This window comes from Schistocerca nitens, chromosome 2 (genome assembly GCF_023898315.1).
Source record: "Schistocerca nitens isolate TAMUIC-IGC-003100 chromosome 2, iqSchNite1.1, whole genome shotgun sequence".
NCBI lineage: Eukaryota > Metazoa > Arthropoda > Insecta > Orthoptera > Acrididae > Schistocerca > Schistocerca nitens.
Genome location: NC_064615.1, coordinates 561,577,633 through 561,649,721, shown reverse-complemented (window position 1 = coordinate 561,649,721; position 72,089 = coordinate 561,577,633). Strand labels below are relative to the sequence as shown.

At 42.7% G+C, this 72,089-nt stretch overlaps 1 long non-coding RNA gene across 2 annotated transcripts; it reads right to left on the bottom strand.

Moving 5' to 3' along the window:
• Window positions 1-36,539: 36,539 nt before the first annotated feature.
• LOC126234491 (uncharacterized) lies at window positions 36,540-69,055 on the bottom strand. 2 transcript variants are annotated; one of them, XR_007544737.1, is made up of 4 exons: window positions 68,666-69,055; window positions 38,763-38,994; window positions 36,960-37,190; window positions 36,540-36,768 (listed from the first exon to the last, which is right to left on the bottom strand). It is a non-coding gene; the product is annotated as an uncharacterized LOC126234491 (long non-coding RNA). The 2 variants fall into 2 exon arrangements; XR_007544735.1 differs by having other exon boundaries at window positions 36,540-37,190.
• Window positions 69,056-72,089: the final 3,034 nt, after the last annotated feature.

Here is a 72,089-nt window from a genome sequence, read left to right as displayed (position 1 = left end):
AGTACGACGCAAAGAATGGAAAGCGTTGAAGAACGAGTTGCGGATACCACCCAAAGATGCGAAAGTGTAGAAGAACGTGTAGCACGCTCGGAATGCCAAACACAAGTTGGTACATCGTGTCCAGAGGCGACGACTGGCGGACACGTAAGTGTGGCGCCAGACGGCGGCCCACCGTGCATCGGCTAGGCGCGAGGTAGTGGACTACGAAGCACGCACAAGCAGCCCAGGGAACGAACGGACGCAACATTACAGCCCGATCGGAACAACTAACGCTCATTTCCAGCATCATTATGGGGCAGGACTAGGTGGTCACAGCACGCACCAGAAGATGTCAGCTCGCGTCGAACAGATGGGTGCGTTTGATACTAGAACCGATAGAAATGTGCAAGAGGGACCAGAGTTTGATTACAAACACTTTTTATCTGTCCTCAAATTCCAAAATTTCCTGGAAAATGGAGGCTCACTTCACCCAAAAATTTGGCTGTCACAATTTTCTAGCACGCTACCAATATCTTGGCCATTGACAGCAAAATTATAATTTATCTGCGGGTACATCGAGGCCACGGCAGCTGAGAAAATGCGCGGTGTTGCGAGTACATGCCAAACATACCAAGAATTCACCGACGCGTTTCTCGGGACTTATTTGGTCGCACGAAAAACAAGACCAAATAAAACAGGAAATTATTTTGTATCCAGATCTGGAGGCGTCAGGATACAGCAGCCTCACGAAGCTCTTTGAGGCTTTAATTAAAAAGAATCAGTTTCTTGATGTGCCACATAGTGATGGTGAAATAATTAAGTTCTGTTTCGCGAAACTGCCAAGCAACTACCAGCAAGCGCTTGTAGGAAAGTACGGATCGAATATCGAAACATTCAAAAGCCTTCCGCGCCAGTTGGAGTTAATTTTTGAAAAAGAAGCAGCGTATGATCGAAGGAAAGGGCAAAATAATTATTACAATGGCGACTTTCGTGGAGTACCGCACAATAACAATATCCATCAGCGTGATGGAACATTCGGGAGGCAGGACTATAAGAGACAAAATTCAGGACGACAGAGTTACTGGCAGAGGCAAAATTATACCCTCCAGTACGGCACGAGCTGGAGGCGCAGAGACTGAGATGAACAGCGAGATTAGTCAATCGAAATACATTATCCTAACTTGAGTTCCAATCACCGAAAGAGAAACGGAGGGCGAGATTGACGCCAGGACCATGCGGTTTCGGCTCGCGGAAAATCCGCACAAATACTCGGACAGAGCCATGTACATATGTGAATTTTTTTATTGGACGTACAAAATACTGTCTGAGACGATTCTAAGGAATTCTTAATGCTGTATTTGTAAAAAGTTTTGGGGAGGCACATTTTATGCTAGGAACAGCAGGTGACTGCTGGACGTGAATTGACGCTACAAGGTGGTCGGTGTGGAGTAAATGGGCCCGAGCGGCAGGGACAAACCTGAGGGAGGCATTTGTCAGTCACGACACATCCACCCTCCACCCGAAGGCTCAGAGGCGCGTGCCACCTACCTGTTCAGCGCAGTGAAAGCAAGGCGGCGGCTCACCTGGTGGACATCTCTGTGTCAGCTGAGGGCAGACACAACCTTCGGGCCGGCCAGAGTGGCCGAGCGGTTCTAGGCGCTTCAGTCTGGAACCGCGCGACCGCTACGGTCGCAAGTTCGAATCCTGCCTCGGGCATGGATGTGTGTGATGTCCTTAAGTTAGTTAGGTTTAAGTAGTTCTAAGTTCTAGGGGACTGATGACCCCAGATGTTAAGTCCCATAGTGCTCAGAGCCTCAGAGGCACAACCTTCGGAATCCCACTGGGACGGGCGAACCCGTTAGCGGCTGTCCGAAGAGACAGACAGCAGAGTGCCGCTCAGCGGTGACGCAGAAATGGGGATTCCACTGCAGAAGAGGTGCCAGACGACAAAGGCGTGCTCTAATAATGGCGGCACGAAGCGTCGGAGAAAAGATCTCTTGAGCCACATTTATGACGGACGCCATTTACAGTTCCTGCACAAGTCCGCATAATCACTATAAAAGGACAGACTGCATGCCCAAAGCAGTTCCGCGCTGGGTATTGCTGGACTGCAGTTAGTCGTGATTACCTCCTTTCCTTCAGAGAACAGTTCCGAGCAACGGCCACATTGATCGATCTGCTATTCTTGTTCCAAACTCCATCAGATGACTCCACGAGCGTTGGAGTCACTCTACGAGTAATATCCTGTATTGCAATTTTTCGGTCTAGATAAGACCAAGTGTTACTGTCTTCAGACAGTTGACAGCCAACTACCTGTCCTATGGATCTGCCCCAAATGTTGCGGTCCTCAATGACAATCAGAGGCTGTACATGTGCTTGCCACTGTACTGCACAGTACTGCAAATCAACAATAGTCTGTCCTACCACGCTACGAGCTTCCTGTCGACAGACAACGCCTCTACAGAGAGGGCACGATGACTGGAGATACTTCCAGATGCCATTTCCGCGCCTGCTTCCGAGAAACATTAGTTTGGTGGCCCACAGCACTAGCTGCACTCCTCCACGCCAGGAACCACTACCCCACTCTACAGAAGAGTGCGACAATGTCCGTGTGTTGAGTGATTGGTTGTTTGATGTTGATTTGAGCGTATGAAGGATGTTATGGTCAACTTTCATTTTTCGCTCAGACATCTGCGTGAACACAGTAGAATTCGTGCCCCTAGGGAAAACATTATTTTTCCCCCTCCTCCCACCTCCAGACTTTATTTCAGAGACTAGAAACTGGAAATACAATGTCAACTACATGTATATTGTTTTGTTTTATAGCTTCCAGTCTTCTTTTTTTAATATAAATATTCATGTTCAAGATATCCAGGTTCCCTATCACCACATTAGTTTGGAACAAGTTCTTCTGCGTGATGCACACTGTGTTACATAATCTTCGATCAGACAGGTATACTTGCAAAATTTCTGTCTTTTTGGTGTACACTATGTCTGTCCGTCTCACTTATGTTAATGCCTGTCAATTGTCACTACGTGTACAAATTTCTTGTGTATGTGTCAATAGTTACCAAACGTTTTACACAATAATATGCCACAGTTACACGAGAGTATTTTTGTTTGTGTATGTGAACGGGCTATCTGCGGTTACAATTCTGGTTAGTGGCGAATGGACCATCAGTCTATCAATCACTGTGAAAAATTATCATCCTTTCTGTCAAGGGAAACTGCGTGAGTGTAGTTAAGTGTTTCAACCATGAAGCATAGAAATTATGTTTGTCATTTTGACTTCATATAGTAGTATGTGTCTGTGTGAGTTGGGTACCAGTAACTAATTGTTAAATGTTACCTTAATGAGAAGCTTGTAGATCCAATACGTCAACATTTTATTGCAGCTTCGAACATGGCCTTCTGGCATATGTTCAACGTTTGTATGACTCTCTGAGTATGTCCTTGAATGACAGTCGGTTTCCTGAGGATGAATCTGTTGGGTGTGACTTATTCGTCAATGTGAGTAAGATGTTGACAAAGTCATAAGAAACATTGCATTTTATCATGAATTTCCAATTTAATCTGCCAATTTGTTGTTACATTTTGGAAACTGTTTCGACCTATTCTTTCCGAGTGACTGACACACTATCTCTGTGAAGTGAGTCAACCACTACCAAAAATAATCTAAAGTGACTGGGGGAGGGGGGGGGGGTAATGAGAGGTTCCACGCCCTCTTTTGCATGTCACCTTCCATTTTCATCAATTTACTCCTTATTTTACCAACTAGCAGGTTCCACCATCAATTCCTTTCGTTACCGTTGTGCACATAATCAGTTAGGTGGTAGGTAAGGAGGGGGTCGGGTACATGTCCAGTTCTCATCCAAAATTCACCAGAATTACAGAGGTACAAACTCTTCTCCACTCCGGCACCTCGTAGACTGTTTATTAAAAATGATGCTTTCTTCAAAAATACTGCACTCATCAAATTAAGTGCATCATTGTAGTTAATAAATAACAAATTAAAAATACTTTCTGAAAAGTTTAAAGTAAAACAAAATCTATATATTTTTCTTTATGGCAGCTACTGCACATCATCTTCAGTTTAATGTATAATAAAGAACATATTTTACTTGCTTTGAAAAATTATTAATAGTGCGTAAATTATCACTTAGAAACAAAAGAAAAAGTTTCATCAGATTAGATTCTATATGGAACCGGGTGTATTCACCACTGTGTTATTTAAGCTGAGAAACGTAGAGCAATCAGTCACTAATAATCTGTTTATTGCAGATCTAGCCACATTTCAGCACTGTGTGGCGGTCACCAGTGCTAAAAACATAAAAGAATACATTGCGATAAGATACATCCAAGAATCAAAATAACCATTTTAAGGTGATCTTGCAGCCTCCTACGAAGATTGCAGCCTTACTCGGATCTGTGAAGGATGATTTATTGCTTCGTAAGATGGGTGTGTATCAGATTCCCTGCAGAAATTGTGATAAGTCATATACAGTTCAGACAACAAGCACCGTTTATGGGTGGTACACCGAAGATACGCCCTTACTACAGCCAGACAAGTCAACTATGGCAGAACATTGTATAGATACTTTAATATATCCAAATGGGAAGCCGTGCCACTGCTCTGGTACTTGAAAGCAGACATTTCGTCAACAGTCTTCACTGTATCAGTTTTTCTGTTGTATTTGACACCATACTCAGCTCTACATTTTTCTAGAGCTTGCATTCAAGCGTTTCCAGTCAGAAAATTAAAATCATATAATGTGATATGCGAAATGTGAGATCTGTTCTCCATTTCATTTATTATTCTGTCAGATACTTTGAAGTACTCTAGTCTAAAAGTCTCGATACAGAACTCGGTCATCAGAAATCGGCCAGATTGGATGCCACCGGTCTACTCTTACATTTGCCTCAGCACCCGCTCGTCGACATTTGAGATCATGCAACACAATAGCGAAGTAGCTGCAAGAACTCAATTGATGAACATGGCGAGTTGTGTAGGCGGCAGCAGTGTCAACCAAGGGCTTTGTTGCCACATAAAACATGTTAGAGACAGACATTTGTTCATCAGGAGGTGTTTATTTTTTTATGCTATTTCGACGAAACGACATTGTAGAAATGACACTCAGGTAACACCCTGGGTTTACAATCGAGAGCCGAGGGAAAGTCTTCTTCTTGTAGGCAGAAGACAGGAACACAAGGGGTAGGATCATTCATTTACGTCTCCTGCTTAATACCTAACGCGCATTTTTTGTTATCTCTGGTTAATTGTTTCTGCCCGCTCTGTGCCTCTCTCGGCATCCCCTCGGTACGGCTTAGCTTGTGACAATAGTCAAGCACCAAATTACGAAGGCAGAAGGTGGAGAGTACGAGCTATTACTGGAAATTTTTTAGTTGCTTACCCCAAATCCAGAAGACCAGCATATGAAGCAGTCCGTGACGCTAAGTGCAAACGTGAGCGGCAAGCCACGGAAATCCAGAATCATAAACTTACTGTCAACCTAACTGTTAAATTTCCAGGTTTTCATCACCCGAGAGAAGAGTGGGTGCAGTTTAACAGATAACAGACTGCAGAAAGTATGGGTAAATACTTTGCACCGACGGTACGTGTGACTGTGATGATAGTCAGACGATGAGCCACATTGTAAATGAGGGCCTTAACAGACGTTTCCCTGGTGGCATCAAGGATCTACACGAATCACCCAACAAGACTCTCCCCTGGATTGAGTCTTCCTCCATTCATGTGTAGTCTGGGCCGTTTGATATTTATATAGCGTAAATAGTTGCAGATCTGTATTTTATTCTTAAAGGTGTATTGGATTTGTTGTAATCGACGAATGCGATAATAATAATAAAAGTTACTTACCTAGATATGTAACAATGATGCTTGTATCAACTGTAAAAGTAACAGCTTGAGAACTGTCTACTACAGGTGACTACACGCTACATTTCGCTTCACATGCTTACCATTTTTCGGACAAGATTGAAGCCAGTTGTAGGGAGGAAGGAACGTGAGTGTTTAACGTTCCGTCACGACTTGGACGCTGGGGGCAGTGTTCGACGTACTCGGTCAATCCTGAGCTAAAAACGTACAATTATCTTTCCAGTACCTACATCTCCGTTTCCAACTGATTCATTTTTCAACTTGTGATACTCGCTATTGTTACCAGCCATGTACAACACCGTTTCATAAACGCCCAAAGTGCCACTTCTCTGTCTGATTTGTGGACTTATCATCACCACATCAGCCAGGACCTAATAGCTATCCTTTCCTTTCATTTTGACAGTGAAACCATGTCCCAAAAATACTTGCCTGCTGTGTGATTGCCCATTATCCACGTGTTCCAACCAATCTTACTTTTTTTCTTGCTACAAAATAAATATTCAACTTTAAAGAAATGTGAGCCCAGTGCGTTGGATATCATGATTTAGTTCATAGACCTTTAACAGAGAACGATCCATAAATAATTTCTAAGTCTGTGATACAGATTGTGGAATGAAGAAATACCGCCGGCCACTGTGGCCGAGCGGTTCTAGGCGCTTCAGTCCGCAACAGCGCTGCTGCTACGTCGCAGGTTCGAATCCTGCCTCGGGCATGGGTGTGTGTGATGTCCTTAGGTTAATTAGGTTCAAGAAGTTCTAAGTCTAAGGGACTGATCACCTCAGAAGTTAAGTCCCATAGTGCTTAGAGTCATTTGAACCACTTTTGAGGAAATTCCACTGTGGACTGTTTGAGTGAGGCGTTAAAAGCAATTTTTCCTGGGCTACGCACGTCATTTATCTACGCAGACTCGGAAATTGTCCTGGCACAAATCACTTTCTCACCAGAAAAGTCTCGCAAACAATTATTACACTGCACAGCTGTTAAAAGCTCGAACATGTCCTTGCCATTCATCTGTGGCATTCAATGAAACGAAGATACGATTATGAATTACTTCGAGGTTACGTCCGTTATACATGAATGAGAAGTTTAATTACGGACGCGTAGCAAGTAACGTCCCCTTAGGAACCATGGAGATTTCCGCGGTGGTGTGGTTTGCGTGGTTCAACTATTCAGATAGACTTACAGTAGGTGGAACCTCAACAGAAGTGTATCTATGGAGAGGCCAGACTGGCATACTGTGCTGAAGAGGGGCAGTAGGCTTTCTTGTAGTGTCAGGGGCAGCAGTCTGGATGATTGATCTGGCCTTCTAACATTAGCCAGTACGGCTCTGCTGTGTTGGTCCTGCGAATGGCTGAAAGAAAGAGGGAACTGCAGCCGTTTTATCTCCCGGGGGCATGCTAGTTTTGCGTTTTTAGGGCCTTAACAGCTTGTAACGATAACACCGACCATCTTAAATGGCAATCGATGTTAACGCTATACATCTGCGAGGAATTTTTGAGACTGTTGACGGTGAGATAACCTAATGGAAACAGAACAATCAAACTGGTATTCGTTTCCGAAACACTCAAGCAGAGTGTAACTAACAGTATACAGGTGGTTCTGGAAAAGACGTTCACCCAGCACAAAAGCAAGTTGTAACATTACACATTGGTATCGGTCGCCAACCTAATTAGGCATTCTTGTGTCAAGCAATATAATAAAGCAAAATGCAGTGCTAAGGCTAACCTAAGTCTTCTTCACACATCTCTTTCTTTATACCCGTTCACACTACAACACAATAACATAACCTTGCAGATCAATGTACTAAAGACTTGAAAATCAGACAAACGGCCAATGAGATACCAGACAATAACATATCCCTCTCAACAACAAGTACCTTAAATGAACTAGATGGCCGGCCGCGGTGGTCTAGCGGTTCTAGGCGCGCAGTCCAGAACCGCGCGACTGCTACGGTCGCAGGTTCGAATCCTGCCTCGGGCATGGATGTGTGTGATGTCCTTAGGTTAGTTAGGTTTAAGTAGTTCTAAGTTCTAGGGGACTGATGACCACAGATGTTAAGTCCCATAGTGCTCAGAACCATTTGAACCATTTTTTTGAACTAGATGCAACAGTTTATGGAACCAATCACCAACACACATGAAACTAGTAGCAATAGTGACCAAGGAAGAGTCGAATCCAATGATGTATAACAGAAAGGTCTTTGAAGGTCAGCGAAGGTCACAAAGGTGGCATGAACGTCCATTTACAAAAGATGTTCGAAGTGATGACCATTGGTATCAATGCAGTGCTGCAATCATGGATTGCGTAGTATTCCTTATGACTTTGGCACTTATTTAAGCACATGCTCTGACAATTTTCTCGTATATCGTGCAAATAGAAAATATTCGCAGAATACGGAGTATACATCTAACGTGCCATTGACATGTAAACGCCATTCGACGATTTCGCAATACAACACTAATAGGAGCGGTAAGACTAGTATTGTCGAATCAAGGGAATGTGAATGATGTATTCCTTCGAAGAACAAGTCTATATGCTTCTCATTTACGGAGAATGCCAAAGAAATTCGGTGAAAGCTAGAGACTTATACACTGAAAGGTATCCTCAACGTACTCACCCTACACGTCGTACGTTTAAATATGTGTATGTTAAATTGAGAACAACTGGATCTTTAAGGCATCGGAAACATATCCGGCAAAGGAAAGTTACTAACAAGCAAACAGAAATTGGCATTGTGGTTCGATATCCTTGTGTTAGTTCACGTCAAACCGCAAGGGAAATTGGCATGAGCCAGAGTAGTGTTCTTCGTTCTGTATCGCCATAAATATCATGCTTGCCATATCAGTCTCCACCAAGAATTAACTGGTACGGATTGTACGCGTCGCATTGAATGCTGCCGATGGGCTCAACTTCGGATTCGGAGTGATAACACATTTATTAATCTGATTTTACTTATTGACGAGGCTACATTCACGAATCATGGTAATGTTAATCTGCATAGCATGCATTATTGGGCAACTGAAATTCCATGTTTGCTGCGGCAAGTTGCACACCAAAAACCGTGGTCGGTGAATGTATGGTGTGGTATTATGGAGGAGAGAATTATTGGCCCCTATTTCATCGAAGGAAATCTGAATGGTAGGAAGTACGCCACATGACTGCAAGAAACATTAGGTTATTGAAAGAAATTCCTTTAGGAACAAGGAACAGAATGTGGTATCAACACGATGGGCGTCCGGCACATTTTTCGCTGATGGCAAGAAATGAGTTGCAGAGACAATCCCCAAATCGGTCGATTGGATGCGGAGGAGATGTGTCGTGGCCGTCTCGTTCAACAGACTTGACGCCTCTGGATTTTTCTTGTGGGGATTCGCAGAAGACATTGTTTATAAAGACGTTCCAACTACACCTGAAGATGTGCGAGAGAGAATGGTCAGAGCCTGTACTTCGATAAGTGCCATGATAAGAAGATTGCAACACTGCATTGATAACAATGGTCATTACTTCGAACACCTTCTATAAATTAACATTCATGCCACCTTTGTGACCTTCGTTGGCCTTCAAAGACCTTACTCTTACACATCATTGGATTCGTCTCGATAGCAGCTATCAGAAAATAAGTACCAAACTATAGTATCTCATTTTAAAAAAATTGACCTTCATATCCTTGAAGCGACCTCACCTAGAAACGAAAACCCAACGTCATATTATGGCCCCCGTTGGCCATGCAACTTTTGTCCCACCAACTTTTCAGGTCCTATCATACTTTCCGAGTTATTCTTGGTGGCAATAGTTAATGACACATCCTGTATAGCCGGCTGTGCAAATGCCAATACAACATTAATTTCAAGATCAAACACTTTCTCATGAAATGAATACTGATAAAACTTCGTAATTCTAATCAAAGTGCGTAAATGCAACTGTTAAAATTATTTAAGAAAATGACTGCAGATTGATTTAAAATTGCACTGGAAGTGGAGTACTTCTCAAACTATGAAACTGATCTTTAAACACTATAACTCCACACATTAGAAAGCAATCGTAACTATTTTTACAGCTGCCGAATAAGTCTTTCCATAATGAATTAGGACACTCGGAGTTACATTCACTAGGATAGGATTCATGTCCAGGTTTGTGATTTGGGATAATCACGGATGCAAGATAGAGTTTTTAGCGACAACAAGATTACTATTAAAATCAACAAAATTTCACAAATACCTGGTCCATTTACAGAGGGCCAAATATAAACAATTTAGTGGAAGGCTGATGGTACTGGTGGCGTAATTTGCAGTGGCTATTAACCTGCTTTTGACAATGTTAACTGGAATACACTCTTTCAAATTCTGAAGGTGGCAGGGGTAAAATACAGGGAGCGAAAGGCTATTTACAATTTGTACAGAAACCAGATGACAGTTATAAGAGTCGAGGCGCATGAAGGGGAAGCAGTGGTTGGGAAAGGAGTGAGAGAGGGTTGTAGCCTCTCCCCGATGTTATTCAATCTGTATATTGAGCAAGCAGTTGTTGTTGTTGTGGTCTTCAGTCCTGAGACTGGTTTGATGCAGCTCTCCATGCTACTCTATCCTGTGCAAGCTTCTTCATCTCCCAGTACCTACTGCAACCTACATCCTTCTGAATCTGCTTAGTGTATTCATCTCTTGGTCTCCCTCTACGATTTTTACCCTCCACGCTGCCCTCCAATATTAAATTGATGATCCCTTGATGCCTCAGAACATGTCCTACCAACCGATCCCGTCTTCTGGTCAAGTTGTGCCACAAACTTCTCTTCTCCCCAATCCTATTCAGTACTTCCTCATTAGTTATGTGATCTACCCATCTAATCTTCAGCATTCTTCTGTAGCACCACATTTCGAAAGCTTCTATTCTCTTCTTGTCCATGTTTCACTTCCATACATGGCTACACTCCATACAAATACTTTCAGAAATGACTTCCTGACACTTAAATCTATACTCGATGTTAACAAATTTCTCTTCTTCAGAAACGCTTTCCTTGCCATTGCCAGTCTACATTTTATATCCTCTCTACTTCGACCATCATCAGTTATTTTGCTCCCCAAATAGCAAAACTCCTTTACAACTTTAAGTGTCTCATTTCCTAATCTAATTCCCTCAGCATCACCGGACTTAATTCGACTACATTCCATTATCCTTGTTTTGTTTTTGTTGACGTTCATCTTATATCCTCCTTTCAAGACGCTATCCATTCCATTCAACTGTGGGGGGTAAAAATCGTAGAGGGAGACCAAGAGATGAATACACTAAGTAGATTCAGAAGGATGTAGGTTGCAGTAGGTACTGGGAGATGAAGATGCTTGCACAGGATAGAGTAGCATGGAGAGCTGCATCAAACCAGTCTCAGGACTGAAGACCACAACAACAACAATTAACCTGGTAGCGATGCAGTCATGGCAGTACTGTTGGCCTCGGCCTATTACTGATCTTCTTTGCGTGGGAATTAAATTTTCTATAGGGCCAAAAACCAAGCCATGATAATAGTATCACCAAATGCAGCATCCGAGACCCATAAATACTTCTCTTAAGCTCTTCTGGCCTCAAAGCTCCGTAAATATGATCCACAATGATCCGCTAATGGTAGCGAGGTGTTAACCACAGCATTGCTCAGCCCAGACTCCTTACCTGTCTCAAAGGACGAGTTGCCACTTGCTCTCCAGCCGCACCTTTCCCACTCCTCCAAGCTACTTTCGCAGCTGCGGGACTTCCCCACATCTTTTACATTCAATCCTACGTTCCCTAACTACGGACCAAGTCATTTACTGTACATTACATGACAATCATTCCAATGGTTATTTAAATCCACAAGCATAATTCAAACAACATTGTTCAAAAGTTCACATAAGTTAAATATGTATACATAGTGAAAGAATTTCCATGAAAGATACAACGCTCTACATAAGCATCACTATAAATTGACATAGAAATATTAATACCGATACAAAATAGGTCGAAAATAGGTGTTTCAAGCTTCTGCTATATTTTCTAAATTTTTTCATCCACATTTCTTGCATCTACCGTAATTTCTAAATTATTAATGTGGGTTGTTTCTCTTTCGTTATAACGAACATTTTCATAGTTCGGTACAAAAAACTTATCTCCCATTAACGTCTCCTTCAGTTTTGCCAATGAAACTCTCACAGTTTCTTACAGGCTTCAATCATTGCTTATCCTTAGCTGTGTTGTTCAGCACTAGAAATAAGCATCCCTATTAGCGGCCAGAATGATAGACCGCGGACATCGGAAAAACGTTTCTTTTGGTCGGTTACAAACATAAGGAGGAGAGGCAAAATACGTAGAGAAGATAATGGCTCTTCATGTACAGACTACCTAACAGAGTTATATAGCGCCACCAGCAATGGGAATACATTGCCTGATCAAAAGTATCGGACACGAATTGGTGGATATCATTATGGGGCGTGTCCATCATTCATCTGTATGACGGCTTCAACTCTGTTGGGCACAATTTCATTGAGGCGTCTGATTGTCTGCGGAGGAATGGCAGCCCATTTTTTTTAAAAAAAATCGAAACCAGATGTTGGACGCCGAGCTCTGGAAGCGAAATCGATGTTCTAATCCCGGAGCTGTTCCACTTGGTTCAGATCAGGGCTCTGGCCTGGCCAGTCCTTTTCTGGAATTTCCGGGATGCTGCTTTATGACAGGGTGGATTGTCGTGCTGATACAGAGAATCTTCTTCTCCGAACTGTAGCTCTACTGTAGGCAATACACAATCTTATAAAATGTGTTCATATACTTCCGCATTTAGCGTTTTCTTAAGAGCTATAAAGAGCCACCTCGTAACCACGAAAAACACCCCCAACGGTAACAACACCTCCTCTGCACTTCATTGTTAGCACTGCACGTCATTCAGGTAAGGTTCTCCAGGCATTGGCTAAACTCAAACCCGTCCATTAGGTTGCCACAGAGTATAGAGTGATTCGTCACTGCGAATCATTCGTTTCCAGTCATCCACTATCCAATGCCGTCTCTCTTTACACCACCTCAAGCGTCGCTTAGTCTTGACTCGACTACAGAAATGTGTGGTTTGTAAGTGGCCATTCTAAATTCTTCCAGTCCATATGTGGCATAACAGCAAACTAGTGCTTAACAGTATTGGTTAAAAACAGTCTTGGTTGCAATTTTAGTTTTTTTATTTTTCAACGACGCGTTTCGCCTTATTTAGGCATCTTCAGGTTATCTTTTCTAGATGGATGCGAGAGGCACCAAGATCTGCATAATGCGTTCCCGTTCACAGAAGCGAGTAACAGTAAGATGGGGGCTCAGGTAGGAAGCATAAAGATAACCTGAAGATGCCTAAATAAGGCGAAACACGTCGTTGAAAAATTAGAAAAACTAAAATTGCAACGAAGACTGTTTTTAACCAATAAGGGGCCATTCTTTTTAACTCCGTTCGCACAGTCATTGTGCTAGCTGGACTGCCTGTAGCACTCTGGAACTCACGAGTGTTTCTTTCCTTTCGTTTCCGCCAGTACACGAGGTACCTGCCTGGCCTTGGTTCTGATGTGTTTGTTTCTCCTCGTTTCCACTTCACATTCACACCACCAATAGTCGACTTGGGCAGCTTTAGATGTATTTGTTAATCAGGTAACATCCAACGAATAGCCCACGTTCGAAGTCACTTGTCTTTCCGGGCCAACCCATTCTGCTGTTACTGCATCTCTACTGACAACACAATACTCCCCACATCCTTATATACTGGCGGGCCCACATCCCGTGACATCTAGTATTCAATTCCGCATTACGTAGAGGTATCCGGATATTTCTGATCAAATAGTGCAGGAATACACGTAGCCCGAAACCAGTATATGTGTATATACATTTTGAATTTCCTTCCTCTCTCCTACTTTGCCTTTTTGTATGTTAAGTCATCCTCAGTTAGTATTCTCTGTGTATAAATTTTACCTTATTCATAGTTAATTTCGTCTGTAACAAGTTTCCCGGAGAGGGCATCGCTACAGGGAAAGCGGGTGCAACGCCTAAGGTACCGTCGGGCGGGTAACATAACGAGCAGGGGCCGGACCGTTGGCGCTGGCCTTGTCTAGCGCGGAGGCGTTGAACAGCGGTGGGCGCGGCCCGCTAACGGACGGCGCCGCTCGTATTTACAGGCTGGCGGCTCCTTTGAGGCTCACCAGAGCACCACGCTGCTCTCTACTGCTTTATATCCAACACAGTCGACGACGATTACATGTGAGAACGAGATAGCCTCGGGAACTGCTTCCCACACAGTACACTAAATAAATGCCTCTGTAGCTACTGTGTGCCGACGGTTCCTTCGGTGTAACTTCAATATCGTAATGAGAGAAGACACTTTTCTTAGAAAAAGACTACAACCTGAGGTCCCACAGTCCGTCCGCGTTACCCCACTGAAGAGGGCTGCGCCTCGAGGAGAGGTGTACAGTCCACGATCACTGAAGTGCGCACCACTGGACTCGAAAGATGTACGAAGGCTTTCAGCGGTGTCTCATTTACATTTATATCCTGGGAGCCACTGAACGGTGTGTGGCCGTGTGTACATAGTGTTTCTAAATAATGTTCGCTTCCCGCGTCCGGGTTCCCGGGTTCGATTCCCGGCGGGGTCAGGGATTTTCTCTGCCTCGTGATGACTGGGTGTTGTGTGATGTCCTTAGGTTAGTTAGGTTTAAGTAGTTCTAAGTTCTAGGGGACTAATGACCATAGATGTTAAGTCCCATAGTGCTCAGAGCCATTTTTTTAAATAATGTTTCTCCTTCTTTTCCAGAAAGTGAATGACACACGTGAAGAATCGTTTCTGTGCCGCTCTGTAGGACTTTAAATTAATCCCATTGACACCGTGCTCATTAGCGGAGATGTATGTTGACTTGACTCGTACTGACAAATGGCTCAAATGGCTATAAGCACTATGACACTTTTTCGTAATTTTTCCTAATTTGGAGCTAGTGGAAGATCGCGTGGCAACAGAAAAGATACAATATTGGTTAGTTTTCCTTTGAGTTGCCTTTTTAATTCAAGTGGGTTTCTTTTGAACATACAGTTTGTTCAATATTCTATTTTGATTTCATTTATACCCTATCTAGATACTTACAAACTAATCAGCGTAAATGGACTCTGTCACAGTAGTTTTTGTTATTTCAAATACATATTTCTCTTCCCCTCCATCCATGAATACACCCTCGGTCCTCCACACAATACACAAACGATTTCTTATTATGTTTACTCGTTGTTAATACTTCTCTATTCTCTCTCACTCTCTCTCTCTCTCTCTCTCTCTCTCTCTCTCTCTCTCTGAAACTACTGGTATCGCCGCAAATGCCCTTCTATTCCATTTCCCCAAAACTTCATAAACAAATCTAGCGGTTTCAATTGACGCTACATTTTCTCTTTTAATTTCTGCTGTCTTTACTCTCTATCATTCCTCTCAACACCTATGAAACCGTATTCTTTGGTTTCCCCTTCCCTATAACCCATTCTTTGTTCTGAAAACAGTCCTTCCTTGTCTCTCGGTCCTAAGATAAAACGAACTGTAGCACACATCTAAGTAAGCAATACTTTGCAAGCATTTCACGCTTATATTTTGCACTTCTGCACTTCTATCCATTCCCAGATCCCGACCTCCTTCCTGTTACCCGCCCCTTGACATCTGCATCTACATCTAAATGAATACTCTGCAATTCATAATTATGTACTTGGCAGGGGGTTCTGTGGTCTGGTGGATTAATCTTGTATTGATGTGTAAAAGGTGTAGGTTCACATCTCACGTGAGGCGTAGATTTTTAACACACACAAGTAACTCTCCTCCACCCCAAGCAACGCCAAGTGCAGAACGCCAGTGAACTCCGTAGTTCAATATCAGCAGTAAAGATAACATCCCTTCGCTGCCGACTGGGGCAGAGCGGCATATGTTTGAGCTGTGACAGATGGAGAAACCCAGAAAGGCAGACAGAGACTCTGTCACCAGCAAGCCGTCGTAAGGCAGAAAACGTATTTCATTTAATAAACCAATGGCCATGTAAGTTCACAAGGCTCTTACTTTATTTGAAACTGAGACGCTGAAAATTGTGGTGCTGGACTGGGATTCGAATTCGATTTCACTGTGTTCCCCTAGATTTCAAACTCTTCTAGGCCTCCTCGAAAGGCACCTATCTGGTTTCGAATCCTGATCAGCACAAAATATTCATTATTTCATTTCAAGCCCTAGCATGTGCACTCCGAACTACTAGTGAAAAATAGTTGTATTTTCAACGTCTCTTCGTTTGTTGTCAGCTGTAACGTGTTCGTTTCAACTCACAGCCACATGATGAGCTTTTTATCACAACATTACAAGATCAATCGTTTCCTTACGTCTTTTCAAATTCAAATATTCCTCTCCATCCTACTGGCGAAGACGGATTTGGGTTTGACGTTGTGTTTGTTGTGATCACCAATTATGATATGTTGTGGATTCAACTTCTAGCCAGCAGAGTATTTTCCATAACATCATTGAAAGTACAAACATGCCACTCCTAGCTATTATTGGAAAAGAATTTGATAGTTAAAGTGTCTTCACGACCACGTGTGCGGGATTTGAATTGCATTCAGCACAAAACTTTTCGTCGCCTGATGTCTAGCTAAACATGAGCACATCTCGCTACTGGTGAACCAACAATAGCTATTTATCGTCTGTTCCTGGCTAGAAAAAGACGGCGCTAGATGATGGGTTCGAATCCCAGTTAGGCAAAAACAATTCTATCGTCGTTTAAGGCTCCAACATCTCGCTATTGGTGAAAACATTTGATATTTAACTTCTGATTTTACGTACTTCGTTAACAATCCGATTAGGTGCTGGGTTCGCATCCCTGTCACACGCTTTACATGATGGCATTTCAATTTTAAACATGAGCATACCTTGTTCCTTGTGAATTACACCATATTAAGCGTCATTGGGGGTAGTTTCCAGGAAGGTAACTGTTATGACAGGATTCCCAGTTCCGTAAAAACATTTTCGTCATTTATTTTCAGGATCTGAATTGATAACTGATACTAGTGCAAACGTCTATACTTCACGTCTCTTTATGCCTAGTGATCGGGTCTCAATAAGGCACAAACAAAGCTTAGCTTAGTTAGCAATGGCTATATGTGCTGGATCTGAATCCAGGTCCAGAACGACGACATTGGTCATGTCATTTAAAGTTCAAATTTGTGTACACGTAGCTGTTGATGTGTTACGAGAACAATGATATTACTGGTGATTCGCTGTTAATGTTGAGATTTCCGTAGAGTGCTTGTTGCCGTTAATCGCGTTTTTTTACTGGTTCGTCCAATATCCAATTTCCAGACCCACTCGCCGTTGAGCGACGTTCAGCTCGTGGATGGAAAACGTTTTCGTGAGCGAAAAACTTTTTTCCAATTGCCGTACAGCTTTGTAACTCCATATATTGTCTCAAGTATTTAATTTTGACTAAGGATTATTGTACGATATATGTAAAATAATCCGTTTTCTCAGAACTTTTGGAATGTCACTTGTTGTAATTAAGGTTAGTTTATGAGTGTTATGTGGTTTATAATTGCTTAGACCGTGTTTTCTAATATTTTTTGTATGACGATATTAGTTGATGCTTAGACTGACTGCCATAAAGACCTTTGGTCTCTAGTAGTCTCTTGCGGTACCCAGTGTGTAGTCGAACGACTGTACCCCACAAGGTTTTGGTGTTTAGAGGACCTGCAACACAGCTACGTTATGTTGGTTGTATTCGACACTGACCCACTTTTTTTGCTGTCAAGTGTACATTAAATGTCATCTCTAATATTCCATCAACAGTGAATGCCGTTTGGCCGTTGAACGTTTAGCCAGTCGCGGTGCGCTGGAGATGTAAAGTCCGCTTTGTGGTTATAACAGTCAAATACGAAACAATGAACATACACACTTCTGTAGAAACACATTTCCTGTAAAATGAGTGCAGAGAAAGAGAGCACGTAATGTTTAGAGTATGGGGTGCTATTTATCATATGAAATATTCGAGAAAATTACCAAATTCATCAGCTATCAGACACAAATGTTGCATTTTGCAACACGTGATGATGTAATGGCAGCAGAATAAAAGTTATGCAGATGCATTTAAATACCGAGTAAATGACCAGGGTAGTAGAAATGAGAGAGAATATTTAATTTCACTGTCGCATAAGAAATGCAAGAATCAGGTGAACAGGGTAACTCATGACCTGTAAGCTGCACAAAGACACGTACTAGGTAAGCCAGATATGCAAACTTCACTTAAACAAGTTTTTATAAATGACGCAAAACATTTAACAAACTAATCTCAAGGTAGAGTGACTGAGTTGACTGTACTATTCTTCAGATTAAATGTCAAAATTCAGACTCTGTGCCAAGTCTCGTTGCTACTGACCTGCCATCATTAGACTTAAGTTGTTTTCCACTTCGATTTATTCCTTCATTTGTTATATTTCTAACAGCGAGGCCATCGAATTTCATACTGTGTTGTGATCTTCGGTGAAGCAGTTTCTTCTAAATCAGAAATTAATTTAAAATGTAGCCTACAGGACTTCTAAATCACGCCATAGTTTATCGTATTCTATTCTCCAGGCCTGAATGTTTGCTCTGGTATTTTGAATTCACTTTTTTACCCTCCCGCAGAGAATAAATCTTGTCCTTCTTAAATTTTCCCTCAAAACTATTAATCACTGGTCCAGTTGTATCCTATGGTTGACGTGTCCTCTCTCTGTAACCGTGACTGAAAAATGTCGGGCCTCTTAGTTACCAGAAGATCTAATATGTTTCTATAGCGAATGGGTCATCTAGCCAATTGCTAAAGGTAGTCATCAGGAAACACGTTTAGTAAACACTGTGTCGCCTAAATAATTATCCCTGGCTCCCACACAAAATCCATAGTTCTCCCACTCTATAGCTGACAAATCGAAATATTCCTCTATTGCTAAAGTATTATTGCGAACTTATATGCGGATAAGTCCCTAACCATCTATGCAAAGTTCACCACTTACGTACCTGATATTGATGATCGAGCGCAGCATCCAATTATTATTTTAAGCTACATCTGTATCTGCATCTATACTCCGCAAGCCATCATGAGGTGTGTGGCGGGAGGTACTTTGTGTACCACTGTTAATTCCTCCCTTTCCCGTTCCAGTTGCGAATAGTTCGTGGGAGGAGCCATTGCCGTCTTGTTTGCTAATGAATCTGTAACGAAACGCGCTGCCCTTATTTGGATCTTATGTATTTGTGCCATCAGTCCAATCTGGTACCGATTCCATACTGACGAGCAATATTCAAGTACTGGTCGAACGAGTGTTTTGTAAGCCACTTCCTTTGTCGACGATTCTTCCAGTGAATCTCATTCTGGCATATCTCTTACTCGCAATTTATTTTACCTGGTCATCCCATTTCAAATCACTCCGTATGCATCCTCCCAGATACTTTATGGAAGTAACTGCTTCCAGTAGTTGTTCTGCAATTGTGGAATCATACAATAAAGAGTCTTTCTGTATGTGTATTCGCAATATGTCATATTGTTTATGTTGGGGGTCAATTGACACTACATGCAACGACCGTCGATCCACTGCAGGTCTTCTGTATTTGGCTGCAATTTTCTAGCACCACGATTTCTCTGTATCCAACAGCACCATCCGCGAGAAACCTCATGGAACTTCGACCGTTTAACACTCCCCTGTAGCACGCCCGAAGTTACTTTTACGTCTGAAGACTTCTCTCTGTTCAGAATGACATTCTGTGTTTTTTTTTTTTTTTATACAGTCCAATCACACTGCTGGTGTCTAATATGATGACGGCCGTACTTTGTTCACTAGCCGAAAGTACGGAACGGTATGTAGTGACTTACGGAAGTCACGGAACATGACATCTGTCTTGGCGCCTGTATCTACTACATTCTGGCTCTTGTGTACGAACAGAGCCAACTGGGTTTCACACCATCGTTGTTTTCGGAATACATGTTGGTTCCGGTAGTGGAGATTTTCGGTCTCCAGAAATGTCATAGCAAGCGGCCATAACACATGTTCCAAAATTCTACAACAGACTGATGTCATGAACATAGGCCTATGTTGTTTTTTTTTTCAATCATTAGCTGCTACAATAGGGGTAAGTTCTTTCGGATACTCTGCGTAGAATCGAACTGGTATCTCGTCAGGTGTAGTAGCCTTTCCTCTGTGGAGTGACTTCACTGACTTTTCTATCTCAAGTTTACTTATTTCGAAATCTGTGATTCTGCTGTTCGTGCGACGATTTAAAGGAGGACCTACAGTGCTATCTTCCTCTGTGAAACACCTTTTGGAAAAAGACGTTAGTATTTCGGACTTTTCTGCGTCATTGTCTGTTTCAGTGCTCCTGTGGTCACAGAGTATCTGGATAGATGGAGAGTATCTGGATACATGGCTTCGAACAGTTTACTGATTTAACATCAGACCAAAACATCTTATCATTTTCTGTCGAATCGGTAGACAGAAGCTCACTTTCGAAACCATTAAACACTTCATGCTTGGGTCTCTTTACTCTAATTTTGACTTCGTTTAATTTTTATTTGGCTATGAGGCTATGCAAAGGAAAAGGAAACCCCGTGATCATGCCCTGAAGACTAGGCGATAGTCGTCCGACCGCCGTGTCATCCTCACACTCATCATCGGATGTGGTCTGCGGAAGCATGGGGTCAGCACACCGCAATCCCGGCCGCTGTCGACGTTCCGATCTTGCAGCCACTACCTCCCAGTCCGGTAGCTCCTCAACTGGCATCATGAGGGTGAACGCAAGCGTCAAGCCCTCCCACCAAAGAAAAATGCCTGGCGGTACCGGGAATCGAACCCTATATTTAAATTTGCAGTGTAGCATTCTTTTCTTTCGTAGCAGCTTTCTAATTTCGCTGTCGAACCACGGCGGGTTTTTCGATGGGTCTTTTCCATCTCTCAAAACTCTGTGGCCTAAAGCGTACTGTACAATACTCTTGAACTTTGTTCACTGATACTCAACGTTATTAGTGCTCGCGATGAAATTTTCGTAGTGATCGCTCAAGTAATCTGAAACCTGTTTCTTGACGATCTTATTAAGCGGGAAGATCTTCTTAACTTCTTCGTATTCCTATTTACAACGGTAATGAGTGAGGCTGTAATGTGCTTATGATAACTGATTCCCTGTTCTACGCTAACTGAGTCGAAACGTTCGGGTCTGTTTGTCCCCAGCAGATGTAAGATGTTACCTTCATGTGTCGGTTGTCTGATTAACTGCTCAAGGTAATTTTCAGATAAAGTATTTAAAAAAATTTGACACACTTCTTTCTCCTTACTATCCTTCCTAATCACTTGAATCTCTCAGTCTACAATTGATAAATTGAAGTCTTCACCTAAAACTATAACATGATCAGGAAATTTATGTGACATATTTTCTTGCATTTACCCAAATAATCTCGAATTCCAACCCTATAACAATTGTGATGCTACAGAAGAATTCTGAGGATTAGAAGGATACATCACGTAACTAATGAATAAATACTGAACATAATTCAGGAGAAAAGAAATTTGAGGAACAACCTGAGTAGAAGAAAGGCTAGGTTGATGGGAATATTCTGAGACATCAAGGATTACCAATTTAGTGTTTGGGGGGGGGGGAGGGGGAGTGTGAGGTACAGAAATCGTAGAGGGAGAACAAGAGATGAATACAGTAAGCAGTTTCAGAAGGCTGTAACTTGCAGGAGTTATTCGGAGATGAAGAGGCTTGCGCAGGATAGAGTAGCGTGGGGAGCTGCATCAGACCAGTCTTCGGATTGAAGACCACAACAACAATTATTTCATTAGACATTACTGAGCTTTTATGGTAATAAATGCACTACCATTATTCCGGTCTAGTCTATATGATGGACATAGATTCTTAAAATAATTTGGGAATTCGCTACTACACTCCTGGAAATGGAAAAAAGAACACATTGACACCGGTGTGTCAGACCCACCATACTTGCTCCGGACACTGCGAGAGGGCTGTACAAGCAATGATCACACGCACGGCACAGCGGACACACCAGGAACCGCGGTGTTGGCCGTCGAATGGCGCTAGCTGCGCAGCATTTGTGCACCGCCGCCGTCAGTGTCAGCCAGTTTGCCGTGGCATACGGAGCTCCATCGCAGTCTTTAACACTGGTAGCATGCCGCGACAGCGTGGGCGTGAACCGTATGTGCAGTTGACGGACTTTGAGCGAGGGCGTATAGTGGGCATGCGGGAGGCCGGGTGGACGTACCGCCGAATTGCTCAACACGTGGGGCGTGAGGTCTCCACAGTACATCGATGTTGTCGCCAGTGGTCGGCGGAAGGTGCACGTGCCCGTCGACCTGGGACCGGACCGCAGCGACGCACGGATGCACGCCAAGACCGTAGGATCCTACGCAGTGCCGTAGGGGACCGCACCGCCACTTCCCAGCAAATTAGGGACACTGTTGCTCCTGGGGTATCGGCGAGGACCATTCCTAACCGTCTCCATGAAGCTGGGCTACGGTCCCGCACACCGTTAGGCCGTCTTCCGCTCACGCCCCAACATCGTGCAGCCCGCCTCCAGTGGTGTCGCGACAGGCGTGAATGGAGGGACGAATGGAGACGTGTCGTCTTCAGCGATGAGAGTAGCTTCTGCCTTGGTGCCAATGATGGTCGTATGCGTGTTTGGCGCCGTGCAGGTGAGCGCCACAATCAGGACTGCATACGACCGAGGCACACAGGGCCAACACCCGGCATCATGGTGTGGGGAGCGATCTCCTACACTGGCCGTACACCACTGGTGATCGTCGAGGGGACACTGAATAGTGCACGGTACATCCAAACCGTCATCGAACCCATCGTTCTACCATTCCTAGACCGGCAAGGGAACTTGCTGTTCCAACAGGACAATGCACGTCCGCATGTATCCCGTGCCACCCAACGTGCTCTAGAAGGTGTAAGTCAACTACCCTGGCCAGCAAGATCTCCGGATCTGTCCCCCATTGAGCATGTTTGGGACTGGATGAAGCGTCGTCTCACGCGGTCTGCACGTCCAGCACGAACGCTGGTCCAACTGAGGCGCCAGGTGGAAATGGCATGGCAAGCCGTTCCACAGGACTACATCCAGCATCTCTACGATCGTCTCCATGGGAGAATAGCAGCCTGCATTGCTGCGAAAGGTGGATATACACTGTACTAGTGCCGACATTGTGCATGCTCTGTTGCCTGTGTCTATGTGCCTGTGGTTCTGTCAGTGTGATCATGTGATGTATCTGACCCCAGGAATGTGTCAATAAAGTTTCCCCTTCCTGGGACAATGAATTCACGGTGTTCTTATTTCAATTTCCAGGAGTGTATTTCTTTCTGATGTGAGCGATCGCTCTTTTTCCAAATGTTACACTACCGTTGACAACAGTGATTAACTCTTTCACTGAATGCTTCTGTGTTTGTCTAATATTACGCGCGCATATTTTTTCTGACCTATAAAGACATGTATGATGCTCCGTAACGAGTACAGATGACTCGCTAATGCGTTTTTGGTATAGTGTACCATATTGTTGAACGGGTTTACGGAGAAGTTTCTCTAACCTAAAAATATCTTTATGTGCAGGCTACACATTACCATTCAAAGACCACTTCTACTGAAGCTCTTCTCATAACAGTAGGAATCTGCCCTTGAGACCGAGGGTGTACGATTCTAGTTCGAAGAGGTGACACAGAAAAAATGCGAGAGATATTAGGGCCAACAGCAAATTTGTAGGAAGAAACGGCTTCAAGTGTAATGGCTCTGAGCACTATGCGACTTAACTTCTGAGGTCATCAGTCGCCTAGAACTTAGAACTAATTATACCGAACTAACCTAAGGACATCACACGAATCCATGCCCGAGGCAGGATTCGAACCTGCGACCGTAGCGGTCGCTGGGTTCCAGACTGTAGCGCCCAAAACCGCACGACCACTCCGGCCGGCCTCAAGCGTAATGTGAGGCTTGAAACGTACCCTTTGAAAATTATGAATGACTGTGGTGGTAAACTTCTACGTTATTTGATTGTCAAACAGTTGAGAAAAACTGAACATACTCAGACATTTCTCTCTTTACTTATTCTGATCATCACTAAACTGGCACACAATATTGTTTTTAGCGCAACGGAATCTGACGTTTAATAATCCCTACAAAGGAATGGCTCTGACTAACAATAACCTATACCTTTCATGAATCACTCACCTCACAAAAATCTTCGTTACTCGAACTACTGCAATACAGCCAGCGCCAATACTGCCAGCTAAATTAAAGATTCTAACTACTGAAGGCACTAACTACTGATAGGCATAGTTAACAAATGAAAGATTTTGATAGAGAACAAACAATGTATTTACCTTAATAATGTTCAAAAGTCATCATATATATATCTAACAATTCATGACATCCATCTTTACAAATTTCCTTTTTCTGGCGGACACACGTCCATATGGTTCGCTTATAGTAACCTCTCAAAACTCTGCCATCTCTCTCTCCACATCCACCACTGCTGGCGGCTCACCTCCAACTGCCCAACGCTACGCGCTGTTCACATCCAACTGCCCAACGCTACACAAGCGAATATTCCAACAATGAGTCCAACCAGCCACACAGCGCAGTCAGCGATTTTCATACAGAGCACTATGTTGCGTTACCAATATAAAAAACTAAACAGCCAGCTTACAAGCTTAAGGTAATTCTACCCTGGAAGTGTATGAGCCATCGTCTTACAGGATATGGAACTTACCCCACGTATCTAAGTTGACTTAGATGTCAAGTTAAAAGTAAATGTGAAGAAACTGAAAGACGGTCCATATTTTTCGCCATTGTATTCATTTCAGAGACGTCACAGAATACAGAAGAGCCGAAATAGCGGATTAAACAACACACAGCATCATACGGAACGAATGGTATAATTTTCTGAGTTAACTCATCACACCGAAGGCAAGTACTGATTTCACGAAAGCGAACAATAAGAATAACATGTGGTCTTTAGCCACGGTCGTCATGTAGGCACCTCTTCAAGGAGTTAGGTATGTTAACTGCATCATCACAGAACACGTATTCACTAATGGAATCCTTCATAAACAATCCATCACAATTTGAGAAGAATAGCGATGTCCACACCTGCTAATAACGTAAAATGTCTGACAGGTAGTACAGCAACTTTTAAATATAACCTAAAATTATTTCGCCTGGACAATTAGTTCTATATTATGGACAATTTTTTTATTTAAAATCTAGTAGCCTGTAAAAAATTTAAAACATAACAAATTGAAAAACACCTTATTTGGAAGCTTGGCCACGTGAGTACGACTAAGAATAATATCTTAAATAACATCAAAGCTAATGACGTCTGTATAACTAAAAAAAACGTAAACTCTTTCCAGACTATTTCTATAAAACAGTCTTTCAAATAATCTATGGAATTTGTGTGTGTGTGTGTGTGTGTTGGGACTTACGGGCCCTCCACGTCGAGGTCATCAGCGCCCTAACACACATTAAAAGAAACGAATATGGACAAATTTAGTAAAATGGAAGCATACACGCAAAGAAAGCGGGCAAAGATGAAAAATGTTGTATAAGAAAATAAAACGTAAGGAAAACGAGAAAGGAACGTCAAGAATGCCACAGGAAATTCTCACTGGCTGGTCACTTACGTAAAATATGGGCGAGCCAGTCATCCTGTGAACAAATTAAGACTCTTTCCCTAAAATCGTGGTAAAAACATTGGATAAGTCACAGAACGTTAAAACTTTAACTACATTCGTTTGAGTATTTCCTAAAAGTTATGGCAGATCCACCGGCAAGTCAGCCGCAGCCCGCTGGTCAGAAAATAAAACGCAATCCAATAAAACGTGGCGCACAGTGACCTGGATGCCACAAATACCACACTTTGGAGGGTCCTCTCGCCGGAGCAGGAAGCCATGCGCCATAGGACTGTGGACTATCCGAAGCCGAGTGAGGAGAACCTCGTCCCGTCTACGGGGCTGGAAAGAAGTACACCACACACGCGTTGTGGGCTTCACTAAACGGAGCTTATTGTCAGTCATTTCCAACCACTCATCCTCCCACGGATGCATGACTCGTGAGCTCAATAGCGAGGTGAGTGCGTGCAGGGGGATGGCACACTGAAATACTTGCGGATCGAGACACGCCTCTTTGGCTGTGAGATATGCCCTTTCGTTTCCAGCAATGCCGACATGCCCTAGAACCAAGCAGAAAGCCACCTCCTTCCCCAGTCGTTGCAGTTGAAGGAGGGCGTAATCATGATCTAAGTAGTACAACTTAAATTAAAAATAAATATAAGTAAAGATTGGCGTAAACATGTGTTGATCCGACTGTGGCTGGGGTGATAAGCGATGGGGAGTGACAGGAGTGGCAGCTTCTGAGGTCCCTTGTGCTGTCGTACGCGGTATGTTTCAGTACGAAAGGATACAAGAATACTGGTCACGCGCCGTTGTTGCAGCCTAAGGCTTCACTGGAGTCTTGAAGCAACGTCAGAACCGGAGAACCTACGGTGTTGATAGTGGCACGAAATAGTATAGTATCACGTACTGTAGCTCACTGGAAACATTTAAGAACTACAGGCTTTATCGGATTCAGCTAATTTAGCCTAGGAGTGGTCTTCCGAGTTCCAGAAACACTATGCTAGTGCAGTAGACCCTAAATATGGTGGTATATACACTCCTGGAAATGGAAAAAAGAACACGTTGACACCGGTGTGTCAGACCCACCATACTTGCTCCGGACACTGCGAGAGGGCTGTACAAGCAATGATCACACGCACGGCACAGCGGACACACCAGGAACCGCGGTGTTGGCCGTCGAATGGCGCTAGCTGCGCAGCATTTGTGCACCGCCGCCGTCAGTGTCAGCCAGTTTGCCGTGGCATACGGAGCTCCGCAGTCTTTAACACTGGTAGCATGCCGCGACAGCGTGGACGTGAACCGTATGTGCAGTTGACGGACTTCGAGCGAGGGCGTATAGTGGGCATGCGGGAGGCCGGGTGGACGTACCGCCGAATTGCTCAGCACGTGGGGCGTGAGGTCTCCACAGTACATCGATGTTGTCGCCAGTGGTCGGCGGAAGGTGCACGTGCCCGTCGACCTGGGACCGGACCGCAGCGACGCACGGATGCACGCCAAGACCGTAGGATCCTACGCAGTGCCGTAGGGGACCGCACCGCCACTTCCCAGCAAATTAGGGACACTGTTGCTCCTGGGGTATCGGCGAGGACCATTCGCAACCGTCTCCATGAAGCTGCGCTACGGTCCCGCACACCGTTAGGCCGTCTTCCGCTCACGCCCCAACATCGTGCAGCCCGCCTCCAGTGGTGTCGCGACAGGCGTGAATGGAGGGACGAATGGAGACGTGTCGTCTTCAGCGATGAGAGTCGCTTCTGCCTTGGTGCCAATGATGGTCGTATGCGTGTTTGGCGCCGTGCAGGTGAGCGCCACAATCAGGACTGCATACGACCGAGGCACACAGGGCCAACACCCGGCATCATGGTGTGGGGAGCGATCTCCTACACTGGCCGTACACCACTGGTGATCGTCGAGGGGACACTGAATAGTGCACGGTACATCCAAACCGTCATCGAACCCATCGTTCTACCATTCCTAGACCGGCAAGGGAACTTGCTGTTCCAACAGGACAATGCACGTCCGCATGTATCCCGTGCCACCCAACGTGCTCTAGAAGGTGTAAGTCAACTACCCTGGCCAGCAAGATCTCCGGATCTGTCCCCCATTGAGCATGTTTGGGACTGGATGAAGCGTCGTCTCACGCGGTCTGCACGTCCAGCACGAACGCTGGTCCAACTGAGGCGCCAGGTGGAAATGGCATGGCAAGCCGTTCCACAGGACTACATCCAGCATCTCTACGATCGTCTCCATGGGAGAATAGCAGCCTGCATTGCTGCGAAAGGTGGATATACACTGTACTAGTGCCGACATTGTGCATGCTCTGTTGCCTGTGTCTATGTGCCTGTGGTTCTGTCGGTGTGATCATGTGATGTATCTGACCTCAGGAATGTGTCAATAAAGTTTCCCCTTCCTGGGACAATGAATTCACGGTGTTCTTATTTCAATTTCCAGGAGTGGATTTTGAAATAAAATGCTATTAAGAAGGGATCGACCTGTTAATTAGTAAACAGTATACTGATAATCTTAGTTAGTCGGTAGTGTTACCTTTAATAATACACAGCAGGAAGTTGCGGTCTGCTTTAGTTTCTAGGTGTCACACCTATGTATCTACCACCAATAAACAAACAATATGACACCAATCAGTGCAGTAGCGATTCATGGAGTTTTTTATGTGAGCGGTAAGAAGGGCGCGATATCCCTGGAAGATGGACAACAATTGCCGGCCGCTGTGACCGAGCGATTCTAGGCGCTTCAGTCCGGAACCGAGCTGCTGCTACGGTCGCAGGTTCGAATCCTGCCTCGGGCATGGATGTGTGTAATGTCCTTAGGTTAGTTAGGTTTAAATAGTTCTATGTCTAGGGGACTGATGACCTCAGATGTTAAGTCCCGTAGTGCTCAGAGTCATTTGAACCATTTTTTTCCTTTCAATGATGCATTCACTGACGTCTACGCCGCTGTATACGAGATCTTTTGCCTTCGTGCGCGCTGCAGGTAGAGTTTGCCGCTCTTGACCTGCAGTACGCTGCAGAATAGTTTCTACTCTCCTAGGATTGGACAGCACTCGAGGTAGCCAGTCAGGCTGTTCGCGAGCAAATTCAAGAGGCTCGCCAGATACAATTAGTGTTCTCATAGCGCAGGTGATAGCGCACAAGACTGCTCAGCATTTGGTTCGGGTTTGATCCTTACTACTGTCCTCTGTTCAGTTTTTGTTTGGCTCTATCTCGGCCGGTTTTAGGAAACCAAACGAAGAGCACGTTTGGCGACACTGTCCGTGGCGGGCCACTTGAATCTGCGCGCGCAAAGGCCTGACTGGCTAACTTCAGTACTAATTAACTCGGATTTGGCGCAGCGTATCGAATTTTTTCTAAACAATTACCTTGTCATTCTTACGAGCTTTTAGAACTGTTCCTGACCACCCTGTACGTACACCTTTTTCTGTTAATACAGATGTAAATTATTTATGAATGTATTTTGTTATGTAAAATTGTTTCTTGCGTAAGAGATGTTATTTTGAAACTTTGTACGATGAAATAATTTATTTTAATTCGACTTTCAGGCGATACGCCCAGTTATGATTAAATGTAATCTGTTTTGTAAGCGAAACAGGAAGTCAGAGACAGTTAACAGTGGAGTTGTGAGTTGAAATGGAAGTAAGCTAGAGGTTACGAAATTCAGTACAGTGAAAACGTGGATGATCAGTATTTTGGGCTCTGTCGCTAACAGGAGTATTAAATAAAGTGTCTATTGATACAGCGAAAGGTGAAACATAATTTGAATGATACTGTTGCGTGTTGAAATTTCTCGCAGTATCGGCGCCATATGGCGATGTTTCACAATTGTTTCATGACCAGTACCGTTTACATAAGTACACGGGTACGCTGGATGTACTAAAAAAGCCAAACAAGAGGAGAGATGTTTCCATAGTGAAGATTCACAGTCAAGAAAAGATACCTTCGATATCTTAATCGCGAGAAACATATATGTTAAGCTTCGATAAATTTCATAGGTGTTGGAGAATGTAGCATAAAATACAGGTGGAAGGAGTGACCAGAACGATTATAATCAAGCGCTAATAATCTTGTCGCAGAGTGAGTTAATATGTGAACAGACTGTGGTTATCGAATGAACTGTGTATATGATTAACTGTTATATTATCTGAACATTTGAACTAACATCTTAATTAGAACTATCGAATAAATTGTAAGGGCGTAGTACCAACCTTCACATGAAGTGACTTTGCTAATAATTGCGCACATAACCCTTTCAGATCTGAACTTTTTTCTGGAGGAAAGAAAATATTTCTTTATGTGGTAATGTTCTTAGGCGATTTTTAAATGGTTTTAGATGCAATATTTATACAAAAATATGTACCCGTTTTTAAAATGCACTTTGCACACTTGCGTTCATTTTATGGACGAAAATAATTAATTACGAAATATTCTGTATTGAAATAAATAGTAAAATGGTCATCATGCAAAATGATAATAACTGTATTCAATTATACAGCAGAACATTCGCCTATTCCCATGTTCACGAGCTGGGGCGCCCTGCTGCATTGACTTGCTGATATTTTCATTGTGATGCCCAACAGTTGGCAGCATTTGCGTATGATGGAAAGGCTGAACATTCACAAATGTGTACCTCAGGTTTTCTTTGGGAAAAAAATACTTCAGTTGCAGCTAAGACACAGTCAAAGCTAGTGAACACAATTGTAGCCAGAGGGTCTGGAAGGGATAATATTGTGTCTTTTCTAAAACCACGCGCCGAATCTCATTCATGAATTCCATAGCGTAGTTTAAAATTTATTTTGCTTAAAATCTGTGAATGAATTACTTTAAGGAGAAAGACCTTGGGGAATTAGAAATTTCTATATAATTTGTTCAGAATGGTTGCCGAGGGCCGCCATTTGTAGCAGACTACGACATTCAGTTACGATGGAAGAAAAATAGGGACCATGCAGCTTCCAACAGTGCAGCCAGGTGACGTCAGATAGGTAGGAAGTTACTGAAATGCGTCGCTGTTCACAGAAACAAAAAGAGATCCACTGCAAATGAAGAACTGACACAACCACTGCTGTTAGTTATCCTAGTGAGACACTAGTGACTGTTTCGCAGAGGCTGTGACAACTCCCTGCAGCGTTTCTGTAAACTACTGTGTCCCAGACACTGTGATGAACACCCATCTGAAGTTAGAACCAGAACTGGCTCGTGGCTACGAAATGCCTCTTCTTCTCTTCTTAGTCGTTTATAGCTTCCCATTTCTGATTGCGCGAATACAACGTATTCTACTGTGATAGAAGGTTATTTCCAAGTGAAGCTAGAAAAGTGCCCTTCCTATACTTCAACAACCATCCCTGATATAAAATAAAATCGGTCTTTAATCGAGGCCTTTCATCTCCAACAAAGAATTTCTAAAATTCACTGCTTTGTGTTTTTCCCTGGATCAGCGCAAGGTCGGCATGGTTACTAATAGATTTGACCTGGTTAATTTAAGTGATGGCTGCATGATCTTCCTGTCATTATACCATTACCCTCTGGGACGGTATTGTGTTCCCCAATTGTTTGCATGCATTGTATTCATGTTAAAGTGCGCGAGAGTTTTCTAAAAGCTAACGAATTGTGTAACTGAGGCAGGACTTGGGTAACAGCTCAGCATTCACCTAGCTGGATGTGGAAAACCGCCAAAAACCCACATTCAGGCTTCCAAGCACATTGACCCGTGTCGTTAATCTGCCGGGCAATTCGATTTGGGTCCGGCGCACCTACCTCCCTCCCCCCGACCCCCTCAGTAAGCGACGCTGGAAGAGGCGTGGTTATCTGGTCTGGTATTTTTTTAAACTCACTATATCCTGTATTATTATAAACTGACAAAACGGATATATTTCTATAAATTACCCAACCGACAGTGGTGCTGAAATTTCCGACTTGTATTCCAATTTTAAAGGGGCAGCTATCAATCACGTTTGTACGTTTTATAACAGAAAATCACCCTTTTCTCAAGAATTTGGAAATGAATAAAAGACTCCTAAATATACTTTATAACTATTACATAAAATCGGATACGCTCTCCAAGTTATAAATTTGTACCTCTTGTTTGCAGCAGATGCAGAATTTACGGAAAAGTAATATATCTTGAAAAATACTTCATAGAATGAAGGACAATTTGATGTTATTCGTTCGTACATAGATCTGCACCAAATGTGGAAAAAATATACAGACTGGATAAAATACAGCTGGACTGGAAGGTATTTAAAATAAGACAGACCTTTGTTTATGAACATCACAGAGGATGCTGTAAATGGCCACCGTTGACGTTTATGTAGTGCTGTGCTCCATTCATCAAACTGTGAGATACACGTTGCAGCTCTGCCTGAGAATTAGCACAGTAGCGTTTCCGATGTTCTGCTTTAGCTTTTCCAGCTTGTAAGAAGCATCTCAGTGCAACTGACACTTCAGTTCAAATACCACTGGTAAAATATGGTTCAAATGGCTCTAAGCACTATGGGACTTAACATCTGAGGTCATCAGTCCCCTAGACTTAGAACTACTTAAACCTAAATAACGTAAGGACATCACGCACATCCATGCCCGAGGCAGGATTCGAACCTGCGACCATAGCAGCCGCGTGGTTCTGGACTGAAGCGTCTAGAACCGCTCGGCCACCGCGGCCGGCCCACAGGTAAATATCACACGGAGAGAGATCAGGTGTTCGAGATGACTAGGAGATTGCGCTGTGTCCGCTGATTATTCTCTGCTGACCGAACAGATCTCGTAACCGTGACAGGCTTGTCAAGGCGGAGTGTACAGTTACTTCGTCTTGCTGAAAAAAGCCATACAGTCGTTCATCTCCTTTCAGTTAAGCGACCTATGGATTAAACAGTTTCCGGACACATCGGTTAGCATTAACTATCTGGAAGGAATCGTATTACGATGCCAACACCAGACGTTGCTCACCAAACACCAATCTTGAGATTATAGAACGGCTCTTTCAAGCACTTATGGTAATTTTCTTATGCATAATGGCACTGTTCTGTGAGATCACATACCATGACAGGCCGAACCCGGCGTCATCTGAATAAATGTAAAGCTGAGGTTCCAAAAGTCCGCTACGGTCGCAGGTTCGAATCCTGCCTCGGGCATGGATGTGTGTGATGTCCTTAGGTTAGTTAGGTTTAACTAGTTCTAAGTTCTAGGGGACTAATGACCTCAGCAGTTGAGTCCCATAGTGCTCAGAGCCATTTGAACCATTTGAACCAAAAGTCCTGTTCCCACTTCGGTGAGAAATCACCGGGAGAAATCAACACCCGAAACGTTCGTCTTGGCCCTTTGACTCATGCACAATAGTAAATGTGTAAGGATACAGTTGCAGGTCCTTTTTGGTAGTGTTTTGAAGCGGCTATCTCTCAATTCACACTTGCACAAGTAAACGGCTTTGAGATTTCGTCGGACTTTGATCGACAGCTTCCTTTACTTTAGCAGTGTTTTCTGTCGTTCGAACACTTTCTGGATAGTTATGTTTTTTATTCGCTACAGAGACCGTCTCTCACCATTTGCAGCAGTGTATCTAAAAACTGTAGCCATTGACTCGTTACTTTCGAGATACACCTTGTAAGTTGTGTTACAACAGGTCAGATTTTATGGCAGAAAGGATAGAGCTGCACAGCACGCAGCACGCGACTGCAAAATGCGTGCCGTTATTTTGCCGCAGGGGGGACTGACGTAATACCGGGGCCGGCGCTGGTGCGAAGTGACCCCTGCCGCCGTGTCGGCATCTGTCCTGCCTCTTCCCAGGGACACCGTTATCTGTGTAGAGGAGAGCTCTTATCACACGGTGCTGTTTTGACGTCCACTTTGACCCCAAACAAATTGAAGACCACAAATATTAAACTAGTACCGTAATAAACAAATACTACGCCCCTAAAACGAAGGTCTTCTACAATACCACAATTTCTCCATCACACTGTTCAACAATTCAGTTGTAAATATAAGGAATGAAACATCGACTTTCATTTATGAGCTTAAGTTCTTTTTTCGTTTCGAAGTAAACATATTCTACGTAAAATTTATATGCGCTTCCGTAGCCGACAGTTTTCGTATCACAATAAAGGAAAACCAAATTGATAATTTTAAATTTACCCCTTAAGCATAATTCTAGTTCACGTCTTTCAAGTAGCCAAATCCGAACGACGAATTTGATTTATTCACCATTTACAGAACTACACTGATCAACAACATTTTTGTTGTATTGTTATAATATGTGATTTTACCTAACTGAAGGGTGCTGATTTCACATCTGATGTCGGTTTTTCTTCTGAGAGCTTCAGTTTTTTCTGCAGTCATCAAATATCAATATTCTATGCTTTTATCATTAGATCATAACGCACGAGATAAACATTTGATTTAAGACTCTTTGGATTAGCTGGGTAGTACAAACTAAAGGAAATGAAATACAGATGAAAAAGAAATCCAGTCTAAACATATCCAGTGGTACAAACTGAAACACAAATCATCGTGAAGAAGCTTACAGTTAGATGATAATGACTTGTAACTAACATTCTATTGAAGCAAAAATTTTCAATTCAAGTTCTTCCGTTCAGGACTACTTCAGGGAGATCTCGTTTAATACTGCAGCAATAGTCTGCCGGCATATGTTTGTTCCATCTCCCATGGTCTTAAGATCCCGAAGGAACCGTTCGCCTTGCTCGCCAATGACGCCTCCTAGGTTGTCAGGGAATTTATCAAGACTACGATATAGGAATGGACTCTCACACTTATATTACGTCTCACGACATGAAATGCTGACAGAATATCAGCTACGAGACTTTCATAGTTAACAGCTTTCGTATGACCTAGAAAGTTTTCCATCACCGCCTGGCGTGGGGAGAAAATTATTTTACCTCGACTGACAATTGGACAACAGACAATATCTGGCATATAGGCTCGCAGACTTTTACGTATGGGTCACTCCTTCTTGTTCCAGCGCCTACCTCGCACTCGGCTGTCCCACATGCAAAGAAAGCAGGGATACTTTGTAAATCCTCTCTGTTGTGTTTAATTCATTAGATAAAAAATTTTAGGCAACTGGTATATTTTGTGATCTGTCAAAGGCATTTGACTGTGTAAATCACACTATCCTTTTAAGTAAAGTAGAATATTATAGTGTAACAGGAAATGCTGCAAAATGGTTCAAATCTTATCTGGAATCTCTGGCGGGAAACAAAGGATGTTATTAGGTAAGAGGCATGTATCAAGCTATCAGGCATCATCCAACTGGGAACTAATTACATGTGGGTTCCCACAAGGTTCCATTTTAGAGCCCTTACTTTTTCTTGTGTATATCAATGACCTTTCATCAGTAACATTACCAGATGCCAAGTTCGTTTTGTTTGCCGATGATACAAACATTGCAATAAATAGCAAGTCAAGTGTAGTCTTAGAAAGATCAGCTAATAAAATATTTTTGGACATTAATCACCGGTTTGTAGACAATTCTTTGTCACTAAACTTTGAAAAAACACACTAGATGCAGTTCATAACTTGTAAGGGGTGTCCCACGAGTATATGCCTAACATACGATGACAAGCAGATAGACGAAGCGGACAGTGTTAAATTCTTGGGATTACAGCTTGATAATAAATTCAACCGGGGAAAGCACACTACAGAACTGCGGAAGCGTCTAAACAAATCTCTATTTACAATGCGAATTGAGTCAGACATAGGGGAAATAAAAATAAAAAAGCTGGCATACTATGCTTACTTTCATTCCATAATGCCATATGGGATTATTTTCTGGGGTAATTCATCAAGCCAAGCTAAAGTTTTCCCGGCACAAAAACGTGTAGTAAGAGTTATATGTGGTGTAAACTCAAGAACATCCTGCAGAAGCCTGTTTAGGGAACTAGGGATACTAACTACTGCTTCCCAATATATTTATGCCTTAGTGAAATTTGTCCTTAAAAATATATCACTTTTTCAAACCAATTCATGGAATCAATACTAGAAATAAGAATAATCTTCACAAGGATTTAAAGTACAAAAAGGTATGCATTATTCAGGAAGGCACATTTTCAATAACTTGCCAGCAGCCATAAAAAGCTGGCAACCAATGAAATTCAGTTTAAGAGAATCCTAAAGGAGTTATTGGTGGCCAAGTCCTTCTACTCCATTGATCCATTGATGAATTTCTCAGCAGAACCAACTGATTTGTGTGTATATGTATATAAGTACAAGATAACTTCTGCACAATTTCAGTGCAGTAATGTGTTCATTATAAATAAATGTGTGTGTGTGTGTGTGTGTGTGTGTGTGTGTGTGTGTGTGTGTAAGTACAATCTAACTTCTGCATCATTTGAGTGCAGTAATGTGTTCACTGTAAATAAGTATTATAGTACTTGTATTACACGTTTATTACCTTATAAATAAATAAAAATACTTTTTTTATTTTAAATTCAGTGCATTAGTATTTTTAAAATGATTCTTTCTTATAGCGTTTATTAAAAAATGACGATCACTCCACTTGGGACTTGTAGTATGGTACATTAGCTTATTTGTTTGAGTTGTAAATATTTGTCATGTACGGTTGTTTTTCTGACATGTGCTACATCCTGGAGGACCTCCTCACTACGAATCAATTGGAATGAAAGTAAATATAATCTAATCTAATCTGTTGGCCTAGCACGAAATTAACCGTTTAGAAATCCATGCATACTATACAGTTGTGTTCCTGATATTACAGTACGTTAATGCGAATCTTCATGTCATTAAGCTCCTTTCGTAAATACACAGAATGAACAAGTGGAACAGGTATATAAATATTTCCATTGTCTTCCAGAACACACTATAGACTGTGTTTTTAAGTGTGTAGAAACAATGACAAAGTATCACCAGTCATCTGGATTGTACGATGTAATCCTTAATTCTTGGAGAAGATCTGAGACATTATGGTAATAAACAAATTTGTTTTCCTCTTTAGTATATGAAGGAAACACTCTCTTCTTTAGATGATATGAGGCTTTTACAGTATCAATCAGTACATATTTTTCTTGCATTCTAGGCTAACACTTCGGCTGCAAATTTGGAGAGACTCAAATCAGAGCAATGTTCATTCTGTTCAGACTAATGGGAAGTTGTGGACTGTGACGGATTAGAGGAAAACACGTAAAAGGCACTTTCTTCATCTGTCTCCGGCTTTCCGTCGCTGTCCTCGTCTGCAGATGGAGTAAATCCTGTAAAAAGTGGATGTGGTAGCTCATCAGAGTGCATAGTACGTTTATTGTTGAGAGCATATTAGGATACGGTATTTTATGTATGTTTTTCCTGCCAGTTCCCTTTGTAATAAAGTTACAAAAAGAGCAGTCACTTGTGTGATCCACTGCTTCTAGCCAGAACATGGAAATTCCGATAAATAAACCCTTACGCTATCCTTTCGTCCAGTCACGCAGCATCCCCTCATAGTTGTGACATACGGGATTTGCTGCCCATGTTTTGTCTTGGTGGCCAAATTACCCTGTATAAGCTCGCCTCACAAAGAATGTTATGTCACGTCTTTGACGAAGAAGGGTGTAGTATCCACAAAATGTAACAGAAACTGTCTGGATGATTGTTACATTGACGTATCTTCGTAAACCGTACTGAAATGACATCAGCTCTGAAAGAAAAAAGTTGCAGTATATCAATTCTATCGGTAACATAAAATACGTAAGTAATTAGTCATACTACAAACAACTGGAAAGGAAATGTCTGAACTGCATGAAAGCCAGAGCATGGAAAGCAAAACCGATTCCCGACTTGAAATGAATAGACGAGGACCAGAAAAAAAAGTTTCATGCAACTGAGAGTTCGAAAAAAGTTGATGACCACTGTTATATAGTGCTGACTTTATATCACAGAACAAAATGATTGTCTGCCCCATTCTCCTTCACACATTTACGCCTCTGCCTGTTTGGTAACAATTTATTTGAATTTAGACTTCTGAAAGGAGAATCTGCAAAGAATGCTCTAAATTAAAACATTCGGGTTCCCTCTGGGCAAAGCTGTAATTGAAACATGTCCACTTGTACAAACACCGAGACAACAATAACAACAGTATCACGAAAAGTAGTCGAAATTTATTTCTTTTCAAGGTCCAAAGCGTAGAAATATTGGAATAGCCATATCGGGATTGAAAATGAACGTAGAAAAAATACGCAGATATAAGTGTCACTACAACATAATACAGGCCTGAGGCAGTGCAATGGAACCGCTGATTATGAACTCATAGATGCAAATGTTACTGTTGCCTATGGAGCAAAATAAGGTCTTAATATTAGACTGGCTTTGTGATTTAATTGAAAAAATCTTTTGCTTTCAGTGGAAAGAAATCGTGAACGAAAGGAGCTTCAGCCGTACCCCAAAGAAGTTGCTATTCGCGATCTATAACTAAATTATCTGGCGACTAACGTCGCAACCTCAGTAATAGTGCTCGCAGATAATATTTCTACTTATACATATACGGAATCCTAAAACCGGAAATAGTAGTGAAGTTCAGGTAGACTTTCAAAAAATCGATGTTTCGTACAAGAATTGGTACCTGACTGTCAACATAAAGGAATGTAACGTTATGCACATAAAGAGGGGAAAAGACGAATTTATGGTTGATTAAATCCATCTGTCAGCGGAAACAATCACAAACTGATGTTGAGATGCACTTGCAGAGGATTCGCCCATAGCTGTTTAAGTAAATCGACCACATACAGCTATTTGTTGGAGAGGCAGAAACCACACTGCCTTTCATAGAAATAATGCTAACGAAACGCTTGTTCGATCTATTATTATAAACTGATCGTCAGTCTTTGATATATTTGTTCATCCAACTGCAGTGGCAGACCTCACAAGAGACACGTTATGCATTACGGTGAGGCTTACTAGACGTCCGATATCCCACGTTACAAGTAAAAACTCAACGAAAGAATCATTTTCTCCCACATATGCTACAAGAAGTTACCACAACGGTAATATCCAGAAAGTCAAACTTACGTAGAGCCTTACTGGTAGTCATTTTTATTAATAATAAAAAAATAGTTTCGCATTCTAGTTTGCTACCATACTGCATTTCAATAAACGTTTTCCTTCAAGATCGCTCATGAGATATTTATTTATTACATATTTCGGCGCATTCATCTTCAGACACAAACAAATTACATTACATACGTTACCAACACAAGATGAAGTGTGGCCTTACCTAGAACAACACACGATCTTAGACTCAAAATTCTGCCTCAAGCAGTTGAGTTTTCATTTGACAAGGTGAAGTGACAACTGCTGACACGGTGTCAAAGAGTGCATTAGGAAAGACGAACAGCCGCAAGGCTTTGAAAAATAGAATTCTGCTGTGACTTCGTAGGCTTCGCTATTTTTTCCCAATAGCACCTCCGAACGAAGTACATGATCTTCCACATATTCCGGATGTGCTCCTAAGAAAGGAAGAAGATTAGGATTTAACGTCTCGTCGAAAATGCACTAATTAGAAACTGAGCACAAATTTAAATTGAACAATCATGCGAACAACAAATCAAGGCGACCTAAATCTAGATGGCCGGAGGGGGATACGCACCCCGCTGCTCCGAAAAGCGAGAGTATACAGAAGTGATCACTCTAAAGGAAGGTAGAACATGGAGACCAGATGACCCTTGAAACAGTCCCTATCAACTTTAATCGAGTTGGAAAATTGTAATCGTGTGGGAAGCACCTTTACACTGTAGCCAGCGTCTATGTAACTGAGCCGCCCCCTTTTCAAAGTGTTACAAATATTAATAACGTTAAGTTCCTTGCTGTTCTTTACTATGGCGCCAGGGGAGTCACGAATATGGTCAACATGATATTACCCCCACTTCCAGAGTTCAGACCCTTCGCGCAACTATGGAATCTGACAAAGATTGACTTTATCCTACACTGAAGCGCCAAAGAAACTGGTATAGGCATGCGTATTCAAATACAGCAATATGTAAAGAGGCAGAAAACGGTGCTGCGTTCGGCAACGACTATATAAAATGACAATGTTTAACGCAGTTGTTACATCGGTTACTGCTGTTACAATGGCAGGTTATCAAGATATAATTGAGTTTGAACGTGGCGTTATAGTCGGCGCACGAGCGATGGGACACAGCATCTCCGAGGTAGCGATTAAGTGGGGATTTTCACGTTCGACACGACTGAAGAGAATCGTTCAACGTGACAGAAGCGCAACCCTTCCGCAAACTGCTGCAGATTCCAATGATGGGCCATCAACAAGTGTCAGCGGGCGAACCATTCAACGAAACATCATCGATATAGGCTTTCTGAGCCGAAGGCCCACTCGTGTACCCTTGATGACTGCATGACACAAAGCTTTACGCCTCGTCTGGGCCCGTCAACACCGACATTGGACTGTTGATGACAGGAAAAATGTTGCCTGGTCGGACGAGTCTCGTTCCAAATTGTATCGAATGGATGGACGTGTACGGGTATGGAGACAATCTCATGAATCCGTGGACTCTGCATGTCAGCAGGGGACTGTTCAAGCTGGTGGAGGCTCTGTAATGGTGTGTAAGGCGTGTGCAATTGAAGTGATATGAGATCCCTGATACGTCTAGATACGACTGTGTCAGATGACACGTACGTAAGCATCCTGTCTTATCATCTGCATCCAACCATGCCCATTGTGCACCCAGCGGACTTGCGCAAATCCAGCAGGACAATGCGACACCCCACACGACCAGAATTGCTACAGAGTGACTCCAGCAACACTCCTCTGAGTTTAAACACTACCGCTGGCCAACAAACTCCCCAGACATGAGCATTATTGAGCATATCTGGGAAGCCTTGCAACGTGTTGTTCAGAAGCGATCTCCGCCCCTTGTACTGTTACGGATTTATGGAGAGCCCTCCAGGATTCATGGTGTCAGTTCCCTCCAGCACTACTTCAGACATTAGTCGAGTTCATGCCACGTCGTGTTACGGCACTTCTGGGAGCTCGCGGGGCCCTACACGATATTAGGCAGGTGTAACAGTTTCTTTAGCTTTTCAGTGTATAAAAACGTAAACAAAGTAACAAACTCAGTGTTATCGTTTGATTATACTTTTGATTATGGTATACAATTCTTTTATTAGTTTACTTAGTCTTTACTCAATTGGTCATATGTGTCGTTGATATCGTGAAATACATCACAACATACTCAGAGTATTACTTAAAAGTATTAAAAGAGAATAACTAAGCCTCGTTCTGTGAAACTCGAGAATGAAATTAATACAAAAACAATGATAAACATAAAGTGTAATACAAGTGATTAGTTTCACCTTCCAAATAATTGTAATTGACAAGAAAAGGAGACGATGTGAGCTATGGGACAGTGGTTATTGCCTGAAATTGTGGAAAACAGTGGATAACGCAAATGAAGATGGCTGTCGAGTACACGTCTGTATCATCTTTACATGATTGGCTTCCCTGCTTCCGATTAAGTTTTCGAAATTTTCGACTATGATGAAACAATCAAAGAAGGCAAACGCACTCACAAATCAACGGTATTATCTACTCGTATCTTCATTTCAGTGATTGACATGCCTATGGAAATTAATTAAATGGTGGCCTCGGAGTTTTTCGGATTGGGATCCATGTAACAGATTTCTTGGTTTCAAAGAATCACGAAATTTAGGAGATATTCAACATTTTCATCCTCCTTTCGAGGTAGTCAGTCAGGTCCTGGCGCGGCTTGATCATCGAGAAAATAAAATTAAGTAGGCCTTAAGTTTTCCTGCACAAAAGAGAGGGAAGTCACCAGAGCAAGTTTTGAACTAAGGTTTGCAAACCAGCATTTGTCATTAAGAGCCATAATATCTGTTTAAAATGTGTGCTGCACATATTGCTTGAAGAGTAATTAAGGACATTCTAGCTACATAAAAGTCGCTCCCCTGTGTTGTATTCACAGTCGGCCACAAATTTTTATTCTGATCAGTTATTTTTCATTACGTATACATACTGACAGTAAGGCCTCACTCGCATTTTAGGAAAAACTATTACCTACGAAATGTATAGAAACATGTTTTCGTTCGTGGACTATTTTAGGACCGCTGGAACTGCCGACCGATCATCTTAATACAAGGTTTCAGAGATTTTAACAAATGTTGAGATGGTTACTTAAACATGTCTACGCACGACACCTTTTTCCCCTCACCCACCCCTTTTATCTCTCTCTCTCTCTCTCTCTCTCTCTCTCTCTCTCATACACACACACACACACACATACTATCCAGTCAGCGCTTATGGTCATTCTCTAATGATCTCCACTCCGAAAAGATGATGAACTAAGTTTTCCGTCGTTCCCCTACAACAAATTCGCTTTACAGGAGACAATGTTGTACCTCGAGGATGTGTACCTAGTGACTATGACGTTTCCTGGTCTGTGTTTCAGCCGAGTGAGCAATTTGGTAACCGTACGAAGGAATAAGACCGCCATGCGGTTTCCAGCATTTTCTAGTGCTTTAGTTGCAGTGAGGCATGAGATTGTGTTTAGTGCAGTATTTGTAAATGTTACGAGGTCTACATATTTAAATGCTAAATAACACATTAAAACTATTTGGAACATGTTGTTAATTCTTCAGTTACAGAATTTTATGGCCAGTAAAATTATGTATATTTTTAACACTAGTCGTATAACGTGTTGAAGGTTAAGGCTTATTTCGTCGATCGCGCATCATCTTGTACCTTGAAACCGAAGAAGGTCTTCTACCAAGGATGATGTGATACCGCATTTCCATATGAACTCAGTTTCATGGAAATTTGTGGTAGATTTCAGTAGCTTCTATTTCATAATGTATTTAAGTTGTAAATGGATTTTGATAATACTTCTACTTAATTTGATTCCACTTAATTGGTGGGTAGCAGAGTAACAATGGAACACATAGACTGATTAAATACTCAACAGACAAGGTTCTCTATTACACAACTTTAAAATTTCAGTAGAATATTTTCTTCTGGATACATACCGTGTTGTACGTTGGTACATTTTTTCATATTAAAATGTTTTGTATTGTATATTGTGTATATGCACGTGAAATGTGATGTAATGTTCTGCTCACACACAAACTAATTTCGTAGCGTCGTATATTTCCGGATTCGGCGTGATTTGAATATATATATATATATATATGAGGGTTGAAACTCTAATAGTGGTAACTATTTATTTACAGCTCGTACAAAATAGATAGGTGTTTCAGAGTTTTACTGACCTTCAAAGTAGTCACCAGCATTGTGTATAACCCGTTGCCAGCGATGTGGAACTCGTAGGATACTCTTAGCAGTGCCAGTTGTGTTGACAGTTCGAGCGACGCGGTTTATTGCCCGACGAATTTGTATCAGTTCTGAAGCGAATGCCGTGAAGTGTTTCCTTCAGTTTAGAAATCGAGTTGAACTTACGAGGGCTTAAGTCAGTCGACTGCAGTAGTTGGTATATCACAAAGCAGCCCCATCAGACAAACAACTCAGTAAAGCTTGCACTGTACGTGCTTGAGTATTGTCCTACAAAATGATGCTCAGGTCCTCCAGAAAGTGTCATCACTTCTTGTTCTATGCTGTTCATTTTTGGAACACAACCTACGACCAGCTTAGAAGAAAATGTTCGAAAGTGTGTGAAATCTTATGGGACTTAACTGCTAAGGTCATCAGTCCCTAAGCTTACACACTACTTAACCTAAATTAGCCTAAGGACAAACACACATACCGATGCCCGAGGGAGAACTCGAACCTCTGCCGGGACCAGCCGCACAGTCCATGGCTGCAGCGCTTTACACCGCTCGGCTAATCCCGCGCGGCGACCAGCTTAGAGACAGAAGTGATGAGACTTTCTGCAGGACCTGACCATCATTTTGCAGGACAATGCTCAAGCACGTACAGTGCAAGCTGTTACTGATTTGTTTGACTGATGGGGCTGCTAAGTGCTATACCACCTAATGCACTCCCCTGACTTAAGCCCTCGTGAGTTGAACTCGATTCCTAAACTGGAGGAAACACCTCACCGCATTCACTTCAGAACTGCTACAAATTCGTCGGGCAGCAGACCGCGTCGCTCAAACTGTCAACACAGCTGGCACTGCTAAGAGTATCCTACGTCATCCACACCGCTGGCAACGGGTTATACACAATGCTGGTGACTACTTTGAAGATCAATAAAACTTTGAATCACGTGTCTATTTTGTACGAGCTGTAAATAAATAGTTGCCACTGTTAGAGTTCCAACCCTCATATATATTTGTTGTTGACCAAAACTGTTCCCGTCTGTTGGTCACAGTTTCGTGGAATTCTCAGTGTCGCGCCGACCGTACTCACTTTCTCATGAAATGCTGATGAATAAAAGTAATGATTTTTAGTTCAGTCTCACTAAATAAATGTTCTTCTGCGAAAACCCATTTATTTTTCTTTGATGAAATAATACTTTCGTATTAATATAATGATGGTTTCGTTAATAGCCCATCCAATGATTTGTTTTCTATGACGGCCAGCCCAGAACAGAAGATGACTTAATCCTCTTACTCTTAATTATTACGTCCAGAGATCATACTGTCTCAGAGATAATTTTTAAACACTGTCCGCTACTGTGAGCGCAGTCACTGAGTAATGTCTTTGCTCCCACTCTCGCTGCACAGATTCTACACACATACACATGGTATAGAAATGGTATATTACAACATTTAGAAAAACCTTACTTTCCCAGGTGATTTTTTTTTTTATTTCGGAAAAAGACTGCAGCATACGAAACGTGAATGGTATCATTTAAAAATAGAATCAGAGAATATATTAAACCTTTGTTACAGGGCTTGCTAGACGGGAAGTCTGGAAGCTGTTACAAGGTACAACACTCTCCCCAATTTTCATTGGCAGCATTTGGCCGGCAAGGAGAGGAGAGGTGGTGGCGTAAAGTTCCTAATCACCAGACTTTGCGCCAATGTCCTGGTTTAAATTCCAGACCTCTCCGCGTTGTCTCATGAAGTGAGGGCACGTGACACTATTGATAATGATCCGTCCATTGGATAGGGACGTTCCGCTGGCGTTCCCTTGTTGCTATTCGCTAGACGTAGGCCATGTGCTGCCACCGGGTTTCACCCGCTCTCATTCGTTATCATCGTCATCATCTTCATCACACAACACAAATATCACACTACACTACACACGCGCACATACGTAATTCATACATTTAATATTACAAATACTGTAATGGAGCATGTTACAAATAAATAAACAAAACAAACACTTCACTACAATGATAAGCGGTGCAAGACTAAAGATTTCAAACAGCTTTATTAAGAACGCATGTTAAAAATGGGTTTCTCCAATCCACTGCTTGAGCACCGTTCTCCCTATACATAGGCAGTTTACCTCAAACTTCATAATGGCGCCAACGGACAGCTGTTGTTTCGGCAAATGAAGAAGCGAATATAAGGGGCAGCACCTACTTCGGTGTACTAAGTCCTGCATGCGGAGATCATTACCTAATAGTCGATATAATTTTCTAGTAACTATCCAATGAAGACACGAGATTTAGGAATCACATATCCAGTGCTAGAATTTTACGCGGTGAAATGCTACTGACCAGTCATTTTCACTGAACACAAACATTTATGTACAAGAGTCTGACACTTTTGTAAATTGCCATCTATTCTGCTAACCGTTAGCTACTCCTAATACAAATAATATTAAGAATTTTTTGCCCTTGACTGAACTTTTGCACTCGCAAAGAGCGTCATTTCCATTAACCACTAACTCATTTTTTTCATCTTCAGCTAGTGTCACCCTTAACCTACTTAAGTAATAGGCTTTACAGAGTTACCTCCTGAACTGCCCGTCCATTACGTTGGTGGCACTAAAGGCACTATAATGTACAACAGAACACGCATTTATGGCCAGCTGAGATGTATATGGTAGCAATTTCAACACCCAAACATGTCTTGTAAGACTTTCTAGATTGTATACAGGGTGGTCCATTGATAGTGACCGGGCCAAATATCTCACGAAATAAGCATCAAACGAAAAAACTACAAGAACGAAACTCGTCTAGCTCGAAGGGGGAAACCAGATGGCGCTATGGTTGGCCCGCTAGATGGCGCTGCCATAGGTCAAACGGATATCAACTGTGTCTTTTTTTAAATAGGAACCCCCATTTTTATTACATATTCGTGTAGTACGTAAAGAAATATGAATGTTTTAGTTGGACCACTTTCTTCTGTAATAGTCACAAACGTATAAGTACGTGGTATCACATAACATTCCGCCAGTGCGGACGGTATTTGCTTCGTGATACATTACCCGTGCTAAAATGGACCGTTTACCAATTGCGAAAAAGGTCGATATCGTGTTGATGTATGGCTATAGTGATCACAATGCCCAACGGGTGTGTGCTATGTATGCTGCTCGGCATCGCCGGATAGTTACGTTATTTAAGGAAACAGGAAGTGTTCAGCCACATGTGAAACGTCAACCACGACCTATAACAAATAATGATGCCCATGAACCATGGACCTTGCCGTTGGTGGGGAGGCTTGCGTGCCTCAGCGATACAGATAGCCGTACCGTAGGTACAACCACAACGGAGGAGTATCTGTTGAGAGGCCAGACAAACGTGTGGTTCCTGAAGAGGGGCAGCAGCCTTTTCAGTAGTTGCAAGGGCAACAGTCCGGATGATTGACTGATCTGGCCTTGTAACAATAACCAAAATGGCCTTGCTGTGCTGGTACTGCGAACGGCTGAAAGCAAGGGGAAACTACGGCCGTAATTTTTCCCGAGGGCATGCAGCTTTACTGTATGATTAAATGATGATGGCGTCCTCTTGGGTAAAATATTCCGGAGGTAAAATAGTCCCCCATTCGGATCTCCGGGCGGGGACTACTCAAGAGGATGTCGTTATCAGGAGAAAGAAAACTGGCGTTCTACGGATCGGAGCGTGGAATGTCAGGTCCCTTAATCGGGCAGGTAGGTTAGAAAATTTGAAAAGGGAAATGGATAGGTTAAAGTTAGATATAGTGGGAATTAGTGAAGTTCGGTGGCAGGAGGAACAAGACTTCTGGTCAGGTGACTACAGGGTTATAAACACAAAGTCAAATGGGGGTAATGCAGGAGTAGGTTTAATAATGAATAGGAAAATAGGAACGCGGGTAAGCTACTACAAACAGCATAGTGAACGCATTATTGTGGCCAAGATAGATACGAAGCCCACACCTACTACAGTAGTACAAGTTTATATGCCAACTAGCTCTGCAGGTGACGAAGAAATTGAAGAAATGTATGATGAAATAAAAGAAATTATTCAGATAGTGAAGGGAGACGAAAATTTAATAGTCATGGGTGACTGGAATTCGAGTGTAGGAAAAGGGAGAGAAGGAAACGTAGTAGGTGAATATGGATTGGGGCTAAGAAATGAAAGAGGAAGCCGCCTGGTAGAATTTTGCACAGAGCACAAATTAATCATAGCTAACACTTAGTTTAAGAATCATGAAAGAAGGTTGTATACATGGAAGAACCCTGGAGATACTAAAAGGTATCAGATAGATTATATAATGGTAAGACAGAGATTTAGGAACCAGGTTTTAAATTGTAAGACATTTCCAGGGGCAGATGTGGACTCTGACCACAATCTGTTGGTTATGACCTGTAGATTAAAACTGAAGAAACTGCAAAAAGGTGGGAATTTAAGGAGATGGGACCTGGATAAACTGAAAGAACCAGAGGTTGTAGAGATTTTCAGGGAGAGCATAAGGGAACAATTGACAGGAATGGGGGAAAGAAATACAGTAGAAGAAGAATGGGTAGCTTTGAGGGATGAAGTAGTGAAGGCAGCAGAGGATCAAATAGGTAAAAAGACGAGGGCTAGTAGAAATCCTTGGGTAACAGAAGAAATATTGAATTTAATTGATGAAAGGAGAAAATATAAAAATGCAGTAAATGAAGCAGGCAAAAAGGAATACAAACGTCTCAAAAATGAGATCGACAGGAAGTGCAAAATGGCTAAGCAGGCATGGCTAGAGGACAAATGTAAGGATGTAGAGGCTTATCTTACTAGGGGTAAGATAGATACTGCCTACAGGAAAATTAAAGAGACCTTTGGAGATAAGAGAACCACTTGTATGAATATCAAGAGCTCAGATGGAAACCCAGTTCTAAGCAAAGAAGGGAAAGCAGAAAGGTGGAAGGAGTATATAGAGGGTCTATACAAGGGCGATGTACTTGAGGACAATATTATGGAAATGGAAGAGGATGTAGATGAAGATGAAATGGGAGATACGATACTGCGTGAAGAGTTTGACAGAGCACTGAAAGACCTGAATCGAAACAAGGCCCCCGGAGTAGACAAGATTCCATTGGAACTACTGGCGGCCTTGGGAGAGCCAGTCCTGACAAAACTCTACCATCTGGTGAGCAAGATGTATGAAACAGGCGAAATACCCTCAGACTTCAAGAAGAATATAATAAAGTACCTCGTCTCCTACCTTCCCAACTTTACAGAAGCTCTCCTGCGAACCTTGCAGAACTAGCACTCCTGAAAGAAAGGATATTGCGGAGATATGGCTTAGCCACAGCCTGGGGGATGTTTCCAGAATGAGATTTTCACTCTGCAGCGGAGTGTGCGCTGATATGAAACTTCCTGGCAGATTAAAACTGTGTGCCCGACCGAGACTCGAACTCGGGACCTTTGCCTTTCGCGGGCAAGTGCTCTACCAACTGAGCTACCGAAGCACGACTCACGCCCGGTACCCACAGCTTTACTTCTGCCAGTACCTCGTCTCCTACCTTCCCAACTTTACAGAAGCTCTCCTGCGAACCTTGCAGAACTAGCACTCCTGAAAGAAAGGATATTGCGGAGACATGGCTTAGCCACAGCCTGGGGGATGTTTCCAGAATGAGATTTTCACTCTGCAGCGGAGTGTGCGCTGATATGAAACTTCCTGGCAGATTAAAACTGTGTGCCCGACCGAGACTCGAACTCGGGACCTTTGCCTTTCGCGGGCAAGTGCTCTACCAACTGAGCTACCGAAGCACGACTCACGCCCGGTACCCACAGCTACTGGCAGAAATAAAGCCCCCAGGCTGTGGCTAAGCCATGTCTCCGCAATATCCTTTCTTTCAGGAGTGCTAGTTCTGCAAGGTTCGCAGGAGAGCTTCTGTAAAGTTGGGAAGGTAGGAGACGAGGTACTGGCAGAAGTAAAGCTGTGGGTACCGGGCGTGAGTCGTGCTTCGGTAGCTCAGTTGGTAGAGCACTTGCCCGCGAAAGGCAAAGGTCCCGAGTTCGAGTCTCGGTCGGGCACACAGTTTTAATCTGCCAGGAAGTTTCATATCAGCGCACACTCCGCTGCAGAGTGAAAATCTCATTCTGGAAACATCCCCCAGGCTGTGGCTAAGCCATGTCTCCGCAATATCCTTTCTTTCAGGAGTGCTAGTTCTGCAAGGTTCGCAGGAGAGCTTCTGTAAAGTTGGGAAGGTAAGAGACGAGGTACTGGCAGAAGTAAAGCTGTGGGTACCGGGCGTGAGTCGTGCTTCGGTAGCTCAGTTGGTAGAGCACTTGCCCGCGAAAGGCAAAGGTCCCGAGTTCGAGTCTCGGTCGGGCACACAGTTTTAATCTGCCAGGAAGTTTCATATCAGCGCACACTCCGCTGCAGAGTGAAAATCTCATTCTGGAAGAATATAATAATTCCAATCCCAAAGAAAGCAGGTGTTGACAGATGTGGAAATTACTGAACTATCAGTTTAATAAGCCGCGGCTGCAAAATACTAACGCGAATTCTTTACAGACGAATTGAAAAACTAGTAGAAGCCGACCTCGGGGAAGATCAGTTTGGATTCCGTAGAAATACTGGAACACGTGAGGCAATACTGACCTTAAGACTTATCTTAGAAGAAAGATTAAGGAAAGGCAAACCTACGTTTCTAGCATTTGTAGACTTAGAGAAAGCTTTTGACAATGTTAACTGGAATACTCTCTTTCAAATTCTAAAGGTGGCAGGGGTAAAAAACAGGGAGCGAAAGGCTATTTACAATTTGTACAGAAACCAGATGGCAGTTATAAGAGTCGAGGGACATGAAAGGGAAGCAGTGGTTGGGAAGGGAGTAAGACAGGGTTGTAGCCTCACCCCGATGTTATTCAATCTGTATATTGAGCAAGCAGTAAAGGAAACAAAAGAAAAATTCGGAGTAGGTATTAAAATCCATGGAGAAGAAATAAAAACTTTGAGGTTTGCCGATGACATTGTAATTCTGTCAAAGACAGCAAAGGACTTGGAAGAGCAGTTGAACGGAATGGATGGTGTCTTGAAGGGAGGATATAAGATGAACATCAACAAAAGCGAAACGAGGTTAATGGAATGTAGTCGAATTAAGTCGGGTGATGTTGAGGGTATTAGATTAGGAAATGAGACACTTAAAGTAGTAAAGGAGTTTTGCTATTTGGGGAGAAAAATAACTGATGATGGTCGAAGTAGAGAGGATATAAAATGTAGACTGGCAATGGCAAGGAAAGCGTTTCTGAAGAAGAGAAATTTGTTAACATCGAGTATAGATGTAAGTGTCCGGAAGTCATTTCTGAAAGTATTTGTATGGAGTGTAGCCATGTATGGAAGTGAAACACGGACGGTAAATAGTTTGGACAAGAAGAGAATAGAAGCTTTCGAAATGTGGTGCTACAGAAGAATGCTGAAGATTAGATGGGTAGATCACATAACTAATGAGGAGGTACTGAATAGGATTGGGAAGAAGAGGAGTTTGTGGCACAACTTGACCAGAAGAAGGGATCGGTTGGTAGGACATGTTCTGAAGCATCAAGGGATCACCAATTTAGTATTGGAGGGCAGCGTGGAGGGTAAAAATCGTATGGGGAGACCAAGAGATGAATACACTAAGCAGATTCAGAAGGATGTAGGTTGCAGTAGGTACTGGGAGATGAAGAAGCTTGCACAGGATAGAGTAGCATGGAGAGCTGCGTCAAACCAGTCTCAGGACTGAAGACCACAACAACAACAACACGTAGGTGTTTTAGCTTCTGTCGCGGCTAATCCACACATCAGTAGTAGACAAATTGCGCGAGAATCTGGAATCTGAAAAACTTCGATGTTGAGAATGCTACATCAACATCGATTACACCCGTACAATATTTCTATGCAACAGGAATTGCATGGTGACGACTTTTAACGTCGTGTACAGTTCTGCCACTGGGCACAAGAGAAATTATGGGACGATGACATACACTCCTGGAAATTGAAATAAGAACACCGTGAATTCATTGTCCCAGGAAGGGGAAACTTTATTGACACATTCCTGGGGTCAGATACATCACATGATCACACTGACAGAACCACAGGCACATAGACACAGGCAACAGAGCATGCACAATGTCGGCACTAGTACAGTGTATATCCACCTTTCGCAGCAATGCAGGCTGCTATTCTCCCATGGAGACTATCGTAGAGATGCTGGATGTAGTCCTGTGGAACGGCTTGCCATGCCATTTCCACCTGGCGCCTCAGTTGGACCAGCGTTCGTGCTGGACGTGCAGACCGCGTGAGACGACGCTTTATCCAGTCCCAAACATGCTCAATGGGGGACAGATCCGGAGATCTTGCTGGCCAGGGTAGTTGACTTACACCTTCTAGAGCACGTTGGGTGGCACGGGATACATGCGGACGTGCATTGTCCTGTTGGAACAGCAAGTTCCCTTGCCGGTCTAGAAATGGTAGAACGATGGGTTCGATGACGGTTTGGATGTAGCGTGCACTATTCAGTGTCCCTCGACGATCACCAGTGGTGTACGGCCAGTGTAGGAGATCGCTCCCCACACCATGATGCCGGGTGTTGGCCCTGTGTGCCTCGGTCGTATGCAGTCCTGATTGTGGCGCTCACCTGCACGGCGCCAAACACGCATACGACCATCATTGGCACGAAGGCAGAAGCGACTCTCATCGCTGAAGACGACACGTCTCCATCCGTCCCTCCATTCACGCCTGTCGCGACACCACTGGAGGCGGGCTGCACGATGTTGGGGCGTGAGCGGAAGACGGCCTAACGGTGTGCGGGACCGTAGCCCAGCTTCATGGAGACGGTTGCGAATGGTCTTCGCCGATACCCCAGGAGCAACAGTGTCCCTAATTTGCTGGGAAGTGGCGGTGCGGTCCCCTACGGCACTGCGTAGGATCCTACGGTCTTGGCGTGCATCCGTGCGTCGCTGCGGTCCGGTCCCAGGTCGACGGGCACGTGCACCTTCCGCCGACCACTGGCGACAACATCGATGTACTGTGGAGACCTCACGCCCCACGTGTTGAGCAATTCGGCGGTACGTCCACCCGGCCTCCCGCATGTCCACTATACGCCCTCGCTCAAAGTCCGTCAACTGCACATACGGTTCACGTCCACGCTGTCGCGGCATGCTACCAGTGTTAAAGACTGCGATGGAGCTCCGTATGCCACGGCAAACTGGCTGACACTGACGGCGGCGGTGCACAAATGCTGCGCAGCTAGCGCCATTCGACGGCCAACACCGCGGTTCCTGGTGTGTCCGCTGTGCCGTGCGTGTGATCATTGCTTGTACAGCCCTCTCGCAGTGTCCGGAGCAAGTATGGTGGGTCTGACACACCGGTGTCAATGTGTTCTTTTTTCCATTTCCAGGAGTGTATTTTTTGCACGCGTTCTATTTAGCGACGGAGCGTCATTCACCAACAGCGGTAACGTAAACCGGCATAATATGCACTATTGGGCAACGGAAAATCCACGATGGCTGCGATAAGTGGAACATAAGCGACGGTGGGTTAATGTATGGTGCGGCATTATGGGAGGAAGGATAATGGCCCCCATTTTATCGATGGCAATCTAACTGGTGCAATGTATGCTGATTTCCTACGTAATGTTCTACCGAAATTACTACAAGATGTTTCACTGCATGACAGAATGGCGATGTACTTCCAACATGATGGATGTCCGGCACATAGCTCGCGTGCAGTTGATGCGGTATTGAATAGCATATTTCAAGACAGGTGGATTGGTCGTCGAAACACCATACCATGGCCCGCACGTTCACCGGATCTGACGTCCCCGGATTTCTTTCTGTGGGGAAAGTTGAAGGATATTTGCCATCGTGATCCACCGACAACGCCTGACAATATGCGTCAGCGCATTTCAATGCATGTGCGAACATTACGGAAGGCGAACTACTCGCTGTTGAGAGGAATGTCGTTACACGAATTGCCAAATGCATTGAGGTTGACGGACATCATTTTGAGCATTTATTGCATTAATGTGGTATTTACAGGTAATCACGCTGTAACAGCATGCGTTCTCAGAAATGGTAAGTTCACAAAGGTACATGTATCACATTGGAACAACCGAAATAAAATGTTCAAACGTACCTACGTTCTGTATTTTAATTTAAAAAACCTACCTGTTACCAACTGTTCCTCTAAAATTGTGAGCCATATGTTTGTGACTATTACAGCGCCATCTATCACAAAGCGAAAAAAGTGTTCCATCTAAAACATTCATATTTCTTTACGTACTACACGAATATGAAATAAAAAATGGGGGTTCCTATTTAAAGAAACTTAGTTGATATCCGTTTGACCTATGGCAGTGCCATCTAGCGGGCCAACCATAGCGCCATCTGGTTTCCCCCTTCAAGCTAGACAAGTTTCGTTCTTTGTAGTTTTTTCGTTTGACGCTTATTTCGTGAGATATTTGGTCCGGTCACGATCAATGGACAACCCTGTATCGCAATGGCGATAGCCTACAATCTGACCTTTATCAAAGTCGGAAACGTGATGGTACTCATTTCTCCTCCTTACACGTGGCATCACAACAACGTGTCCCCAGGCAACGCCGGTCAACTGCTGTTTGTGTATGAGAAATCGGTTGGAAACTTTCCTCATGTCTGCACGTTATAGGTGTCGCCACCGGCGCCAACCTTGTGTGAATGCTCTGAATAGCTAATCATTTGCATATCACAGCATCTTCTTCCTGTCGGTTAAATTTCGCGTCTGTAGCACGTCATCTTCGTGGTGCAGCAATTTTAATGGCCAGTAGTGTATATCTGGCGAGCCACTTGAATTTGTGAGCGACGGCCTGATTAGCTAACTTCAAGGCTAATTAAATCGGAAACGTGCGACTTTCTTAACAATTAATGGTCAGCACAGTCTATCATGCTACATCTTTACAAACTTTTCAGACTGTTTATAACCATCCTCCATAGTTAAATACCACACCTATCGTGCTCACGTATTTAGAGAGAATATCAAAGTTTTTCTAGGTGATAAGAAAGAATAGACGGTGGATGGTGAATATCACACATCAGTTATGCTTCTGAATTTACAACAAGTAACTCATCTACATGTAATACCGGTCTTCATCAGTAGTAACAGCATGAATTTGCCTGCGAAACCGGAAACTGGCCCGAATTTCATTGTTTTAAATACTGCACAACGACTTACGAATCCGGTAGACCACTTTAAGGAGAACATGGTACACAACGAGCGATAAGGTTAAACAGGTGATCACGTGGTCATCTTAATAATACGTTAGACATGTTTGTTTAGTGTGATCCCCATCGCCTCTCACAATCAAGGCGATCCAGTGTCTTTCTCTTATTGACTAAACAAGCAAATTTACTATTGTGTTCATCAATTGTCTTTATAACTTAAGTCTTTTAACCCTTAAAACTATGTTAGCTATTAACAAATGGTTTTCAACATGTGATAAGGTAAGTCATAAGGTTTTCTTTTCTCATTCCTAGACATCAACGTGTGCACCCTTAGAGGCACGGATAATGTCTAGTCGGAATTCCATTTCTCTCCGAGTACGATTCAAGATCTCCACCGTGACACTTTCAACTACATTGTGAATGTATGGCTTCAAGTCCTGTAGGTCCCTAACCTCCGTTCGGTACGCCAGATCCTTTAGAAAGCCCCACAGGAGTAAACCTAGTGGTGTGAGGTCAGGTGATCGGGGCGGCCATTGAATTAGACAGTCTCGTTCAATCCGCCTATCCGGACACTTTTCAACTAGAAATTGCTGAACATTTAGGGACCAAGCGGGTGGTGCTTCATCCTGATGGAATATGACATTAGACTGCAGGCGTTCCAGTTGGGTTGCAACAAATCCTTGTAACACGTGCAAGTAAACACCACCGTTGGGAGACTCGCTGAAAAAGAGTGGACCAATGATGCAACTGTGCATAAGCCAGCACCGAAAATTGACCTAAGGACTGTCTCTTTCCACTGTATGTGAACCCCATACACGAACGTTATGAAGATTCAGTTTTCCGGATACAAGAAATGTTTATCAGTCTTGCCTAGCATATTCACTACAAACTATTTCCGCTGAGGCTCGTCCGCAAGCTTTAATGCCTGAAGCAGCGGCAACTTGCAGGGATATAGCCGTAACCTCTTATGCAAGACATTGTGCACTGTTGATCGTCTCGTTTCCAACTCGCTGGCCGCCGTGCGCACCGATTTTGTCGACCTCATTGCAAACGCCTACCGTGGCTTATACACGTCGGCGCCTGAACCAGATGGTCGACCCGCCTCTTTATATGGAGAACACCACCTGTTTCCATAAACGACGTTCCAAGACCGAATGATTGGTCCGGATGGTGGTTCTTTATCATATCGTGTTCGGAAGTTTCGTGGCACTTGCGTATCGGACGTCGTCTGTATGAACCAGGCCACACATTGAGCTTTCTTCTGTGTCGTACACATTTTATCAGATTTTCAAGTTCAATTCTGCGTCAAAATTGCGTTACCTGAAAGACAAAAAACTTTATGGTGTATTTTATCACATGCTGTAAACTACTTGTTAATATCTAGTATAGTTTCAAAGTAAGGATGTAGAGGCATATATCACTAGGGGTAAAATAGATACTGCCTACAGGAAAATTAAAGAGACCTTTGGAGAAAAGAGAACCACCTGTGTGAATATCAAGAGCTCAAATGGAAAACCAGTTCTAAGCAAAGAAGGGAAATCAGAATGGTCGAAACAGTAAACAGAGGTCTGTACAAGGGCGATATACGTGAGGGCAATATTATGGAAATGAAGTATATATTGAGCAAGCAGTAATGGAAACAAAAGAAAAATTTAGAGTCGGAATTAACATCCATTGAAAAGAAATAAAAACTTTGAGGTTTCCCAATGACATCGTAATTCTGTCAGAGACAACAAAGGACCTGGGAGAGCAGAAGAACGGAATAGACAGTATCCTCAAAGGAGGATATAAGATGAACATCAACAAAAGCAAAACTAGGATAATTGAATGTAGTGTAATTAAAGTAGGTGATGCTGAGGGAATTAGATTAGGGATGAGACACTTAAAGTAGTAGACGAGTTTTGCTATTTTGGGAGCAAAATAACTAATGATGGTCGAAGTGGAGAGGATATAAAATGTAGACTGGCAATGGTAAGGAAAGCGTTTCTGAAGAAGAGAGATTTACTAACATCGAGTATAGATTTAAATGTCAGGACGTCTTTTCTGAAAGTATTTCTATGTAGTATAGCCATGTATAGATGTGGAACATGGACGATAAATAGTTTCGATAAGAAGAGAATAGAAGCTTTCGAAATGTGGTGCTACAGAAAAATGCTGAAGATTAGATGAGTAGATCAATTAAATAACTAATGATGAGTTACTGAATAGAACTGAGGAGAAGAGGAATGTGTGGCACAACTTGACTAGAAGAAGGGATCGGTTGGTAGGACATTTTCAGAGGCATCAAGGGATCACCAATTTAGTGTTGGAGGGCAGCATGGAAGGTAAAAATCGTAGAGGGAAACCAAGAGAGTCAGAAGGATGTAGGGTGCAGTAGTTAGGGTGCGTAGAGGGAAACCAAGAGATTCAGAAGGATGTAGGGTGCAGTAGTTATTTGGAGATGAAGAAAAAAATGGCTCTGAGCACTACGGGACTTAACATCTATGGTCATCAGTCCCCTAGAACTTAGAACTACTTAAACCTAACTAACGTAAGGACATCAAACAACACCCAGTCATCACGAGGCAGAGAAAATCCATGACCCCGCCGGGAATCGAACCCGGGAACCCGGGCGCGGCGAGAGATGAAGAAGCTTGCACAGGATAGAGTAGCATGGCGTGCTGCCTCAAACCAGTGTCTGGGCTGAAGAGCACAACAACAACAGTTTCAAAGATATTTAAGTCTTAAGTTGTAAAGACAATTTATGGAATCCCCGTACCATCAACATAGCGTCTTGATTGCTTCAAATACCCTGTGTGTTTGTAAGCTGACCATAGCTGATTTCCACTCGTCAATAAAGAGTTTTAAGATGTAATAAATTTGAAATATTGTAAAGTAAAAGACTGGTATTTTCTGTATGAGCTTCTATAACAGAATCTAAGGTTTAGAACTAGAAATATTAGAATGATGTTATGACAAAATGTACAAACGATTTTCTTAATGTCAATATGAATTGAACAAGGAGAGACAGTTTTCTCAGTCTTAGTTTAGATAAGAGCGTCTGATAGCAGTAAGTTGTAGGGAAGCAAGTGTGGCCTGCCCAGCCTCAGTCCGTGATAATAGTAAGGCACACCGCGGGAGGGTTTTCATTACGAGAGCAAAGCTTCCCTCAGGCTGTTGCCACAAGCGCAGCTCACGTGATGCCACGTACATTACGTAATTATTATTTCTGTTACTATAATAGAAAGAAACATTATTTGGTAATATTTCTATAAGGTGAAGTAATATTTTTGCAGTTTTGAATGAGATCTTTAGCGAAAGGCAATGAAAGAAAAACGACTTTTGCAAACGTTACACTAAAACTAAATACTTTGTCAGTTCGATCCAAACTTAACCCTTATTAGGACAGTAGTGTCGTAGTCAGAAGGTCTGAGGGATACAATAATGTAATTGTTTATTTTATGCTGTTAAAATTCACAAAACTGTTAAGTAAAATGTACAAAAACGTCATTTTTACAATTTGTAAGTGCTCGAGTAAGCCGGTGGTGAAATAAGGCCATTCGATGAAGATCAAACAAGATGCAATGTGGAAAATATTTCGTGCAGTCGCAAATTTTTGTACATTGGTTGGAGGGAGTGCCATGAACAACACACTAGAAATCCTGACCGGTGGGGGCTGAGCGTGGGAGTGAGGCTGCGTTTGAAGCTTGGGTTTGTACTATTTTTTTACAAAATTTAATTGCATTAAATTTCTGTTTATTTTTTCTAGCGCTAACAGTTTGCCCGTAGCGAGCGATAGAATATGAAAATGTCGCACGTTGTTTTTGAAGGCCAGATATACGAGTAACGTTGGAGGTTGCTTTAAACAACATCGGTAGGGTCAGCTGAAAACCCTGTATCTTATTAGGTTTCCCTTCAAATGAAAATTATGAGGTCACTGCGAAGTCCCAAATGAGAGTGCAGTGATTAGTTTCAGTAAGCCTGATGGGTATGGCTACTAGAGGCAGCCGTGGGCACTATCTCCTCAAAGAAGGATGTTCCGTAGGCCGTCCACGCCCGGGTACAAAATCTGCCAGTTAACCGAGGAGTAGTGGCTGTTACTCGAAGCAGTCTCCATATCTCTCCACGCATTACCAGATTGTTAAATTCTCCTTGCCACATGGCAAGTTGAGTATTTTATATGTGCAGTACTAATTTAGACTATTGCAGCGATATCATGACCTGCACTTTAGAACGAGCAACATTAACGATTGAACTTCACCGCCGGCAGTTTTTCCACTGTGACGTTAGCGAGCTCTGAAAGACCGCTTTTAGGAAGAAACTTATGTTTTATTTCAGTTGTCAAACCGTTGCAGTGGATGTAAAGGACTTTATCGTCGTAAATCGAATTCTGGTCAGGCACTACTGAAATGCTCCGCGCCAAAATAGAGTAAAATACACATATTTTGTGAATGAGGGCAATTTTTCTAAATATGCAATAAATATACGTTCACGTCCATAATGACTGTTTTATTTAATTTTGACTTGAAGGCTGTTGGAAAAAGACGGCAACTTTCAAGTACTGGCTTTTCTCCTGGAAACCTCTTTCCATGCAAAAATTGTTTTCCAACAGAATATAATTTATTAAACATAACTGACAAACGTAGAAAATGTATTCCAAAATAATTTTTGGATCAAAAGTAATCCTGTGAAATCAAGTGACTGTTCTGCTACGAGCTATTACTAAGAAATGTACCACCTTGTGACGAGTCGCAGGCGACTTGGTACAGGTAGTTGGAAAATAAGAATTATATTAACACAAAAGAGGACTGGTTGTAGTCATTCCTGAAAAGATGTTTTTCATTTATTAGTAAAATCTTCATCTAGAATTTTATAGTTACCTTTTTTTACTATTCTGTGTTTCTTTTTTTAAATATGTTCTGTGTAGGCTATGTTATGACGCGTTCTATAACACACTATCATTGACATAGATGTTCAGACGAATAAATACAATATGTGTAAATGAATTTTTTATTAATTTATGTTAGTTATACCCACCAAGTACTTGTCAGAAACAGGTCCGACACAATTCTCCTGTTTTGAACATTTATTGCACTACATTCCCACACCAATGAACTGTAAAGCACTTATTACAACATCTTACGCAGCCCGCTTATAGATTACCACGAAAATTTGTTCCAAGGAAGTGTTCTGTATACCTTGCTCGTCACAGCACTCAAATTTCACAGTTGCAAGTGCATAGAAATTCGGAATTTGAAACAGGATTTTTTTGTAGAACCAAACGGTTAGGCACTTCAATGTAGTACATTTATCTCAACTGCGATCCACGTATGATGATGATACATTGTTTTCTATTTTACTACTGTTCATCGCCGTATTAGAAATAGTCGAAACTTCGGGACAGCCGGTTCTTCCGCATTTGATCGGAAAAGTCAATCAAGTGCTTGTACTGCGAAGAGATGTACGATATTCTGAAAATCGAGTAGCCGAAGCTACAGTATGATGCGTGTTCTACATAAGACAATACTATGGCGTTTTATGTCTAAAGCTGTTAAAAAACTACCCTCGTGAACTACATTAGGGTGAGATCTCTTTCGTGGAACACTTGAACCCTAACGCCGGTTGTCAAAATATGAATAAATCACTTCAGTGGTGCGATTCGTCTATTTATTTCACATATTTTTACAAAGGCATCCCATCTTGCTGATAGCGAGCCTCCGCAAGAGACGGGAATACGCCAGTAAGAAGTGTACATGCATTAATCGCGAGCTCCTGACTCGCTCCATTCGTAATTCTGCAGCAGAGTTTCATGGAACTCTCACAATCTAAAATTAATTGCTATGCCGGATCATGAACCATGCTGGTCCATAAAATGCATTCAGTGTATTATCACTTCTTATGGTTGTCAGTATCGGAAAAGCTTTTAAACTGCTGTATTGTGGTACTGGCAGCGATAATTAAATTCGTGTATCAGTGATGTTTGCGTTGCGGCCTGGCGGGTAGAGCGATAGTCTCCGGCCCTGGAGATACAGGGTTCAATACCGGATGGGGGCGCAGGGTTTTCCTCGTTTCAGTCCCTCCAAAACTGCGCTGGGTTCACTCAGCCTGCTATCGAATGTGTACGGTGGGTCTTCTCCGGAGGTTGGAGGAGGCCGGGGCTACGGGTCCGCCACCCTCCCCCTCCTGGTACCCTGTCGAAGAAAGGTTGAGTTCTACATACAGACACTCAAATAGCCCGATTACGGACTTCTTACAGAAGTCTGTAGCAAGAAGTGCCACAAACTGGTAGAGGCAGCTTCTCGTTTCTACAATAAAGTTCTACAAGAGTTCCATTCGAAGTTTTGCGCTTCCATACCACACTATTTGTTTAACACATTTGTGGGCGTGATTACTTTTAAATTGCGTCTTTTTTCTGTGGTAACATATAGGTCACTTCGACTAGTATCTGAAACAATGTTGTCAGAAACAACGTCGCATCTGGCGTATTTACATGATTTTTTTGGAAAGAAGTAGAGAATAACAACCACGAAGAAGGCTTTAGGGTGTGGACCGAAATTCAGAATAATTTTAGAGTTTTCATTACTGACGTTTTAAGTAGTTTCCAAACGACAGAAAGATAAAGTGGAGAGCCAGACACTTGCATTAGCGACTGGACGAAACTCTCTACTTGGTAGTAGCCCATATTGAAACCACAGCGAAAGGTCCAACTAGCGCAAATATGTCCGCGGAGCAAAGATATTCGCGACAGTAATTAACTATTAAGGAAGATTAAACACCCGTTGGAAGATAATTCTGGTCACCGAGGTCGCGCCCTGTCCATCGTCCCGATACCCTCCATGGCGCTGGTTAAGATACTGCCAGAGAACATGCTTATGCAAACGACCCAAAAAACACCAGACGACGGCGTACCGTTCGTATCAGTTTGTCGTTTAAATTTACACTCATATCTAAACTCTGCCGTTCACTCTTTGAAACTTGATGGAAAATTCCATTTACTGAGGCAACAGCAAGAAATCCGCTCCTCTGTTGGCTATCATACACGAGTTACATTTCCTTCGGAATCATCAAAATTATACTAAGAAACCCTTTCAAGCTCGCATTTTTATTAACGTAATGATGCAAAGAGAACTACGTATAATCTTCATGTCTGTCACGTAAGTTTTCTCTTGATGATTTAAATAGTAATGTCACTACACAGATGATGTCTTGCCATAGCTCAGATTGTGTCTCCTTCCTTCATTGGCTGAGCTGCCATGACAACTACTAGGGATTATTTGGTTACTTATTTTTCGTGAGGGTAAGTACCTAGTGCAAGCCTTTCGAATGGCCGCTACTTCTGCTGCATTAGTACGTGACATGTGTAACTATATGGTGTATGTGTATGCAGTGTATTTATTCAAGTTGTTATTAATGATGATTATGATGTCAGAGAAGGGAGTAGATGAAATCTGCTCTTGACGCGATGCCCACTTTCCTCGAATTGCATCTAAGAGGTAAAGGTAAAGGAAGGTTTCACATAAAAGAAACTTGATTTTCTTCGTTATTAATTTCAAACAGGAATAATAAAAAATAGCAATATATGTAAAACATTAAAAACACGACGTTGAACACTGGTGTTAAAGCAGCAGTGACAGTCGTCACTAAAACTTGAACGACCTGTTCTGCGAAAGCTCGCCTGTTGTTAAAGGGGAAACTAGTTGAGCGTCGAGAAGGATAAGAGGGAGGGGATGTAAGGGTGGAGGACTGGTAGGTGGTATCGCTGAAGGTGTGGATGTTGTGAGACAAGCAGGGAGGAGTAGTTGGAGGTTTATCAATTGAGGACATAAAGTCCGAAAATTAGTCCGTGATCATATTTTGACACTTTATTTTATTTTTTTTTTCAAGACAGGCGTGTAAAATAAATTAGATGGAGGTGTTGGCAAGACCATAATTTGAAGGGAACAATAGAGTTAGGCAAAGAAGGGAATGGGGAGAAGGGGTATGAATAGATAAGAAGGAAACGAAAAGGGACACGTAATGAGGTGGATTTATATTTGGTAGGACGGGTAAATATCGGGGTGGAGTTTATAGTCTGGGAGAGAGAGTCGGTTGAAATTTCGTTGGAAGCGAAAGAAAGCGAGAAATATTAGGGTTTAACGTCCCATCCATATCGAGGTCATTAGAGACGGAGGGGAAGGTCGGAACGTTTCAACGATGGGGAAAGAAATCGTCCCTGCCCTTTCAAAGAAAGCGTCCCAGCATTTACCTGAACCCATGTAGGGTAATCGCGGATAACCTAAATCTACATAGCCGGACGCAGATTTGAAGAGTCGTCTTCCCGAATGCGGGTCCAGCCTGCTAAGCACTGCACCACCTCACTCATTTTGGGAGAGATTGAGGAGAACGTGCAGGAGCAGAATTGGTGGAATCTGTCGTTAGAGGCGCGGTGGGGTACTAAGATTGGAAATTACAGAGGAAACAGTATAATTATTGAAGTCGAGTTTGCGGATAGTGTAGATTGTTTGAAGGTATTCAGTGTGAGTTATGAAAGGTGAGAATTTGATTAGTTGGTGAAGGATCCACGTGGGGGACTATTTTTCTGTATTGCGTGTGTGTTTTGTCGTGGCTGCAAACTGAAATTTATGTAAGTGCTATGTAGTCATCTAAATAATATACACTCCTGGAAATTGAAATAAGAACACCGTGAATTCATTGTCCCAGGAAGGGGAAACTTTATTGACACATTCCTGGGGTCAGATACATCACATGATCACACTGACAGAACCACAGGCACATAGACACAGGCAACAGAGCATGCACAATGTCGGCACTAGTACAGTGTATATCCACCTTTCGCAGCAATGCAGGCTGCTATTCTCCCATGGAGACGATCGTAGAGATGCTGGATGTAGTCCTGTGGAACGGCTTGCCATGCCATTTCCACCTGGCGCCTCAGTTGGACCAGCGTTCGTGCTGGACGTGCAGACCGCGTGAGACGACGCTTTATCCAGTCCCAAACATGCTCAATGGGGGACAGATCCGGAGATCTTGCTGGCCAGGGTAGTTGACTTACACCTTCTAGAGCACGTTGGGTGGCACGGGATACATGCGGACGTGCATTGTCCTGTTGGAACAGCAAGTTCCCTTGCCGGTCTAGGAATGGTAGAACGATGGGTTCGATGACGGTTTGGATGTACCGTGCACTATTCAGTGTCCCCTCGACGATCACCAGTGGTGTACGGCCAGTGTAGGAGATCGCTCCCCACACCATGATGCCGGGTGTTGGCCCTGTGTGCCTCGGTCGTATGCAGTCCTGATTGTGGCGCTCACCTGCACGGCGCCAAACACGCATACGACCATCATTGGCACCAAGGCGGAAGCGACTCTCATCGCTGAAGACGACACGTCTCCATTCGTCCCTCCATTCACGCCTGTCGCGACACCACTGGAGGCGGGCTGCACGATGTTGGGGCGTGAGCGGAAGACGGCCTAACGGTGTGCGGGACCGTAGCACAGCTTCATGGAGACGGTTGCAAATGGTCCTCGCCGATACCCCAGGAGCAACAGTGTCCCTAATTTGCTGGGAAGTGGCGGTGCGGTCCCCTACGGCACTGCGTAGGATCCTACGGTCTTGGCGTGCATCCGTGCGTCGCTGCGGTCCGGTCCCAGGTCAACGGGCACGTGCACCTTCCGCCGACCACTGGCGACAACATCGATGTACTGTGGAGACCTCACGCCCCACGTGTTGAGCAATTCGGCGGTACGTCCACCCGGCCTCCCGCATGTCCACTATACGCCCTCGCTCAAAGTCCGTCAACTGCACATACGGTTCACGTCCACGCTGTCGCGGCATGCTACCAGTGTTAAAGACTGCGATGGAGCTCCGTATGCCACGGCAAACTGGCTGACACTGACGGCGGCGGTGCACAAATGCTGCGCAGCTAGCGCCATTCGACGGCCAACACCGCGGTTCCTGGTGTGTCCGCTGTGCCGTGCGTGTGATCATTGCTTGTACAGCCCTCTCGCAGTGTCCGGAGCAAGTATGGTGGGTCTGACACACCGGTGTCAATGTGTTCTTTTTTCCATTTCCAGGAGTGTACATCACACATAATTTTTTTCAGTACATGTAAGAACTCTAAATACAGTGCAGAGACGGATAAGAATAAATGCTTCGGTAATTGTATTTTTGTTCATTTTCATCCAGCATTACTTTCATACTACAAAAAATAATGTAATATTTTAGGGTAAGTCATTAAAATGTTTAGTATGCGCGTCCTGAAAGAAATTAATAACGCATGTAATAAGACTAAAATAATAGGGGATATGATCGAGCAGGAGACAGGACAGCCTGTCAGTGTACAAGATACCATAACAATTAAACTAAATTACAATGTTGTAACTAATAACTCACAAGTTGCGAGTACCATTAACAACCACTATCCAAATGAAGCAGCAAAAAATATGATTAAATGGTTGAGTTGTAGTTGCAAAAGAATATATCAAAAATGTAATTCCACAAAATCTTAACTAACTAGAATTATCACCATTATCCTTCAATGAAATTAATAGAATAAAAAAAATTCTAGAAGACAAAAGCTCATGGTGTGTTGATGAAATTTCAAGCAGAATTCTGAAAAGTTTTTCTAATTTAATAAATAACGTCCTTAGTGGTATAAGCAATGCACTACTGGCAGGGAATTTTTCCAGATAGGGTAAAGTATGCAACTGTTAAACCTCTTCATGAGAAATGTGACAAGAAAGCCTTGGTGATTACTGTCCAGTCTCCTTAATGACAGCTTTTTCTAAAAAAAATCGAAAAAATAATGTACTCAAGAGTAGTGTCACATTTAAGTAGAAACAATTTATTTGGCATATTGCAGTTTGAATTTCACAAGTATTGGTCAACTGAGAATGCTATTTATACATTCACTCATTAAATATTAAAAGTCCTCAATGTTAGTATATTTTGTGATCCTTCCTAGGCGTTTCATTGTATGGATCATGTTGCACTCTTAGAAAAACTAAAATTTTATGCAATCGACGGCTCTACAAATAACTGGTTTGAATCTTACTTAGGAAATATAATGTAAAAAGTTGTGTTGAATAATTCAAACGACGCTGCAAGGGTAGAAAATTTTTAGTGACATGAGTTAATCACAAAGGCCCACAGGTTTCAATTTTGGGACCACTCCTATTACTTGTATATGTGACTGACTTTCCACTTAACATTTAACAAGAAGAATTGGTTCTTTTTGCAGATAAAACTAGTGTTACAACAAATCCCATTAGAGAGAAAGTCACGGAAGAGACTTTTAATGATGTTTTCAAAGAATTATTAAGTGGTCTCTGAAAATGGACTCTTCCTAAATGTTGAGAAAACACACTATATTCAGTTCTGTACAACAAATAGTCATCCATCAGTTGATGTAGCACATCAACAGGAGACAGTAAATGGTGTAGAATCAGCAAATTTTTGGGAGTGCATACTAGTGAAAACTTCAACTGGAAGAAGCATATTTCTGAGCTTCACAAACTTTAAGTTCAGCTACTTTTGCTCTTCTTATAGTTGCTAGTTTGAAAATAAACAAACCAACCTCCTGACATATTTTGGACATCTCCACTCAATAATGAATTAGGGAATAATTTTCAGGGGTAACTCATCACTAGAAAAGAAAGTATTGCTTACACAAAAGCAAGGACTAAGAACAATACGTGATGTTCACGCATGGTCGTCATGTAGGCACCTCCTCGAGGAATTAGGCATTTTAACTGCACAGTCACTGTAGATATATTCGCAAATTAAATTCGTGATAAATTATACATCACAATTTGAGAAGAAAATTGATGTCAATACTCACAAAAGTAGACCAAAAATGACATTTATCACGCATTATTTAAGCCGTCAGTAGCTCAGAAAGGAGTGTAATATGCGGCAACAAAAATTTTTGGTCATTTTCTCAATAACACAAAATGACAGATAGCCAAGAAAGTTGCAAATCTATCCTAAGATTATTTCTCCTGGACAACTTTTATTCCATGGAAGAATTTCTGGATGTAAACTATTAGCCTGGAAAAATAATTATTTTAAGTGTAACTATATGAGTTGAACTAAAATAAATGGTGTTCGTCAATGTTAACAATTATCGTTATACTTATCCTGTTAACTGACTATACCCTCATCATATCGATAAAGAAATCGTTCAAATAACCCGTAGACCATGTAACTCACGAACTAACTACAATAAATCTCGAAGAAATAAGCGAAGCTATTGACGGCGCATTCTAGTGGCACTTAGATGAACAGAAAAACTTTCAATTCCTAGCAACGCCAGGTGTACGTAGTGTAACTATACAAAGCCACAGAATTTTAAAATAGCGCACGACATTAAAGGCAAAGACTTGATATTGTAACGCATTATTAACACGTTGGTAAAAGTCATGTTGAAATCCCATCAGTCCCGGTGGAGGTTCGAGTCCTCCCTCGGGCATAGGTGTGTGTGTTTGTCCTTAGGATGATTTAGGTTAAGTAGTGTGTAAGCTTAGCTTAGGGACTGATGACCTTAGCAGTTAAGTACCATAAGATTTCACACCCATTTGAACATTTGAAATGCCACCGGCTTTGGTACCTCCACTCCATTTCTTTCAGTCTTAGTGGAACCGTTCACCCAGTTGCCACCACGGTGATTCAAACCATCCAATTCCCGCTCAATAATCACCACCCAGTATGTTAGCGACCTCGGCTACGGAAGTTAACACAATGCAGTTGGTCATCATGAAACGTTTTCAGAATAACACAACAATAGAGATGATGGCTGACTGCAAATACGTAAGACTGACAAGTGGTCTCCCACATTAAAAAAAAAATCATATTCTCTGAGAAATTAACGTCTTCATAAGAAGGTAAAGATTCTTTTGAACATCGTAGTGCTCTATAGCCGTATCCTATTAGAAGTGACACTTCTTGCCTCCCACTGTATTGAGACTGAATTATCCGGGGATGGGCCTTATAGTGGAATCAAAACCAGAGAGCATCCCGGCATTTACGCAGGTTTTCGCAGATGAAACTTGTGATATACATGAGAAAAGTTCTAGGACAGTCTTTAGGTAAACCTCAACAAACGAGTAAAAGCCATCTCATGGCATACAGCTGTATCTACTCTACACACTAGCAGCTGCAACAAAACTTTTGGTTAACGAAAGAGGGTGCTGGAGCTATCTGTTTACAAGTGGACTACACAGCTATCTACGCCGTCCCTAGCGTTGTCTACACCGAGCGTCTCCGTTTCTCCATTCCTATTAATATATTGTTCTTCTATTCATAATCATCCTCTCTCCTTTTACTCATTGCTTCGACGTGCTTTTTCTTCTCTATTAGAGGTACTTTTCAAACGAAAATCATTCTTGAACATCACTTGTCTTTAAGTTGATTCATACGACCGAACGGTATCAGTCGTCACCTTCCAATTTTTCCATAGTCATTTACTGCTTCATCTACGGTTTCTGCGGTCACTTTACTATGTAATATTATCACAGCACACTTCCGTGAAAGTGAAAAATATGCACGCTGAATGTGATCACGTTTGACGTGTAATTTATTTTAATCATTACGCAACGACTGCTGTAGGCAGATAAGAAAGAAATGCAGGCTTTAGTTTACATCGTTGCTTTAGACCAAGCATCTGTGTGGAGAGTCGATTCCTAGTTTCTAACAATACTGGTGGTGTAATAACCACGCGTACCTACAAGAAAAGCTCTGAGGAAAATGTACGATCAAAACTGTATATGATTACTAGTATGTCAAGGCTGTATTTCACTTTTTCGAAGCTAGAAGTTGGTGGTTTATCGTACTGATTATTATGAAATGGTGAATTATCCACAATGTTAAACTATTATCTGCTCAATCTCTACTTTCACTGTAATTTACTATACGACAGTTCTAAATTCTCCCTTTTGACACGACGAGAAACAGTAAAAGCGGAATGAAATCCACATTGACGAAAATACATCATAGTTCAAAAATGCAAAGATGTTGTTTACAACTGCGTCCTATGGTTCACATTTAGGCACTCTCATCCTCTGGTACTTTTAAAACCGAATCCGAATCACTAAACAACTTTCTGGGAGCTTGTTACTAGGCTTACACAGGAAATTGCGTGAAGTTTCCGCAAGGTTGGTTTTTCTGTACGGTTTCGTAACATCACTGAGGCTGCAGCTTAGTACCAGAAGCGTGTCGTCAGTGGAATACTAGTCCGAACACTTCGCTTCTTTTCTTTGGGGTAGACACTCGAATTCTCTTCCTCTACACACCGTGCCCCTGCTTAGGAAACTTAAACATTCACATTTAACAGCTAGTGTAGTTGTTCCGTCTCTTTCTCTGTCGGCGTTGGCACTCATCTCCACCGCCAGAAAATTTAATGACGTTAACCACGAATGATATGAGCAAATTCAGAATATTCGATAGGTAACAACGCGCACTACTTTAAACTTGAGTGTGGTTGCGTAGAGTACGTGACGAAGGTAGTAAGGATGAATCCAAGCATGGCTTTGATTTTTGACTAATACACACACTAATCACAGTTGCCTAAGCGGAAAACAAACAGTTAAGAGCCAAGAACCACATTTCACAGTGGAGAGGTATGCAGTGTATATGAAGAACTTGACTGTATATAGGCTACATAATCCATGTACTAACGACATTTACTCTTTTATTTACCTGATTAACGACTAAAGTTGACTCCTGTGATAACTTCATCGTCTCCAAGGTATTCATTGTTTGCGATGTGCAACCTTCTGCAGACACAGTTCACTAGCACTTGCTTTTAGAACTCTCAATTTCTATTGATACACATCCGGTGACTCGCACAGTTTTTGCCATTTTAACATACACTGTTCACTTCTATTATCTGTACCTCCTCTCTCACCTGAATTGACAGCACTCGTTCCGATGTCGGGCCGTACACGCAGAAACACTTTAAATCGTCACTGAGGGACTGATTTCAGTTAAGACAAGCTCCGCCTGTATCTGCACTCCGTTGTTCCTGTCGATTCCACTTGCAGTGTATTCTGCAAGACTGCTGTACCCGTATTCTCGACCTCACGCCCTCCCTGCCGCTGATAGCGATTGTCTGCCAGCTACTCCCACGTCATTGTGCCGGCCATCGCATTGTTCCCTTTCTCTCTGTGAGCCAGAAGAGTGGCAGAGGATTATCTGGCGCTGGGAACAGCGGGAGCTGCGTCGTAGGAGTCACTGACGACTAGCTACTACACAGTATCGAAATTTATCATAGTAGTTGCGCACCACGGTGTGGTGCTACCCGCAGTTAAACAGTATTTTGTGAAAATAGATGTTAATGGAGGAACTCACTGAGCACACTTACGCGCCGCCAAAAAGGCTGTCACCTGGAAGTCTTGTTGCAACAGCTAATTGTGGCCCTGCAAACCGCGCGATATCAACAAAAACAGCTCATCAAATTTTGAGGCGATCGGGAAAGCTGACAATATTCATGTTTCTCGCAGTTCACTCATTTACTTAACGGAAAACACTTCTATGAGACCGACTAGCGGATTACAAAAAGTGGCAGAAAAGGGAACAAATAATTTCACGACTGTTTGCGACATGCTCGGCACGGAAAAGGTCATAACAGTCTCTGTGTGTATGGAGAGTAGAAATCTCCTGCAGTAAATATCTGTAGACAACGTACCAAGACTTATTCTCTGCGTATCTTTAGAGATAGCTGAGTATCCGGCGTTGCCCGGGTGTGTAATTATTCCGATCTTCTATTAGTCTGCCTGCTCCTTCCTTCTCTCTATGCCCACATCCTCCTCCCCCTCCCCCTCGTCAATCTCCTAACCCCCTTTCCAGCACCACATCCTCTACTCCTCACTCCCTGTCAATCTCCTCCTTCTCCTTTCCCTATCTCCTCCTCCCTCTGTCCAACTCCTCCTACCACTCTATCTGTCCATCTCGTTTTGCCCCTCCCTGTCCATCCCCTCCTCTTTCATTTTTCTGTCCATGTCCTTGTCTTCCACCCTCCATGTCCATCTCCTCCTGTTCCCTTTCTCTGTCTATTTCTTCCTCCCCCCCCCCACCCTCTGTCCATTTCCACCTCTCCCTCTGTCGGTACAACTCTTCCCCCCTATCTGCGTCCATCTCCTTTCCCCTCTTTGTCTGTCCATCTCCTACTCTCCTTCATATGAGGCTGATAATTCTTACCCCCACAGTATTTCTTGCCAAATTGTAACTCTAAAGGGTGATCAAAAAGTTTCCGTTCGAAGGCCATACAGCCAAGAATCGGTATACCAATCGGGCAAAATCGCCGTGAACATTGAGGTAATCATCCTACCGACGTCCCAGGTTGAAGATACCGGTTTGGTAAAACACTGTGTCCTGCTACGTGAAGAACTACCTGTTGCACATCCTAGTCCGACAGGAATCATAGACTTTCTAAGGGGCCGAAGGTGTGATAATCGCGTGGGCTGAGGTCAGGACCATAGGGCGCGCGCCCAAGTGTTTCCCACTTGGCTAACTTCTACGATACGACTTTTGCTATAGAGGGACACATGTTATCATGAAGCAACACGTAACTTGTCGCACCATTCCACAAAAGTGATTTTCGACAGACGTGCTACCCCTAACACACTCTTCATTCTCCAATGGATGTCTAGCGGTATTTGACGGATTTAGTAACAACGTCGCCATAGTTAACATTTATGAATTTGCCACACGCACGTCGGAAAGACGAAGATCACACTGATCCCATGCACACAATTCTATGCTTATATATATACCAGCATCGGAGTCGCACAACGTTGCATATATCGGGCAACAGCGTCCTGAAATGGAAGCTTTTTGATGGTCCCTTATCATATGTCTACCAAATTTGGTTGAAATCGTTGCGTGGGTTTGGAATGAGCTTTTTACCCGTAACTTTGCCCGCGCATTTGTACACATATTTTGAGCTGCATTTCTAGCGAATTTCACCCTGCGGTTTCGTTTTCACGCAGCGCAATGTTTATGACGTCATGTGTCGTGAACTATGTGTCGTACAATGATGTGGTTTTGCAGGTACATCCAGTGGTATGTGTGCCTACTGTGTGCGAAATGTAGTGTGAACAGACTTAGTAGTAAAGAAGTAATAAATCAAAAAGTTGTGCATGATGCGGCAGTTTTTCACGCAACTCACTGCTTACTACGTTATAACTGCTAAACTATATGTCATACAATGATATATTTTTCTAGGTACTTTCAGCAACATATGTGGATACATCAGCGAATGTGTTGCAAATCGAGTTAATAGCATGGAAGTAATAAATTTCGACATCGTGCATGACGCGGCAGTTTTTCTTGCATCTCAGTATTTGACGTCACATCTCCTGAATTATATGGCGTACAATGATATAATTTTGCTCGTACATTTAGTGGTACATGTGAACACTGTCACCAAAATAAGTCGTGAACACAGTTAGCTGTACAAAAGAAATAAATTCAAATGTCATGCTTCATGCGGCAGTTTTACTGCATGAACAGAGGGAATGTAGAAAGCTATGATTTTTTTTTCCTTTCGTCATTTTGAGGACGTTGCCAGAGAGGGAAGATTTCGTAACTGTTTGATATTATTTGTTGTAAAGTTTATTGCAAGTCACCAACTGCTCTCCTTCTTAAATACTGGATGACTAAAGTATGGGTATTCGCGCGTCGTGGGCTATACTTCTTCGTCTTCCCAATCCCATCCCTTTAATATATATATGGTAGCCTATTTTTAAAGTCAGGATATAATCTATCTCCATTCCAAATTTCATCCGAATCCGTCCAGCCGTTTCAGCGCCAATGAGTAATAAACATACTAACACACTCCGCATTGTTGAATTAAGTAGCACAAAAACTATTAAAATATTTTCTCATTATACGATGTCTCCTCATTTGAGAATCAGACTCTGTTCGAGATAAATCTGAATTTCCAAAGCCTCTGTAAGTATCAAAAACACTTTCTTTTTACTAAGTCCCTATCTATAACAATACTTTCAAAATAATAAACTGCCTTGTGACAGTCACTTTGCGACAATTAGTTAAGGTGATAGAGCCCGTTTTAAGTTTTCGTACATCTCTACGTGCATATCACTCGGTGTATTATAATTTA